Source organism: Hylobates moloch, unplaced genomic scaffold, assembly GCF_009828535.3.
Source record: "Hylobates moloch isolate HMO894 unplaced genomic scaffold, HMol_V3 SCAFFOLD_1, whole genome shotgun sequence".
In the NCBI taxonomy this organism is placed as follows: Eukaryota; Metazoa; Chordata; class Mammalia; order Primates; family Hylobatidae; genus Hylobates; species Hylobates moloch.
Window position 1 is genome coordinate 180,114,396 of NW_026652276.1, and position 67,891 is coordinate 180,182,286.

Sequence of the window (67,891 nt, forward strand, 5' to 3'; positions counted from 1 at the left end):
AAAGAGTAAAAGCCCACCTATAATAGAGACTGTTATGAGAAATACAGGCATAACTCATTTTATTGTGCTTCACTTATTGTGCTTTGCAAATATGGGATTTATTTTAACAAATTAAAGGTTTTTGTCATCCCTGCTTTGAGCAAGTCTATCAGCACCATTTTTTCAACAGCATGTACTCACTTTGTGTCTGTGTATCATATTTTGGTAACTCTCTCAACATTTCATACTTACAATTATTATTATATCTATTATAGTGATATGTGATCTTTGGTATTACTATAGTAATAGTTTTGGGGCACCATGAACCGTGTCCATATAAGACAACAAACGTAATACATGTGTGTGTTCTGACTGCTCCACCAACTGGCCGTTCCCCTCTCTCTCCATTTCCTTCGGCATTCCTAGTCCTTGACACAAAATAATATTAAAATGAAGTCAATTAATAACCCTACAATGGCCTGTAGATGTTCAAGTGAAAGGAAGAATCACATGCCTCTCACTTTAAATCAAAATCTGGAAATGATTAAGCTTAGTGAAGAAGGCAGGTCGAAAGATGAGATGATAAGCTGAAAGCTAGGCCTCTTGGAACAGTTAGCCAAGTTGTGAATATAAAAGAAAAGTGTTTGGAATAAATTGAAAGTGCCACTCCAGTGAACACACAACTGATAAGGAAGTGAAACAGGCTTATTGCTGATATGGAGAAAGTTTGAGTGGCCATGAATAGAAGATCAAACCAAACACAACATTCCCTTAAGACAAAGCCTAATCCAGAGTAAGTCTCTAATTCTCTTCAGTTCTATGAAGGCTGAAAAAGGTGAGGGAGCTGCAGAAGAAAACTTGGAAGCTAGCAGAGGTTGGTTCATGAGATTTAAGAAATAAGCCATTTCGAGAAGATAAAAGTGCAAAGCAAAACAGCAAGTGCTGATACAGAAACTGTGGCAAATTATCCAGAAGATCTAGCTAAGATCATTGATGAAGGTGGCTACACTAAATGCAGATTTTCAGTGTCATTAAGCAGTCATATTACAAGAAGATGCTACCTAGGACTTTCAAAGCTAGAGAGGGAAGTTAATGTCTGGCTTCAGAGCTTCGAAGGACAGGCTGACACTCTTTTTAGGGGCTAATGCAGCTGGTGACTTTAAGTCGAAGGCAATGCTCATTTAACATTCCAAAAATCCTAGGGTCCTTAAAACTGATACTGCTCTGCCTGTGCTCTATAAATGGAAAAACAAAGCCTGGATGACAGCACATTTTTTTGTAGCCTGGTTTACTAAATATTTTAAGCCCACTATTGAGACTTACTGCTCAAAATAAAAGATTCCTTTTGAAATATTGAAATTGACAATGCACACGGTAACCCAGAGCTCTGATGAAGATGTACGAAAAGATTACTATTTATATACTACTATATAAATACTCCTAAGAAGTTATATAACAAGGACAACAAAAAGTAGTAACTATTTTCTTGTTAGGCTTTATGTAAAAATCAGGTTTGTGTTGTTTTCCAAGTTATCGATATTCCTATACTTTAATTTTAAAAAGTATTGAAACCATGTTCAATGGCCAATGAAACTGCACCTCTTGATGTTTAATATATTGTGTTTATCTGTAAACATTTATTTTGTTAATATTTACAGTGATTTATAAAAGATTATAAATTGCTGAAGCCTCAGATGATTGTTAGCATTTTTAGCAATTTTTTTTGTTAAGGTACCCACATTGCTTTTTTAGACATAGTGCAATTGCACACTTAATAGACTACAGTATAGTATAAACATAACTTTTACATGTCCTGGGAAACTAAAACATTTGTGTGACTCACTTTACTGTGAAATTCACTTTACTGCAGTGGTCTGGAACAGAATCTGCAGTATCCTTGAGCTCTGCCTGTGATCGGGAAATATATTTGGATAGTTAGATAGTGCTAACTATATTATTGAGTACATGGTATACTCATGTACTCAATAATAACATATGTTACAGGAGTAACACAGGAGGAAGTAGGAAATATAGAATCATTTGTTTTTTCCAGCCAGAAACGAATAACAATTAAACTTGCCTTTGAGGGAATTTAGCCTGGCATAGTCAGACAGATTGGACTGCGATAGAGTGGAGCCTAGAGTAAGGAAACGTAAGTGAGAAGCTGTTGCAATAATCAGGGCTGAAATTGCTGAGAAATATGATTACGGGAGTTAGCAATAGAAATGTGTTAAAGAGCAATATTTTAAAAATCTTAAAAGAGACTCATGGACACAGGAAGGGGAACATCACACTCCGGGGACTGTTGTGGGATTGGGGGAGGGGGGAGGGACAGCATTAGGAGATATACCTAATGCTAAATGACGAGTTAATGGATGCAGCACACCAACATGGCACATGGATACATATGTAACAAACCTGCACATTGTGCACATGTACCCTAAAACCTAAAGTATAATAACAAAAAAAAAAAGACAGAATTTGAGACAGGAAAAGGCGCCCTGGGAAACAGTTGTGACTCTTATCCAATAATCATATATAAAATTCTATCCTAATTCATAAAAAAATGTAGAAAGGTAGAAATCAACCCCAATGAATAAAAACACATATTTGTGTTACCTATTAGAACATAAGAGCTGTTTAATGTTGGCAGTGTAAGCTTGTTGCACCATCTGAATGTACTAACTTGAAAGAGTAAGGTTTGCTTTATTCCCTCAAGGTTCAGAAGATTGCTCTTAGGAAGCCCCAAAAGGCATGAACTCTCTGGAAGAAATACCAGGCTTGGAGCTCCCTGAAGTGTGCATTTGAGTACCATTAGCAAAGGAGAGATGGTTTGCCTCAAGTTTCATGGGAATACACAAGGATAAAGGTCATTGCTAAGGCAGCCTCGACTCAAACCACCTAGGGATAGAATGCCTGAAATCAACACCTCCAATAAGATTGGAAACAAAACAAAGAGTAACACCGATCACAGCCTGTTTTGGCAATTTCCAGCATTAGCTGAGCCATTGAGACATCCCTAAGATGTAACAACCTCAAGTCATTGAAGTCAGCCACATGTTACATCCCCATGAGAAATTCAGCTTGATGACTGTAGAAACGCAGGTGATACTGGCAAAAGAGACATCTCCAAAAACAGATTGAAATCTGGTTATTAAAAGCAGGTAGCAAATAATTGCATGTCACCTCAAGCTATATGTTTAATCATCGATGTAAAATAGTGATTACTCAAATTTTTTAAAGGCTAATGTTCCTTTCTGAAGATTCCACAGAGATCCTAACCAAAAATATCAAGAGAAAATTTATTTTCATCCTCCATGCTTGTGGTATTTCAGTGACTATTGGAGCTTAAGTGTGGTTCAATCTCTGTATTTCTCCTCAAATCAATTTTACTGTGATGCAATAAAGAAACAATGTTCTTAAACATCATTCTCAATGATTATTCTAAAAGACCACTGCACTCCAACACAATCTCTTGCTTTTTGTGTGTGTGCATGGGCTTGTGCATTCACGTTTGTGTGTGTGTGTGTGTGTGCAAGTGTGTGTACATGGGGCAACCATCTCTCCTGGCTGGAACATACATTAAGTTGGTGCAAAAGTAACTGTGGTTTTTGTAATTACTTTTAAAATGGCCAAAAGCACAATTACTTTTGCTCTGACCTTACATACATGTGTGTGTGTCTGTGTGTATGTATGTATGTATGTATGTGTAAAACTCTAACATGATGTTGGTGTTTTGGCTAGCTTCACATTTCTTGTTTTCAAGAACAAACAAAATTTATGGTCACAGCATCTAATTTAGTTTTTTTTTTTTTTTCTGTTGTCATCTTCTATCAGTTTTCCCTTACTGTAGAACAAACAGAGTTTAACAATTGAAAAGGAGGATGCTGCTATTACTTTTAAGACTGAGGAAGCAAATGTGTGACTCTTGGACTAATAGCTACAATTGTATATACTGACACTATTTAAAACTAAAATTGGGCTTTTTGTTGATTTTTTGAGTCACTCTAAAATTTTAGAAAAGAAATCCTAAGTGTACTGTCACTAAGCACAAGAAAGAAAGGGCCTCCAGCCTCTATCAGTTTGTCAGCAAGAAATAATTTTGAACATTTACTATAACTAGTACTGTGCCATATACCATGTAGACCATTCAAGCTAGTAAGATATTATCACCATGCTAGCGGAGTTTACTATTTTGATTTTCCTCATTTCTTTACGTACAGAAAGCTATATGCCTAAGTGAAGCAATATGAACTAATAGCTGTATTAAGCCCAGCTCATTAATGATGCTGTGTCCCAGGCACCCAGGGGAGAAGGCTGAGAAATGAGTTTTCCTTTCCTCTCTAGCTTTCCTGCTCTCCCTCTCTGTAACACAGACATACCTAGAATTTTATGTCAAGAATATTTTAATCACTGATGAACAAATAACATGATAATCTCATCAAATTGGTGAACATTACTGGTTACAACAGAAAAGTGGAAGTTCATCATTTTATACAGTGCAGAAAATGTATACTCCTACTCCTGAAAGAGTTGGTCAGGTTTAGTTAGTAATTCCATCAGGAAGCCTTAGTAAAACACGTATGTTCTTAAAAGCAGGGTACGTCTCTGCCAAAAAGCTATGAGGTATATTTATACTTGAATGCAAATTATATGATGTAGCCTGTCAGTTAGGTTCTGCCATAGAACATGCAAGAATTCTGTTTATTCAAGGTGCTATTATATTCACTTTCTATATAAAAGCAATAGGCAAAAAGAGATTAAATGTGCTAAGTGTTGCTCTCAGAGTGGGCTTTGTGTTCACAGGTGAGCATTAGGCCGTGCAAATCTCCTTCCTTTGGGACAGGTCCTTTGCATTGTAAAAGCAATACCACATGATTTGCACAAATCCTTGCCTACCCACCACTGCACATCTTTATACTATCATAATATGGCTTTGGAAGAATTGAACCCAGGAAGTTTTGACTATGTTTATGTATCTTCAGCCTAATATTTTTAATGTGGAAAAAGTAAACAAAGCAGGAATATGTATTTAATCTGGCAGCCTATTTTCTTGTTGCATGAATATGTAAAAACTCACCTGTTCACATTTTGCACATGATCCCACAAGAAGAGCACCGCTGACAGGTTGGTGGATTGACTGTATTCTAGCATTTTCTGGTTAAGCACATTCACAAATCCCAAAACGCACACTGAAAGATGTGCCACAGGCAACCGACTCCGTTTATAAGGAAAATATTTGTTGACTATCTACCAAGCACTTTATGCTTCATATAAATAAAAAATTGTGCAACATAATCTCTGCCCTCAATCCTGAAGATTTTCAAGAAGTACATGGTATCTGTTGGGGTAGTTGGAAGCTATGGAACATATTTAGGTGTAATTACTGTTTTTAGTTTGTAGGAAAAACCAAATTACCTGCTGTTTCAAGGAACATTGGTTTTTATTCCCTTGGTACCAAATCAGTAAGAGTCCCTCCAGCACAGCAGCTGTTGTTAATGGCCCTAAAGTGTTAATGTGCTGCCTAAATTGAACATAGTTCAGTGTCTACACCAAGTGGGCCCTCAATTCGTGTTGATGGATTGACTTTCTCACAGGTGGCAAAAGCTCAGTTTATAGAGATGGAGCCTATGAGACTAAAATCAATAATTTAAGAAAACTGTGTTGAATTCTATATTTGTAGAAATACAATATGTACAAATATAAAAACTATATGTATTTGTATCCATTGTTAAAAAAAAAAGATACTTGTGTTCCCTGACAGATGCTAATAGATGCTCAATAGCTTTAAGTAATAATCTAAGCATAGGCAGACCATAAAAGTTGGATAACTTATATGTATATATTCAGATTGTGATGTAGGAGTGATTATAAAGAAATTGAAGAGCCAAATATCTGAAGATAAGACATAAGCATCGCCGATTAGTAATAATAACTTTCAATCCCAGTAATAAAAATTGCCCAGTAGTGAGAAACATTCTATTTGAATTGCTTATTGTAGATCATCTCTAGTGTATAGATTTTGACAACTTTCTACATTATTTTATACTATTCTTTAAAGCAGATAAGCCTGTTTTCGAAGATGTGCCCGAAGCAGTCATTTAATTTGAAAGCATAATGAACTTCCTCTCTAGCCTCCATCAGGGTGATATGGTTTTACCACCTGATCAGGTGACAGATGAGAAAGCATCTCCTTAGTCAAAGCAGAATCTTAGAGCATTAGGGAATGGACTGCTGGGTACTTCAGCAGAGCATTACTCTTGCATCCTATGTCCAAACCAGAGCTGTGCTCAACATTTGAAAAGTTTGAACATATAAACTGACAAGTATCTACCACTACAAGATGGGAAGTGGAATTAGTTCAGAGAGCAAGGAGTCAGCCAAAAGATCAAAAGAACTGGAGAAAAAGCTTCAGGAGGATGCTGAGCGAGATGCAAGAACCGTAAAGCTGCTACTATTAGGTAATTTCTTTTCCCTTTTGCTTTCAAAAACCTGACTTTTTTTTCAATTGTGATACATTTACTTTTCTCAAACTTTACTTTCGAGTGTATTATCATATGGGAAATTTATTATAAAAATGTGTTTGGAAACTTAAGGAAAATTTATTTGTACTCTATCAATATTTAATAATTTTTCTGTTTAGTATTTTATTACATGTTTTTGTTAAGCAAAGAGGCAAATATTTATCAGCTAATTTCTCTGTCAGTAATATGATTTACTATTATTAAAATAAAAATCAGATACATTTATTATTTTATTGCACCCTAATCATTTTCTGAATGTCAGCTTTTTAATACTGAAAGCAATCCTTTAGTTACAAGTTATAAAGAGTTATATTATTTTGTTTAAACAGAAATATGTTGAATTGTTTGACGTTGAAGTTAATGTTTGTTATTTACTTGCATAGTTAAAAGTCAATTAGTCAAGTTAGAGAATAATGATAAAGTACTTTAAATTATATTAATAATATTACTTAGGCTCCTGAATACTGCCTGTAATATTGCCTGTATACTTGAAAAATACTCTACCTAAATCCTTTTAGAGCATTTATATATTCATTCAGGTCAGGATTTATGTCTCTTTTATTTTTTTTCCTTCTTTCAAAACTCAACAGTGTTTTACCTTGACTATAAATTCAATAAATGTTCAATTAATTGAAAGAATAAAAATAATCCATATGCAGATTTTTTCCATAAAGCATAAAACATTTTACATGCAGTTGTCACTGAAACAGAAATATGTTTTTGAAATAAAAATGATGACCTATATAAAGAATACAAAGCAAGCACTTATTTCTGATTCAATTATGAGTTGTACGTTCTCCCTGATTTTGGTTATTCACAAAAGGACTTCATTTTATTTCAGAATCGTGCATATTTCACATAACAAATTTCTTCATATTTTAAGTATTTAAACACTTAAATACTTAATATTAAATGAATTAAATACTTAAACTTATTTAAGTATTCCTTCATTGTGTCTAATTTGCTCCCAGTGGCAAGAGTATTTCAGAAGCCAGTTGTGGGATTCCCAGCACTTGCTCCTTAAAGGAAAGCAAACATCCTTGCCCCTTACACACAGGTTCTGTGCCTGCACACAGGCCCACAGCACTTGTCAGTAACTACCCAGAGGTTGGTGACTTTGAAAGATGTGGGTTAAGTGCTAATGACACCAGGAGATATATACTTCCTAACACACCATAGAATTCTCTTAGTTTCTGAGCAAGAGTGAAAGTAATATGGACACAGGAAAAGCAAATGAAAGGTAAAAGGGAAAGACAAGCATTCCTACAAACGCATTTTTATATTCCTTTTGTACTAAGATCAATGGCGTAAGAATGGTGATAAAATGTATTAAAAATCTCCATGTTTAAATAACATTTCAATAGATGTGTGTTTTCAATATACCAATTATCTATTTTTTACGTATTCTCTTATTTTGTAAAAATACAAATGGAAAGCCAAAACAATGAAAGAGCTAATACCACAATTTAGACTAAGACAAAAACTATTAAACATGCCAAAAGCAATGACTCTTGAGATAAGCATATCAGAGCTGCCCGTCAACTAGAGATTCAGTTGTGATGGAAAAGAACAAGGTAGAAAGGTGGTTTCTAGGGGCTAGGGTGGTTGGGGGGAACAAGGGGAAAGGGAGTTGTTGGTCAAAGGACACAAAATTACAGTTAAATAGGAAGAATAAATTTCAAGAGATCTACTGTTCAGCAAGGTGACTATAGTTAATGATATATTGTATTCTTGAAAAACGTAAAGAGAGTAGGTGTTATGTGCACTTACCACAAAAATGATAACTGTGAAGTAATACATTTGTTAATCAGCTAGATTTAACCATTCTACAGTGTCTTTTTACTTTAACATATAGTGTTGGACACAACACAAGCATGCAATGTTATTTGTCAATCTAAAAAAATAAATTAAAAATGTTCAAAAAGAATATGTATAGATGACTGAAAATACATCATTGAAAATTGAGTCAAAAAGGTTCAATGTAATGATGGACAAAAGAAAGATTTTTTTTTTAAATTTGGAACTGAAAATCAACAACTACTGATGTATACGGGGTTCCAGAATTAGTAAATTTTCAACTCCACAGAGCCATTGACTGGGACCCAACTTATTGTATGCAATGCTATCAAATGAAAAATAAGTCAGATCAATTATTTTTAGACTTAAGTGGTGGTTAGATCAAGAAGAAAGAGCAACATTTGTACCAAAAGTATAAAAGAATCATTAGTGGGACTATTACATGTTTTACTTTCCCAAGGTGTTTACAATTTTATACATACAATTTCATCATTAGTAAGTAAAATACTTGGATTTATTTGGTTCCAACACTATGTGCACTAAACTCCTTTGTCGCATTTTATTTATACAAAATAAATGAAATTCTCTTAAGTTGCTCCTATTTCAATTATATTACAAACATCTGGCAAAGTTTCCCTTTGGAGTCCATCTGAATTCTACATATGATGATACAATTATCAAATTCATAACAGTCTTATAACAGCTCTACTTCATTCTCATGTTTGGATTGAATTCAAATTCTCAAAACTGTAATTTTTATATTCAATTTGCCCTCATTAAGACATTATAAAAGTGCTTAGTTTAACTAAACCAAAACTTTCCACTCTCCCACCCTCAAATCTCCTCACCAGTGAAATCTATTTAATTTTTCCCATCATTGAAACGACGTTCTCATTCATCAGTGTGGTCTGAACGACACTTTTATCAGTGAGTACATGTCCCATGGAACTAATCAGTTTAACCTTAGTAGTGACCAGATCCTGAGTCAATACCTACATTTACAAAAATAAGAAATCTAAAAACCATTTTTGACAGATTTTTTTTTGGTATGTTGATCTTCATCTAATGAATTTCTAGAAGCTTAAACTCATAACGCCAACTTTCCACATTTAACATGTACTGCAAAGCAGATGTAACCATTTGGTATTATCGAACACAAGATTTCACTGAATCTGAAGAGCTGTCAAAGTGCGACTTTACTATTAAAGGATCATCTTGCAGACAGATGCCTTTTTTATTACACCTTTCAGACCTTCAGTAAAATTACAGAACAGATGCCAAATCTGTGTTTTATTTTAGCAAAAAGTAGGCTTTTAGGAAACACTGGAGATGACTCATACATTGCTGAGCACATTTGATAACTGCAATCAAGAAAATAATGTCACATGCTTTAAAAAATTCACTTGCAAAGATATTCCAGAAAGAGCACATTTTAATAAGAAAAACAAATTATAATGGATAAAATATTCTCATTTGTATCTAAGTACGTTTTAAAGTTTTATAAACGTTTCATTCAATGGTATTTTATTTAAAATAATACCTATCATTTAATTGTAAACTCAATATGGATCATGTTCCCATTTTTCCTTTCTCCTCTCTTTATGCTTATTACATCAAATTTCAGTTTGAGTTTATTTTGCTGCATCAGTTTCGTTTGTTTTTTTTTTTTGCAAATTTCCATCACATGGGCTGGTTAGATTTGAAGCCCCATGGAAAGCATAGGAAAAAAATTAGCTTTCTTTTTTCTTCATATTCAAAACACCCTCTGCTACATTTATATATATAATTAACATTTATTCTACAATTTTTCACATTTAGCTAGTGATTTCCAGCATTACCATGGGAAGTTCATCATAGATGTTCTTTTCTTTTAGTTCTAAAACCCTTTATTTTTATTTTTTCTTTGTGCTATATTGTAAGAGTCACACTATTATTATTTTAATGATGTAATCTGAGTTTTACTGTTTTAAACTATTATTCCACTTATCTGGCTTTTAGAAACATGAATAGGGATGGAGTCTAGAGATCAAAAACTACTTCGAAGGTAATATATTTATTGTATTTAACATTTTCAAACTTTTCAAATGGTTTCACTTATTTAACAAATGGATAATCTGGAAGGTATGTAGTAGCAGAATTATGATTTTTGATGCTATCTAAAGGCTTGTCACAAAATAATTAGTAAAATAAAACTTACACAGCAGAATTAGCTAAACAGGTTTAACCATGGAGCAGAATGAGGAAACTACAATTTAATACTAGAACAGAATGCATTTTTAAACCACCTGAGGTAGAAATTGATTTATTAATACCTTCATCAAGTGTAATGCGTTTTGTACTTCCCAGAGTGACCTTAGGCTAGCCACATAAACTCAGAGAAATAATGGATGTCAAAGTATTTTGTAACTTGTAAAGATCTAGACAAATGTGGTTTATTCTTTGGCATAATAGATTCCCAAATACGAAATAAATCAAATGTCAATAAATGTGTATCATTATTCTTCCTTTGTCTTTCTTTTACATGTAACTAAGAGAAGTGAGGACTCAAGACTCAGGTTAAATTAAAATGATTATTTTTGTTCTATGTGTGCTTTTTAATCATTTTTTTTTCTTTTTAAATTATCCCTAGATAGGAGTGGGAGAGATTCCAGGAAACCAGAGTTGTTTCTGACTTACTGGTTAGATTACAAGTTCATCAACTCTAAGAAACACTGTTTTGAAATTTTATTACACCAACATAGTCCATGCCTGTCCATGGATAAGATCAGATAAACACATTCTTTGGAATAATTATATATTAGGATTAACCAGTAAGTCCCCTTCTGATCACTGGTAATAAAAGAAGAATCTTCTTAATAACATGTAAAACAAATCCCCAATAATGTTTCTAACTTTTTGTTTTGCTTTATTTATCCGAATTAAAACCATTCTTTCCTTCCTCCAACAATAGTACCTTTTTATTTTAAACATATTTATAAATATTACAAAATATTTTTATATAGCATAATGGCTACAGTTAATGACATCATATTGCATTCTTGAAAAATGTTGAGAGTGGATAAGTGTTCTCACCACAAAAATAACTACGCAAGGTAATGCATGTTAATTAGCTAGATTTAACAATTTCACAATGTATATGTATTTCAAAATGCCATGTTGTACACAACAAATACATACCATTTTCTCTGTCAATTTAAATAAACAAATTATTTATTTTATGTTTCTAGAGGTATCCAATCTTTGGGATGCATGAATATTCTTAATGTGAATATTTAAAACTGCTTCTCAGTGAAGTGGAAAGAAAACTTTAGGCAGAAAAGACCTACTTGGAGAGTTTAAATTTTTCTCCAAAATGCAAGGGACTACAACAACTTGAAAGTTCCAGATAGTTACAGTTTACAAAAAAGTTGCCAAATATTTACAAAGATGCATTTATCTATCAGAATGGCCCACGGCAGCATCAGATAGTTTCCAATAATTTCCCTCTTTCCCAACAAGCAAAAGCACATAGACAAATAATTTGTGTATATTTGACTGATTGTTTTAGACGCATTTATCTCAATTGATCAGCACATCTTAAAAGCAGGCTTGTAAAGCACTCACGTAAAAGATGCAAACCATTTAGTAAAACATTCCACGCTTAGCCAAATGATAGTATTTGCTAAGGAGGTTGAAAATTCTGGCTTGCTGACAATGACTCTTGCTAACTACAGTTTAACAAGCTCTCTAGTAATATTACAGAACATATTTATATTCGCATATTTTCATTCAAGCATGAATTATTGACTCAAGACAAATATTTTACCTTTAAAAATATTTATATAAGCAACACGAGCAGTTAACAAGTTATTTACCTCTCCATACTGTTAGAAAGGAAAGGTAACAAAACATTTCATAGTGTAAGGATTCCATGATCTGTTTTATACAAAATAAAATATACTTCCATTTAAGGTATTAGACCCAAGTTCAGAATCCATCCCCTATTTATTAGGTTCGTGCAAAAGTAATTGCAGTTTTTGCCATTGCTTTCAATAATTTTCCTCCAAATACTGGTGTGCAAATACATCAATGTAGAATTTGAACCTAAAGTAGGATTAAAGGTGAAACTGAGTTTAAGAATCCATAAGATATGAAAAATATCCATTCTGTTTATTACAAGATGCAGTGCTAATAAAAAAGGGGGAAGTCATGGGTTTGATTCCTGTCTCAGTATTTTATATTTCAATAGAATAAATTTACTACTTAAAATGGTTTTTTAAAGATATTTAGAAATATCACTCTCTGCCAGGTGCAGTGGCTCACGCCTGTAATCCTAGCACTTTGGGAGGCCAAGGCGGGCGGATCACAAGGTCAGGAGATTGAGACCATCCTGGCTAACACGGTGAAACCCCGTCTCTAATAAAAATATAAAAAGTTAGCCGGGCGTGTTGGCGGGCGCCTGTAGTCCCAGCTACTGGGGAGGCTGAGGCAGGAGAATGGCGTGAACCCCGGAGGCGGGGCTTGCAGTGAGCCGAGATCTCTCCACTGCACTCCAGCCTGGGCACAGAGCGAGACTCCGTCTCAAAAAATAAATAAATAAATAAATATTCACTCTTTAATCAGAATTTTATATTCTATTATCTCTCACAGTTTTCCATATTTAGTGAATTAGTTGTCTGATTTAATCTACTTCCTTTTAAACAGGGCCAGTCATTTCAGCTGTGTTTCTCCTAAAATTCAGGAATATTTCACCTCCGTAATCTTCTACCTTAATTGACATTCAAACTCTCAACCCTGGATAATCCCTCAGAGTTCTCCATTTACCATTTTCCTGATACACTTCTCCCAACTGATTTTCTTGAATGTAATGCTGTTTAACAACTTTTTCAGCTCTTAGTGCTGATCTAACCCTGATCCCTCTGTAAATTCTTAATTTCCTTCATTCCCAGATGTTGTAGAATAAAACAATGTATCATTTTCAGTCTCCTGGCTGACACATATCATGTTTTAAATTTAGCTGGGCCAATAATTATTTTACTTATTCTTCATTTTCTTCTAAAATGTTCTAAAGGCAGCTGGTCACACATTTCCAACATCACTTTCATCTTGAATCTCCCCCCAACCTCACCCTAGATGATCACTAATATACAACAAAACAATTATAAATGATCATCTCCAAATCTCACTAAACATTCATGTATTCTCTTGTATTTTCACTAGTTTTAAAGAAGCAGTATTCCATTTTCATTTCAGATTAGTTTCAGCCTTTGTGCTATAAATTCTATCACCTTTCATACCTTAAAAATTTTGTTCCATTAATTATTTTTCATTTTGTCATCTTCAAAATTATCTATTGGCTGTTTCTTCATGGCAAATACAGATGTTTCTCTTCTTTAGCCTAAGAAAATTTATTTGACTTCAACACACCCTTGAATTCACCTTATATAGATATCTTTTACCATGTTTTTATATTGAAATATTTCTCAAAGAATGCTATGCTCACTGCTTCTATTTTCTTATCCTCTTTAGTCTGTTTCATTAATTGCAATGTAAGTTGTATATATGCTCTCCTCTACTAAAAAATTATCCCTCACAGAGTGCAGATAATGGCCAATTCACAAAATTCACATCTCAATAATTTTTTCTTTCTCTTTTTTTTTAAAGACAGGGTCTCGTCACCCAGGCTGGAGTGCAGTGGTGCAATCATGTCTCACTGCAGTCCCAACTTCCTGGGCTCCAGTGATCCTCCCACCTCAGCATCCACAGTAGCTGGGACTACAGGTGTGCACCACCACACCTGGCTAGTTTTCCTATTTTTTGTAGAGACAGAGTTTCAGCATGTTGCCCAGGCTGATCTCAAACTTCTGGGCTCAAGCAATCTGCCTGTCTCGGCTCCCAAAGTGCTGGAATTACAGGCATGAGCCTCCACCCCCAGCCATAACTTTTAAACTAAGTCTGAACTAAACAGTCTTCAATTTTATATCCCTGTATTCCTCTCTTCATTGAAGCTTGCTTCTTCTTTCCATCTATAAGTGGATTCATCTACCACGGTTTGTTCTTAAACCTTGGTGGGTTTTAGTCTGTACTCTCTTATACTCTCTTTTGAAGACCTCATAACAGGACTTAACTGATATAACTCCAAAATTCTTTCTTTTGCTCAATTTGTTGACCCATATTCACAAATTCCTTGTATCTGTCAGTGACCTGATCACACTTTGGGAGATCTCAAAATAATTTCCCGAGTTTATTTTGCTGCCCATGTATCTTTATGTTTTCCATGAGGTGCCTTGTTATGTCCTTTTGCATTATATCCACTTGATATTTCAATCCTCCTTAGCTTTCTTTATGACTATTCCCTCTCCATTGTCCAAAGGTCAATGTTGTCACAAGATTTAGTTTTAGCTCCATCTCTATTGGCATAAATCTCATATTTTTCTGTTTACTGCTTCTGTTATTGCTTTAATCTATGAGAAAATCTTATGAAATAGATATTACTTTCATGATATAGATAAGAAGAAAATGACCACTTAAGAATATAGTTTGGTTTCCAAATATCAAATGTCTATTTACAGCCAAGCAAAGACTTTTATTTGTATGTGTCGGTTTTAAGTTAATGTCTGCATTCTAATTTCTATGAGAACAAAGAACGTATCTGCTTTTGTTCTTTATTGAATTATGGCACAGGAAAGGATGCATGTGTGGTGAATGGAAGAATGACAGAATCAGAATCTAAAATATTCTTGTAATTTGTTCATGGTGGCTAGAACACAGGTATACCTTTGCATGTAGAAATGAGCTAGAAGAAAGTCATTTATATGTTATTGCATAGGAATTTTATTTTGTATCTGTAGTCGATAAGAAGATATTGATAGGTTTTTTAACTATGTAACTAAAATGATATTACTTGGCTTTTTAAAAAAAAAATCAAAGACTATCCTTGGCTATACTATGGCTCAAAGATTTAATGAGGAGGATAAAGGTAGGTAGGACAGTTAGGAAAATGTTACTACTGTGCAAATTCTTGATGCAATTCTGAATTAATGCAGAAATTTTAAGTTTGAAAATAAGTTTTGAGGGATGTTAGGAGACAAAGTGACAGAACTTGGTGGCAGACTGCATGTGGATGGTAAATGAGAGGAGTGATTGGGGTGGAATTGGTTATGGTTGATTATGTTATTCACTGGTATGTGAAATGCAGGATAAATATGAGGCTGTGGAAAAGGGAAAGGGGTAATAATTTAGGATATTCAAACCTATGTTTTTTTTTTAGCAGGACCAAATGGAGATATCTATTAGATCAACATATGGGTCTGAAAATTAGGAGGGATAACTCTAGTAAGAACTACATGCTTGATAAATTCAATCCTCCATTTTCCTTATTTTATATTTTCCTTTGTCCAGATATCATGTGAGTATAGGCAAACCATGTGATTAACCAAGGCCTTTTTAAAAACCGTTGTTGCAATATGTATTTATACTAAAAAGTAGTATACATGACTATTCCCACAATCAATGAACACTTAGACACATATCTATCTACAACAGACCTGTGTGGGAAAAATCATGTAATTATGTATTTTAGTGTTGTCATTTTTTAGCCTAAAAGGTATGTTAATAAGCAAAATGAAATATCTGTTAAAATGCTTCTCAAAATCCAAGAAAGCTCATATAACATTTTTAAACCACTTTATTGAGATATGCTTGATATGCAAAAGCTATACATATTTAATGTATGCAACTTGATGAGCTTAGAGATAAGTATACACCTGTGAAATCGTCACCACAATCCACACAGTAGACTTCTCCATCACCTATAAAAGTTGTTTCCTGTCCTCTTATTTATTGTTCCTATTATTATAAGAACACTTAACATAAGATCTACCCTCTTAGTGAATTTTTAAGTATCCAGTACATTATTGGTAACTATAGGCACTATAAATATTATCAGATATTTTAAAAGTAAGTATAAAATGGAAAGTTGGAATATCTAAACAAAAGATCATTAAAAAGGAAAGATAGTACATAGCTACAATATTCTTTCTCATAAATGAAACATGCTTAATTTGGCTGATGAGGAATTTTAGATTCATGATGCTTATTTTTTCTGTATCACAGAAATAGGTACTTATAGTCATATAAGTATATCTGACACCATATGTTTACTGATATGACAAACTGAAAATCCACAATATTATTGATATAGTATTCATCTAAAATATTTACATTGAATCTAATCATCAGAGAATACAGATAATTGAATATATTTAGAAAATTGTCTTAGACTTTAGAAAAATGCCAATGTCAGCAAAACAAAATAACAAAAATATTACCAGGAAAATGTTATAAGTTAAAAGAGTTTAAATAGCATAACGACAAAAGAAAGTGTGAAACTTGATTGGATCATGAATACAAGAAACAAAAAAAGGCATGGGAAACATTTTTTTGAAACAATCAGATAAATTTGAATATGGAGTATATAGTATTAGATAACATTTAGAATTAATATAAATTTTCTTAAGCATGGAAATAGTATTTTGGTTTTGTAGAAAAATTGTCTTATTCTTAGAAGACGCATTTCAAAATATTTATGGGTAGAATGTCTAATAAAGATTCAGCAAAACAAAACATAAAACTATGTTCATATATGTGTATGTAAATTTATACATATATATGAGAAAGAAAGAAAACAGGACAAATAATTCAGAAAGGTGAAGGGTATAAAATGCGGGCATCTATAACACTATATCCTTGAACTTCTGTAAGTTTTTAAATTAATTATCAAAATAAAAAGTTTGGGAAAAATAAACAATGATTTTTTTTGGCAAAAGAAAATGTACAAATTTATCTGCAAATTTATTCATATTGCTTTATAAGGGAATTCTATCAAACAGTCCATGGGCAGAGCATTTCAAAATTACGTAAACATTTTTAGAAAATTCTTTTCAATTTATTATTTAACAATTTTGGCAACAAAATTTGACAAAGACAATGACGGGTCAATCATCCTCACAGACATAAATATAAAAACCAAAGCCAAATATTAGCCAACCGATGCCAGCAATACATAAAATGCAAAAAGAGAAAAGGTTGGGGGGACTTTTGGGGGAAGAGGGATTATCCCAACAATGCATGTTTAAAATACTATTAGAAAATCAATTAACATTATTCACTACATTATCAAATTAAAAGAGAAAGATCAAAAGAAGTCAGGAGATGCCAAAAAATAATTAAATAAAATTCCTTATCAATTCCTGATTTAAAAAACACCAATTAAAGTAGAAATAGAAGAGAATTTCCTTAGTCAGATAAACTGTAGGTACAAAAACCTTCAGTAACTATCATATCTAACGGCCAACATTTAGCATTGTTCACTACAGATAGTGAACAAGGACTTATGATTAATGGGTTTCCTGTTAACAAAACAGACGCTAGAGTATGACATAGTTTCCTGCCCTTGACCTTCTCTTCAATACTCCTATCAGGGATTTGGGTGAAGGTGGATAAAGCAGGCATTTCAAACTTGAGATTCAGTTTGGAAGGATATAGTGACAAAACCAAGTCAGAATTCCAAATAACCTCCACTAGCAGAAATGCTTGCCACAAATAAGCAAAATAGAATTTAATAAATATTTTTATTGAGGTTCAAAATCAATTAGATACAGGTGGTTTGTGGGAGAATCTGTTTGGTAAGAGATGTGAAAAAAAGTAGAAAAACTTTAATTACCACAAGCTCAATATAGGCAAAAAAAAAAAAAAAAAAGGAGGCAAACTAATCACAGTCTTTATTAAGAAAATTACTTATTTATAAACAAGCCCACCAGGAGTGAGGCAGATCTAGGTGGCAGAATGTCAGTGCTGTTCATAAATCTGGTATATACAGCACAATTTTCAGTACTGCATTTCAGGAAGACATTGGCTCTTGTATGGGTATGGTTCAGAGGACAAATAATCTAAAAATCATGTTCCACAAGAAAGGAGTAAAGGAGTGGATCATATTATACTTGAAATATTTCTTTAAAAGGATATGAGCACATTCTTCAAATAATAGAAAATACTTAGAGCTCACTATATATTAGTGTATGTTCTAGATAATTTATATTTGTGATCTAATCCTCCCAAGTCTTAACCCAATTTTATAATAGAGGAAACTGACTTTCAGAGAGACTGAATTTGATCAAGACACTTAGTCACAGTCAGAGATGAGTGCAAGCTCATATCTATTTAGTTTCAAAACATGATGAATCCAGCTATGTGAGGGGCTGTCATGTGGAAAGGACAGAGAATCTTGATGTCACTCCAAAAAAGGAGAAATAATACACGAAACAAAATTAAGTTGGCTCAAAAGAGACTACCCTCAAAATCTTTTATACCAACAGTCTACCTGTGAATGACAAACTGACACAGCAATACTAATATGTCTCTGAAAGTACACTGCTTTCAAGGCCAGGTGTAGGGGCTCATGCTTGTAATTCCAGCAGTTTGTGAGACAGGCAGGAGGATTGCTTGAGCCCAGGAGGCCAAGGCTGCAGTGAGCCATGATCATGCTATTGCACTCCAGCCTGGCAACAGAGTTAGATTCTGTCTCAAAACAAACAAACCAACAAAAAAAGTACACTGCTCTCATACTAATTTATAAAAAATGCATTTAAAATAATTTCTAAAGTGTTGAAACCATTATGGTATTTATAAGTGCCTACTTAAAAAAGAAAGCAATATGATATAGCTTTAGTAAGAGTCAGAATACATAGTTTCTTTGTTTGAAGACAGATCTGAAACTTTGGATGATTATCATAATCTCTATTGGATTCATTTTTCTCATGCATAGACTGAAGAGATGTGCATAGCTGGTTGATTTCTAAGGTTTCTTTCTACTATACAATTATGTGATTTTTAATCACATAATTGTACAAAATAATCTTACGTGTGATTACAAGTCACAATGTTGTAATCTCATTTTGCCTGTTTGAACAAGTCATCCGAAATGAGCAGTCAAGCCTTGTGTGTGTTCAATTGAAGTTCAGTTACATATATAAATATTGGGTAGATTTAAAATTGTTTTTAATATTTTCAGATTTAAAAATGTAGAACAGGATTCCTTAATTATTAAAAATAATTATGAGTATCTAAGTATGAATTAAGTATAAATTTAAAAAGTTAATTATTTGTAACATTATCTATTTCAAAGAAACAGATGCATATCTTGTTAAAATTCTCTTGGTACCCCTTGACCCAGAAACTAATATTAACGATGACCACAATTTGGAAGGAAGAGATTATTTCAGGACACCATCAGCGTATGTGAACATGCTGTTATAATGTCTATATTTGGCTCTGTAACATGATCTAATCTCACAAGACTGAAATGACTATTGTGAACTACGACCTAGAATCATTGTGAGAATAGGGCTCAATTCAAGTTATTTTTGAAATAACTTTGCAATAGAGTTCCAAATAATAAATGATATTTTAAGTAGATAGACTTTTCTTTAGGAATTTTCCTGTTAATGCTGTAATTGACTATACTGGACTTTTACATAGAAGACTGAAGTCTCTACATAAAGCAAGGATGGTACAGACACCTTTTTAAAGACTTTCAAGAGAAAATATTAACTTTTAATATGTAGGTTCATTTAAAAGTACATGCCACTTTTTAAAAAGTGATTGATTATTCTGCTTACCTTAAACACAGCATGAATTACCAGCTAAGTTACAAATAATTGTTATACAATAACATACCCTGTAGCCTTAGAAATACTTTCGGAAATGCCACAACTTAGTGTCATCAGTATGTTTACCAAATGGCCATATTTATGAAGTACAGAAGACCATTCTGAATGTACATTAACAGACATAGTCTAAAAGTCACTTTTTCCACAAATTTATAATTTAACTAGTCAATAATATACAATGAATAAAATAAAATTCGGTTGCGATTTTTTAATCTGTCCAAAGGTGGTTCTTAATCAATAGAATATTTCTCTATAATATATATGCTGGTACAATTCTGGAAAATCATTGACACACTTTTTCTCATTAGGCTCAATATCTCAAGATAGACAATTCATTTAAAAGAAAGTGGTCTAAATTATTTTCACTTCATTGTAGAAATTATATCATCCTTTAAATAAATTTAACTGACATTCAGAAATGAGACTTTTTTCTCATTTCTAGTTGAATACTTTGGTTGAACAAAATACAACATTAAATATACCTGCATGAGCAAGTACTGCAGTTCCTACTAAGCCCATTGACTTTTCTTCCACATCCCCACTGCTCTGTAATTTAAGACAGTGTGTGTGTGTATATATATATATGTATATACGTATATATGTATATGTATATACATATATGTGTATATATATAGAGAGAGAGAGATAAGATATTCTGATATTCTGTCATTTGTACAGGATGATGCTAGAATTTCTAATATTCAGTTCTATTGTTAGAGATTTTAAAACAAAACCCATCAAGGACAGTTTTATAATATTATTGGGTGACTTTTTTTTCCCCCAAAGTGATGCACTTCCTACAGCAAAATAGTGAATTATTTAAAGTGAGCAAACCAGACTATTGTGCAAAGCTCATTCACTTTTGAATGAGTCGCCACTCTCACAAACAAATAATTCTCAGCCATGCAAAATGATAGGGTCGGTTGTCTTCGGAAAATGGGCAAGGTGATTTAATTTTATTCTCAACTGTTTCATTCTTGGGCATCGCAGCCTCTAGTAAATGAGATGGTTATGCCCAATCTGTCAGTTTGTGTTTGATTATGTAAAGAAATTTTAGCAAGTTACTTTGATTTTTGCATCTATCAACTTTGTTGTCATATTTCACTACCAGTGGTGGAGAGCCAACTAGCATAAAATCATGGAGAGGTGTGTTCTTGAGGTTTTCCCAAGGGAAAGAATCTGTATATCATCAGCAAAAAATGAAACATTATTTTCCATAGCTTTACCACTCTTATTTCCTCACTATCACATAAGGTGGACAGCTGTTTCAGACAACTGCAGAGACTAGATATATTTACATATGGCTATGACAAAAAAAAAAAAAAGTCCTGAATAGAATTAAATTTAGGTGTAGCTATATCTGTTCGAGGCTTAAGAAAACATTGTAAATCATGCAGAAACATTTCAGTGACGAAAAAATGATACGCAGTACAAAGGACAAAATATCATTTCTGAAATATGAGTCAAAGAATTCATTTGTTTTATTGAGATTCTACTGAGTTAGGCACTGTTCTAGGTGCTTTGGCTAAATCAGTGAACGAAGCAGATAAAGATTCTTTGCAATGTGAAATTTACTTTGTAGTGATGAAAGGAACACTTTTAAATGATATATGAATTATTCCTAAGCATGTAGAAGAAGTGTTAGGAGAAAAGTGTTAGGAAAGAAGTGAAGGTAGAATAGGGAAATGAAGACTGAGTGGGTGAGAGTCGAATTAGAAATTTAAATAGGGTGGGTTGGGTGCAGTGGCTCACGCCTATAATCCCAGCAATTTGGGAGGCCGAGGCAGGCAGATCACTTGAGGCCAAGAGTTTGAGACTAGCCTGACCAAAATGGTGAAACTCTGTCTCTACTAAAAATACAAAAATTAACTGGGCGTGATGGCACACTCCTGTAATCCCAGCTACTCAGGAGGCTGAGGCAGGAGAATCGCTTGAACCCAGGAGGCAAAGGTTGCAGTGAGCCGAGATCTTGCCACTGCACTCCAGCCTGGGTGACAGAGCGAGATTCCATCTCAAAAAGACTCTTCTGGATATTGGCCTAGGCAAAGAATTTGTGACTAAGACTTCAAAAGCAAATGTAACAAGAACAAAAATAGGCCAATGGGACAAACGAAAAGCTCTGCACAGAAAAAGAAATAATCAACAGAGTAAACAGACACCTAAAGAATGGGAGAAAACATTTGCAAGCTATGCATCAAACAAAGGACTAATATCCAGAATCTACAAGGAAGTCAAACAACTCAATGAGAAAAAAGCAAATAGCCCCATCAAAAAGTGGGCAAAGGACATGAACAGACATTTTTCAAAGAAGACATATAAATGGCTAACAATCATGTAAGAAAATGTTCACTACAACTAATTGTCAGAGAAATGTAAATTAAAACTACAGTGAAGGCCGGGTGCAGTGGCTCACACCTGTAATCCTGCATTTTGGGAGGCTGAGGCTGGCAGATCATGAGATCAGCAGATCGACACGATCCTGGCCAACATGGTGAAACCCGTCTCTACTAAAATACAAAAAATTAGCCAGGCATGGTGGCACGCGCCTGTAATCCCAGGTACTCAGGAGGCTAAGGCATGAGAATTGCTTGAACCCAGGAGGCGGAGGTCGCAGTGAGCTGAGATCACGCTACTGCACTCCAGCCTGGTGACAAGAGTGGGACTCGATCTCAAAAAACAAAAACAAAAACAAAAAAAACTACAGTGAGAGACCACCTTACACCAGGTTAAAATGGCTATTATTAAAAAGTCAAAAAACAACAGATGCTGGCAGGGATGTAGAGAAAAGGGAACACTTATACAATGTTGGTGGCATGTAAATCAGTACAACCTCTACGGAAAAACAGTATGGATATTTCTCCGAGTTAAAAATAGGACTACCATTTGATCCAGCAATCCCACTACTGCATATGTACCCAAAGAAAAACATATTATTTTTAAAAGGCACTTGCACTTGTATGTTTATTGCAGCACTATTTATAATAGCAAAATCATGGAATCAACCTAAGTGTCCATCAGTGGAAAACTGGACAGAGAAAATCTGATATATATAACTGAATACTACTCAGCCATAAAAAAAAAAAATCATGTCTTTGATGCCTTTGGCAGCAAATGGATGAAACTGGAGACCACTATCTTAAGTTAAACAATTCAGAAACAGAAAGTCAAATATCACATGTTCTCACTTATAAGTGGGAGCTAAACAGTGCACACACATGGACATACAGAGTAGAATAATAGACACTGGAGACTTGCAAAAGTGGGAGCATGGGAGGGGGGTGAGGAATGAAAAAAATCACCTGTTGGGTACAGTGTACACTATTCAGATGATGGGTAAACTAAAAGACCAGACTTCACCACTATGCAGTTTATCCATGTAACAAAACTGCACTTGTACCCTCTAAACCTATGAAAAAAAAATTAAAGATTTTCCATGAAAAGTGATAGTTTTTAATATCTATTCCAATTTGGTGTATCAGTTAATAATATTCCTCTTTTTATGTTGCAGGAGCAGGAGAATCTGGGAAAAGTACTATTGTTAAACAAATGAAGTAGGTATACATCTGTCTGAAGTGTTTAATATTTGATGTCTGTCCATGTATTTGACCATTCTTAAAATACATGCTTTTGTAAACACTGATTGACAATCTTTTCTAAATCATGGATCATAGCAGAGTGGTCATAGTTCCTGTGCAAATATACCTTGTATCCTTTAGCAGAAAGTGTAGCAGATGAATAATATTATAATTTCCATTTTTTAAAATGTGCCTCTCAACAAGACAAATGCTTAAAGCATTATATTTTAGTTATATTAATCTGGGGATATCAAGGGCTTTATAATGTGATCTTTAACGGTAAATATTTTAAAGTATGTCAATCGATGATACATTTGATTTTTTGAGGAAACAATATTTTTAATCTCATTGGCATTTTGCCTACCTGGGAATAAAATGCTTAATTACTATCATGAATTCTGATTTATTTTTGCATTTGTTTTCTCTACTTTTTCCTTTTTATAATGAAATAACTAGACCTGAATTCCTTAATAAGGAAATAATGAAAAAAGAATGCAGTGTCTACCTGAATAAAATGGTAATTGATAAGTAAAGGTAAATGGGTGAAACCTCATGGCTTTGTTACTGCTAGAGAATTTTAAAAGATAATTGTTGCTAAAAAGAAGTAAAAGAAGCAGCAGAAGAAACAGAAGCAGCAGCAACAGCAGCAGAAGGAGAAGGAGGAGGAGGCAAGGAGGAGAAGGAGCGGGGAGGAGGAGGAAAAAGGAGGATAAAGAGGAGGAGAACCATTTTTGAGCATATTTTTAAATTATGTGTTAAAGGATCTTGTTCTTTGGGACATATTTTATGAGGGAGTGATGCCTGCCAGTCAATAATGAAACTGGTTTCAATCTAAGCCACTGGTTTCCTTTTATGTGATAATGTCATGTAAGTTTTATATTAACCAATATTTAAGCTTCACTTATCTGCAACCAAACATCTGATCTTTCCTACTGTCTCTGAAGAACAGAGCTCCTTTATTCTGTTTCCTGGGATTGTGCTATTTCTGAGTTCTTAGGACCATCCTTGCAACTAAGTCATCTGGCATTCATTTCTAACATTACCACAGTATCTGCCTGCTCTTGTCTCCCAGGCTATGATCATGCTTGAACCTCTCTTTTTTCATTTCTCCATTCTCTATGAGCTTAAATAAAGAAAAAAAATGCCAATTATTTGGCTATGTAAAAATTAAAACTTTTAAATATAGTAAACCATAAATAAAATTAAACCAAAATTAGAGAACTAGGAAAAACTCATAATAAATCTGATAAATAATTGGTGACTAGTATATAAAGGCCCATAGATTGCTAAGTAAAACAATAAGCTTCCAATATACATAAATGGGGATAGGCTATGAATAGAGAGTATAGAAATGACAAAATTCAATAGATAAATAATGTATTTTAGTGTAACTTTATTAATTATAAAAGTTAAAAATCAAATCAATAATGAGGTAATTTTTCATTGTAGTAAATTGACAAACAATAATTTAAAATAGTTACCCAATAATAATGAGATTTTGAGAAATGGATATTTTTAATTGCTATTTGTAAAATTATATATTACAGAGAATTTACAAAAATAATATCTTTAATATACATAGTAAGCTGGGAAAATTATAATTATTGATCTAAATATGTTTGAGAATTATCAAAAATAATAAAATATGTAAAAGCGTGAAAATAAAATAATTCAATAATATAAAACATAAAAGCCTGTATAAAAGGCTTATATCACTATTTAAGATAATGAAATATGAGATAGAATAAAGTATCACAAATTAAAATAAAACATAAGCAATTAGGTTGCAAAGTTACAGGACTATTCATTCTTCAGTTGCAATATTATATAACTATTACAAATCATGTATTAATCTCATGTATATGAGGAGGTTTTAATATGAGGAAATGCTATGTTAACTAAAAAAACAGGTTACAAAATTGCATTAACATTTTATTTTTTATTTTATTTTATTTATTTAATTTATTTGAGAAAGGGTCTTGCTCTGTCACCTAGGCTGGAGTGCAGTGGCACAATCTCGGCTCACTGCAACCTCCACCTCTCAGGTTCAAGCAATTCTCCTGCCTCAGCCTTCTGAGTAGCTGGGATTACAGGCGCCTGCCACCATGCCCAGCTAATTTTTTTTTTGGGGGGGGTATTTTTAGTAGAGTTGGGGGTTTCACCACATTGGCCAGGCTGGTCTCGAACTCCTGACCTCAAGTGATCCGCCTGCTTCGGCCTTCCAAAATGCTGGGATTATAGGCGTGAGCCACTGTGCCCAGTGCATGAACATTTTAATCTCAAGTATGATCAAATAGATAATTTTTTTAAACAAAAGAGCATATACCAGTGTTCAAATAAATTCAATAGTGGAATTTAAAGTTCAAAGCACATTTGCTTTTTAATATTGTTAGGCTTTTCACATTTTCTACAATGAGCACTTCTTTTATTATTGAAAAAGAACAAGTTTTGTTCTGCTTTATCTTTCCTTTTGTCAGTAGAATTTCTGTAAAAAATAATCAAAATTAGCTCTCTTTACTTTCCACTTTCAGCCATTTTCATCACACTTTTGCCTTTGGTAAGTTGCAGAAGTTGCCCTTACGAAGATTATTTATTATGTCATCTTCAAATAGCCATTTTATTTGAAGTCTCCTTAAGTCCTTATGTTAATTCCAGATGACATCACTTTTCCCACTTAAAACTTTTCTTCAGCTTCTAGAACTCTTTCCCAGTTCATCTAACTCTATCTCCTTTATTCTTCTAACTCTATCTCTGACTACATTTAAAATGTTAGTGTCTCTATTGTACCAGGAGACACTGGCACTTCTCTACTTACTCTGCACCTTCATCAAATGAAAACTGCTAGAGTTCTATGATTTTCACCAGAATCTTCAAGCTGACTGTTTCAGAATCTTTCAAACTCACACACTTTGTCTAAACTAGAGAGGCAGATACATCTACTTCTATATTCTCTGGCTAGGTCCAAATCAGAATAAACATTAAACTGATCTCCCATCTGGCCTCTATTGCCCTAAAATTAATTACAACAACGCCAGTCTATAATGCAATAAATCTCAGCGTAGCTATGCTAAGCCTTCACCCTTTCACCAAGTCTTGCCACATCTACACAATTTGTCTCCAAACATGTCATTCATCTCCATTGGTCATCATTTCTGACCTACATTAATTCAGTATTGTCCTAAGGAGCTTCTACCTGCCTTCTCTTCCCTTCATTGCATTATCCACACTGCCATGAACTGATCCATTTAAAGCTGATTGTATCTCTTGAATTCAACTCTTCACCCTTGCTGTCAAGATCAATCTCCTTGCCATGGCACACAAGACACTGGAGCCCAGTTCTTGCCGATGTCTTCATCCTCCTGTCCTGTAATTTCTCCCCTCCTACTTCCTGCTTCACTAATGCTGACCTCGTATAAATCTGTAGACTAGCACACTATAGAAGGCTGAGCATCATGGCTAAGATCATGGACTGTAAATCAGATTGTGTTTGTGGCCCAGCTGTATCACAAACTAACTGAATAAGTTGGGGGTATTTGCTTAATTTATCTATGCTGACATTTCTTACTTATAAATGTAGATCATAATTGTCTCTACTTTAAAGGGCTTATTGTAAGAAATAAGATAAGACAGATGAAGCACTTACAACAGTGCTTGGCACATATTGAACGCTTGAAAATTGTGAGCATCTATTTGCTCATACTGATCTTTCTGCCTAGAATGATTCTCTGTCCTTTTGATCATCTAGGAATAACTATCCTTGAACAATCAGCTGATTATCACTGCTTCCGGGATGTCTTCTTTGATACCTTATACCCAACTCCTAGTAGAGTTTATCACTTTTTCTTTTCTATAGCATCTTACTATATGCAGAGTTTGTTCCTATACATTATCATAATGTTCAAAAATCTCTTTATATGCTCTGCCTTCTTATAACTCAGTACTCTTCAATAGAACTTTGTGTGATGATAGGAAAGTTCTCTATCTTGCCTTGAAATATGGCAGCTGCTAGCCACATGTTGCTTTAGTAGCCACTTGAAATGTTGATAGTGTGATTGAGAAACTAAATTTTTAATTTTATTTAATTTTAATTAATCATCTAGTGACTAATGTATTATACAGCGGAGCTCTAGTCTATGGTTTCGGGAAGGAGAGACTTGTATAATGTATTCTTTTTAACACATAACACAGTATGTCACAGAAAATGCGCAGTAAAAGCTTATTAATTTCAACAGACCTCAGAACCAACTTTGCAGTTGGAGTGCTCTGTCTCACAGAAATTTATGTATGCACCTCCTGGAAAAATGATGTTGTTTAAAGTCCCACTTCAACTGGACATTTTAACATCTGTTTTTATCATTTTTCTTTGCGATAAATGTTTCTTCATCTTCTGATAGTAGTCAGAACTTGTTTCATGAAGATAACCTAAGTGCCTCATGTTTATTCACAGTTGCCATTTTAATAATTAAAATAATTTTCCAAGTTCAATTTGACAGAAAACTGGCATTTCTTTAATAACCTTATTCTTGATCTATCCATAAAGACAGTTTACTGCATTTTTTCTACAGCCTTTGTCTATTTTATTTACTTGTTTAAGTTATTCAATGGTTTAATACAGCAAGACAAACATGACCATGTTTAAAGTAGAAGTTCAGCAATGATTTGTAATCAAATATAAAAAACAACAAATAACAAATATAGGCCCTGCCTTTACTCCTTTCAGTTCAGATTTCTTGTATATGAAGGTTCTAATATCTTCAAAAACATTAAAGAGGCGTTTATGCTCTTTTACCCCCATGCTAAAGCCTTTATACGTGTAGACACAGTATAAATCTTTAGTAATATGACATCCAAAAAGACTCCTAATGAGTACAAAGCACTTCAAGACAATAAGAAAAAATAATAGAAGGGAACAAAAAAATTCTACAATAAAGATGCAAAAATATGTAACTGGCACATCTAACGATTTTAGCTTTTGATAGGTAAATCTATTTTAAGCTATTATTCCAAAACTACTAGTAAAATCTTGAGTTTGGCTGAATGAGTGGAAGGTAGAGAAGAGTTCAGCCAAATAAAATGTCAGGCATTTCAACTTTTATAACTCAGTGGCACGTACACAGATGGAGAACTGACAAGAAATTTAACAGGGCAATTACCTGTACTAAAAAAGATGCCTTTGTTAATGCTGTAAATAGAAAGCAGGCACTCCTATTTTTCAGCATGATCGGAAAAGTCATGAATGTTCTAAATGACTTCACTTCCTCTAGACATCAGGTTGTAAACACAAGGCCAAGTTTCAAAACTCTGTATATATCTTTGTCCTGGGAATCTAGAAATTTTTCTCTTACCAAAAAAATAGACTTTCTAAGTATAATGCTTATGATTTACCCATTTTAAAAAAGTATTTTTAAATAACAAATCTTAAGTCTTTTCATATTTATCATGGGTAGGCCAGAAAGAAAATACTGTATAAATGACAATAATAATAAAAGTCCAAAGGCATAAAATTGCTTAGAGTTAGCATATACATATGGTCAAAATTCCTTTTTAATGAATATATACTGTAATTTTATTCAACTTATTTTGATGTGCTTTAGTGTTACAATCAATTATTCAACTCACGGAAACTTTTCATGTTTAAATTATAGGATCATCCATAAGAATGGTTACAGTGAGCAAGAATGCATGGAGTACAAAGCAGTAATTTACAGTAATACATTGCAATCCATCCTAGCTATTGTGAAAGCCATGACTACCCTTGGAATTGATTATGTAAATCCCAGAAGTGCAGTAAGTATGCAAATAATGACAGCTGTACGTCCTGCAATAGAGTTTGAGCCATAAAATAAGAGGACTTAGTAAGTTCATGGTATTAATCTATACCCAAAATTTAAAAATATGAAACATGAATTTTGAAACATTAATTCTGTTTTGTGTAAGATTTCTTATTTTCCTTGAAGTGAAGCTTTTTTACTGTATACTATAATATTATTCAACATTAGTTGTTTTCCTGAGGATTAAACTTAATATCAAATAATACACCATAACAAATAAAAATATTGCTTGTGATTGCTAAATACAAAAGAATTTATGGCATAAACACGATTTGCAATATCTCTACATTAATTTTTTAGTTATGTCATTTCAAAGAGACTAAAAATGTTTAATAATAACATAACAATTATAATTAATGTTTGATGATGATTACAAAGTCTGTGTAGCAACAGGGAAATGATTATAATGCTAAGTTTTTTAAAAAAATTCAAATGGTAGGAGTAAGCAAATGTTTGTATATTAAGTATATTGAAGTAGTCATAGTTCTGTTTGTAAGATAGCAACAAAATTATTTTCCCCAAAAGAAGACATTTATGCAGCCAAAAAACACATGAAAAAATGCTCATCATCACTGGCCATCAGAGAAATGCAAATCAAAACCACAATGAGATACCATCTCACACCAGTTAGAATGGCGATCATTAAAAAGTCAGGAAACAACAGGTGCTGGAGAGGATGTGGAGAAATAAGAACACTTTTACACTGTTGGTGGGACTGTAAACTAGTTCAACCACTGTGGAAGTCAGTGTGGCGATTCCTCAGGGATCTAGAACTAGAAATACCATTTGACCCAGCCATCCCATTACTGGGTATATACCCAAAGGACTATAAATCATGCTGCTATAAAGACACATGCACACGTATGTTTATTGCGGCACTATTCACAATATCAAAGACTAGGAACCAACCCAAATGTCCAACAACGATAGACTGGATTAAGAAAATGTGGCACCATATATACCATAGAATACTATGTAGCCATAAAAAATGATGAGTTCATGTCCTTTGTAGGGACATGGATGAAACTGGAAACCCTCATTCTCAGTAAACTATTGCAAGGACAGAAAACCAAACACCGCATGTTCTCACTCATAGGAGGGAATTGAACAATGAGAACAGTTGGACACAGGAAGGGGAACATCACACCCCAGGGACTGCTGTGGGATGGGGGGAGAGGGGAGGGACAGCATTAGGAGATATACCTAATGCTGAATGATGAGTTAATGGGTGCAGCACACCAACATGGCACATGGATACACATGTAACAAACCTGCACATTGTGCACATGTACCCTAAAACTTAAAGTATAATAATAATAAAAAATTATTTTCTCCCTACTTTATATTTTGCTATCTAATTATTTGACATTAAATTATATTTGAAATCCACTTACTTTAAAAGTTTATAGGCAAACATAAAAAATTATTTGGCAAATGGAACTTAAAGTATTATCCAAAGAACCATAGTTGACCCCACCCAAAAAAAAGAGTGAGTAGAATCCACAAGAAGAACTCACCCATTTCCATATGTCCCCTCCAGGAGCAGCTGGGCATCTGGTTACCTCCAGAGGATGCCAGTTGAATGCCTACCAGTGTAATTCTTGGAAACCTTGCTATAGAAACAATAAAAATAGAGAGCAAAAGCATAGTAAGGATAAAGAAAGAGCAGTCATTTGAACTCCCTCACCCAGCTTAGTGGACCTTTTAAATGACCACTGGATCTTGTAAATGACCACTAGAAATCATTACAATTAAAACAACAACATAAAAAGCCTTTTCTGTGCTCTTAATGTAAAGAAAGGGGAAATCCCCCCTTTTCCTGTCACTTTTCTTCAAAGAACAAGGAAATGCTAAGTATGGCCTTCAGGCAGATAGTTTATAAAGCAAGGAGTCAGATATTTTACTGATTCCCATTTCTAGCTTTCTCCACAGTTTGCTCCAATCTATCTCTCTGGCTACAGTTTCCCTCTCATGTGTAAAAGGGGAACTTGGAGGAGTCGAACTCGAAGATCCTTTTATTCTTTATCTCTCTATGACTTAGTGATCATGATCTTATTTAAATGTAGTTCAGTTATGGATCTGACCTTGGCTTTTCCTAAGAACATAAGATTTTAAATTGGCTCTTAAGAAACAACATAGTATACCCACCTTAATTTAAAAAAAACAAGGCTCAAAGAAGATTAGTTGGTTTACATTAAGTAGCTAGAGTTTATGGCAAAATCCACTTCTCCTGGATTCCATTATAGTGCTTTTTTGCTATTAAAGGATTTAATGATTAGAAATATTTATTTTTTTCTCTTAGGCAATAATAGTTACAAAAATAGACGTACCCTCTGAATTCCTTTGAGAATGATTTAATGATGTTTAAATTTGTAGATGCAATACGGTATTCCATGCATTTGTGCCAGAGAAGTTGGAAATCACAATCTTGCCTATTGCTACTTATTTAAATAGACTGTATCTTTCTTACAACCCAAAGTTTGTGAAACAGTGATGCTCTGATCACTAAATACCTGATATTTGACCGGATGTGGTGTCTCATGCCTATTATCTCAACACTTTGGGAGGCTGAGGCAAGAGGATCACTTGAGCCCGGGAGTTCCAGACCAGTCTGAACAATATAACCAGACCCTGTCTCTATAAAAAAAAAAAAAGAAAGGAAAAGAAAAAGAAAAAGAAAAAGAAAAAGAAATTAGCTAGGCATGGTGTCATGTACCTGTAGTTCCAGCTACTTGGGAGGCTGAGGTGGAAGGTTCACTTGAGCTTGGAAGGTCGAGGTTGCAGCAGCTGTGATGGCACCACTGCACTCCAGCCTGGGCAACAGAGCAAGACCCTGTCTTGAAAAAAAAAAAGTGAGATGTGAGATTTATTAGTAGAAGTCTTAATGATTTGACATACAGGGGAAGTGAAAATAATAAACTCTACACCTTGCTGCCATCATGCTAATTAAAAAAATAAAAGTACAGTTTATTCAAACTGTACATTGAATGGCATAAACAGATCAACTTAAGCAGCACTTAGCCATTGTCATAACTTCTCAAGAGTACCTATATTCTTAACTATCAGAAAATCACAGTTGTCAGGCACAACATAGTTCATATTTTGATTTCAGCTTATGTAAACTCTAGCAGTTTCAGCTGCATTCTAGTACTTGATTTTGAGATTAATATACTCTTGACCTGTTTGAAATTGTTTATTTAACAGATTGACTGCTAAACACTACCTACATGTGACTTGCAGAGTTCTGGTTAGCTCTCAATTATTTATACATGTGCATATACTTTTATATAACCATTTGCACATCATCACACAGATTGCCAGAGAGAAAGTTCTGATAGAAAATTTATGTGAGCTTTATTAGTCACTGGGTCTATAAGTTTGGACAAGTTAACCTCTCTAAATTTCATTGTCTGCTTCCACAGAATGTTATGGCTTTCCTCCATGAGTTACAATGACTCTTAAAGAAGGAAGCAAAAACATAAGAAATCCACTATATACAGAGTATTATAGAATGTACATTTTCAGTAAATATTAGGTATTTTCAGTAAAATATTAGGTATTATTTTTCAATATTTATTTTGAATATAGGATCATTAAAATTTAGGTAGTGAAATCTACACATCCAACATCATTTGAAAAAATTATTTTTTATTAAACTATTATTGATGTGGTAGACATTTAGTTGGATACTGGGGATGTAGTGAGGGCTCAGCAGTAACTGAGATGGAAATAATATGTCATCAGGAGAGGAGAGCTTGATGTTTAACAAGTAACTAAAAATACCCTGTTTCAAAAGGGATGTGCAGCTAAATGTGGAGCTCGATCCTTGCTTAAAGAAGGAATTACTAAGAAGCGGAACACTAACATTAAATGAGGATGGAAAAGAACCAATTAGTTTGGTTTTGGAAATGAGTTTGTAAGTTCTATTTGATATCTACATATGTAAACAATTACAAATGTGCATTTGAAGCCCAAAATGGACACTTTGTCTAGAGATCTAAATCTAGGTGTTATTGGCATGCCGTTATACTATGGCATATAATTCATACTAAAAAAGTAGGATGGAATAGGTGAAGCACTTAGATTAAGAAGGGAAGGGTATTAGGGATAACAGAGTCTAGGGAAGAGGGTTGAAAAAAAAAACAGTATTTTCTGCTAATTTGTTAGGAAAAGAACACTTCGGGGGAGAGGATAGAAAAGGAAATCAGAAGTACGTGAAATCACAGCATTCAAGAGAAGTGTTCCAAAGGGAATTATCCACATCAAAAGGTCTTGAGAGGTCAAAAAAGGGGCCTACGAAATAGAATCTATTGGATTTAGAAATATGGAGCCATTGGGAATACAGCGAGAGAGGTTTCAAAAGAATGGTGGACTCCTACTCCTGTGGAGTATGTGGAGAAATGAGAATAGGCTACTGGAACGGTTAAGGACAATATTTTCAGGACCTATCTATAGCCAAGGAGTAGGAGAGAGATGGGATATGTAGTTAGAGGCGAAGCAGCTAAATCGGGCTTGTTCTTATTGGTTGTGGTTTAGTATTTGATAGACTTATAATTTCCTAAGCATAGAACTTGAAAAGAGGGTTAACAAACCCTCTTTTTTTTGTTACCTATGTAACAAACCTTCATATCCTGAAGAAATAGGAAAGGAGAAATAATGAAGATATTTAGTAAATATCTACTTATCCTTTTGAATATTATTATATCCTATTTTGGAGCATATAGAATCCACACAACTGACATAAAAGATGCTGAAAATTGTAACACTTTTACTACATAATTTGAGTGCTGTTGTAATCATCTTGGATATAGAACCCTACAAAGTAAACTCTACAATATGAACCAAAAGGCACTGATTCCTCAGAAAGTTCTATAACTGAAGTTCTGTGATTAGATTTGTTTGGTATATGTGCATCCAATAACTTGGAAATTTTCAACCAATATTACTACTCAAAGATTCTGAAATCCGAGTAGCAACAAAACATGGCATTTTTAACTCAGCATTTCTCACAATTACTAGGTAAACTATATAGTCTTCCTTTCTTTTGATGTTTTTTTCATGATCTTTGGAAATATGACTCTAGGGTTCAGAATAAGTTCCGCAAAGTTCTAAGACCACCTGGGATCCCTAATATTAATGATGAAGTTCTGAGTAATCTGTAGGGAAAATGCATATTTTATTTTCTATACAATGTAGTCCCAAAGTTACACAATCTTAAGAGAATGAAGATGAGTTGATAGGTGCAGCAAACCACCATAGCACATGTATACCTGTGTAACAAACCTTCATGTTCTGCACATGTATCCCAGAACTTAAAGTAAAATAAGAAATGAATGAATAAAATAAATATTCTTTAAAGAGAGAGAGAGAGAGAGAGAGAGAGAATGAGCCATTCCAGGCCCACTGTAATTCCCAAGCTTGGGATGCCACTCAAATCCACAGGGTGTTATTTGAAAAATGTGGCAGAAAGGATGATTAGAGAAGGCTTCATTGAGGAGGTGGTATTGGGAAGAGACTTGAGTGAAAAAGGAAATGAACCACAGAAGGAAATGGAGGCAACAACCATTGAAATGCGCTGAAATGAGGGCTTGGTGAGTTCAAGGAGCAACAAATTGTTCAGTGCATCTTGAGTCGTGGGGGCAGGGAGAGAAAGGGAGAAAGGAGGGAAAGAGGGGGTCAAAACATGTAGAACCTTGTGAGTCACAGTAAGGGATAAGGGATTTGGGTTTTAGCCTGAGTTTTGAGTTTGGTGAGAAATTACTAGAGTTTTTAAAATATAATAAAATAGTAGGAGTTAAGTGTTCGATCAGTTTGGCCATTATGAGGAAGCTAAGTTTTCATAATACCTATACATTTTGGTGTTATATATTTTAAAAATTCACATTTGATGGGTAGGCTCAATCCTTTAAAAGCTTTAAAGAATTTTAAATTTAAAGAATTGTAATTATTGAAATTATACCAGCTTTTCAATAAGCACAGAAGAACATCAAGAATGGAAATACACTATGTTCAATAAAGTGTTATTTATGGTTAAAAAAATAACAACTGTATATTGCCAGAAATTCTTAATGCAGTCAGAACAGTTGTGTCACTTTAAAGCTTTTAAAAACTACCTTTGCAGGGCCTGACATGCAGAGATTCTGATTCGTTTTGTTTGGGTTGCAGTTCTGCTATCAGTATTTTTAAGGGTACACCATATGCTTGTAATGTGCAGCCTGAATTGGAAATCATTACCATAGGCTCCACCTATGCATGCACAAATTTAAAAAGTAAAAGGTCTGGAGACACAAAAACCAACCTGATAGGATAACTTGCCTTTGTGGGAGGTAGTAGGATTGAAGTGGTCAAGGGAGACTTCGTAATATTTAAGTGTTTAAACTAGAACTATATTCATGATACCTCTACAAATAAAGTATAGTATATTGAAATTAAAAATTGATTTTTTTTTTAAAAAAGGAAGGCCAGGTATGGTGGCTCATGCCTGCAATCCTAGCACTTTGGGAGGCCGATGTGGGCAGATCATGAGGTCAAGAGATTGAGACCATCCTGGCCAACATGGTGAAACCTTGACCCTACTAAAAAAAAAAAAAAAAAAAAAAAAATACAAAAATTAGCTGGGTGTGGTGGTGTGCACCTGTAGTCTCAGCTACTTGGGAGGCTGAGGCAGGAGAATCGCTTGAAAGTGGGAGGTGGAGGTTGAAGTGAGCCTAGGTTGTGCCACTGCACTCCAGCCTGGGTGACAGAGCAAGACTCCGTCTCAAAAAAAAAAAAAAAAAAGAAAAAGAAAAGAAAAAAGAAATAAAAAAAGAAAGAAATGAAACAGTGTATCTGTTTGGTTTGTAAAGATATGCTGACAAGATACATAATTTTTTCTCCTTAGGGATAAAACTGTGTAGTGGTTGTTTTATCGCATCATTTGTCCTAAATAGCACTTTAATAGTGGAAGGAGCCAATAGCATGATGCTAGTGAAAGTGACCAGAGCATATTTCACGGAACTTGCAGTTCTCTTTCATATCCATTTAACAGAGAAATGGGGTTTTAAAAATCTATCCTGTGTTGATGCAGGAAAATCAGGTTGAGACTTGATTTGGCCATTTGTTGACAAAAAAGCCAAACTCTGTAAAATACTTGAAGAGATTTATTTTGAGCCAAATGTGAGGGCCATGACCCATGGCACAGTGTCAGGAGGTCCTGAGAACATATGCCCATGGTAGTTAAGTTATAGCCTGATTTTATACATTCTATGGGGATTAAAGTTACAGGCAGGTATCAGTCAATACATGCAAAGTCCAGAAAGGCAGGACAACTTGAAGCAGGACCTTCCAGTCATAGGTGGATTCAAACATTTTCTGATTGGTTGAAAAGAATTAAGTTATTTTTTGATTGGTTGAAAGAATTAAGTTATTGTCTAAAGGCCTAGAATGAATAGAAAGGAGTCTCTAGGTTAAGAGGCTGTGGAGACCAATGTTCTTATTATGTAGATGAAGTCTCATAGGTGGCACCCTTAGAGGCAATAGATGGCAAATATTTCCTATATAGACCTTTAAAAAGTGCTAGACTCTCAGCTAATCTCACCAGGATCAGAAAAGGCCTTGAAAAGGGAAGGGGATTCTCTACACAATGTAAATTTCTCCCACAAAAGACAGCTTGTATTTTGTTATTTTCTTTTATTCTTTTATATATGCCAAAAAATATATTTGGGGGTAAAATAATTTCTTTCAGGGCCTGCTGTATACTGAGAGTCAGGTTGGAATTTGGATTCTTATTGCTATAAAGAGTCTGTTTTATCAGTCCTAAGATCTCTGTTTTAATGTTAATGCGGGTGAGTTAGGCCTGAATTCCAAAGGGTGGAGAGCCTAATGAGGCATGTCTGAACCCACCCTTCCTATCAGGGCCTGACCTAGTTTTTCAGATTTACTTTGGAATTCTTTTGGCCAAGAGGGATTTCTGTTGGTTGCAGGGCTTAGAATTCTGTTGCTTGGGGGACTTAAAATTTTGTTTTTGGTTTACACGTTGAATATGTGGATCAATGATCATCTGATCAGTTTACTTTTAACAATAAAAGCTGATTGTGAAGAAAGATAGAATAAGTTGTTTTCTTTTTTTACCCTTACCAGTGTCTCTTTAACAGTAAGTGACATACCCTTATTTTTTATACAAAGAGCAGATTTTTGATAAAATGGTAGAAAAAAAACTGTAGTCAATTCAAAATAATAATAAGCTGAATTGTATCAGAAAAGCAGCAAGTTTTTATTGAACATACTTCATTGGTAATGTCAGAGGCATTTGAACCAGAGCAACTTCATCTTAAATAGGAGCTGAGGAAAATGAGACTGAGACCCACTAGGCTTCATTCCCAGACAGTTAAGGCATTCTAAGTTACAGGGTGAGATAAGGAGGTCGGCACAAGATGCAGGTCATAACGACCTTGCTGATAAACAGGCTGCAGTAAGAAGCTGGCCCAAACCCACCCAAACCAAGATGGCCATGAGAGTGACCTCTGCTTGTCCTCACCGCTATACTCCCACCAGCACCATGACAGTTCACAAATGCCGTGGCAATGTCAGGAAGTTACTCTATATGCTCTAACAAGGGGAGGTATGAATAATCCACCCCTTGTTTAGCATATCATCAAGAAACCACAAAAATGAACAAACAGCAGCCCTCAGGGCTGCTCTGTATATGGAGTAGCCATTGTTTTATTCCTTTACTTTCTGAACAAACTTGCTTTCACTTTGCCCTACGGACTCATTCTGAATTCTTTCTTGTGTGAGATCCAAGAACCCTCTCTTGGGATCTGGATTGGGACCCCTTTCCTGTAACGGTAACAGCCTGACATGGCACAAAATGTGCTTGTGTTTGACTCTTATTCTGATGCTTATTGTATTTACTGGTTTACTGGTTTCTAAAACTCTGAGTTTTAGATTCCTCACATGTAAAATGGAGAAAATATAGTGTCTATCTCACGGTTGTGAGGATTATGTGAGATATTATATGTGCAGTTTTGTAAATTGTAATAATATGCACTAGGAGGATTATGAGCTAAAAAGGATATCAGTTTTGGAGGCTGACAACAAGGTTGAGTTCAGACTTCTCCATTTGCCTGGGCTATTACCCACAGTCAATTTAGTTATTCTGAAACTCAACCTCTTAATCTTTAAAAAAATGATTTGTCATAAAGCTGTTTTGATTATTTGTTTAAATAAATTGCAGACTATAGTATTTACTCAGCAAACTTCTATTTCATTCTTCGCTGGTAACCTCCAAATGTTATCCCAACAGGACTAAGACAATAATTCCTTGCTTTGCATAAAAAACTCTCATCTCTGTCCTACTGATTTGCTCCAAAGGCATATGCAATCAACGATACCTACAGGGATGTTCAAAAATATTATGTGGATCCAAATGTTTACCATTCTTAATATCATTATAAGAAGGTAACCTGATGACAAAAATTATATATTAATTTTTTTGAAAAAATACAATTTTAGAATAATGAATTTATTTCCATTTTTACTTTTTTTTTTTTTTTGAGACAGGGTCTGGCTCTGTCACCTAGGCTGGAATGTAGCAGTACAATCTCTGCCCACTGCAACCTCTGCCTCCCAAGCTCAAGCAATTCTCCCACCTCAGTCTCCCAAGTAGCTGGGACTACAGACATGCACTACATCCCTGACTAATTTTTTTGTAGAGAACAATTTTGCCATGTTGTCCAGGCTGGTCTCAAACTCCTGGACTCACATGATCTACCCACCTCGGCCTCCCAAAGTGCTGGGATTATAGGCGTTAGCCACCATGCCCAGTCTACTCTAATTTTTACTTGGCTTTTTTTTTTCTAGAAAAATTCATGGCAATGAATAAAAAAAGAAGAAAATACCAGATTAAATCAGGTTAATTTTTCTTTTACCTTGGTATAATATGTAGACCTTTTGCAAACTCAATATGAGTACAGCAAAGTATTACTATCCTTCTTGATATCATATTCAGAAGTCAGTGACATTTTTCAAAATATGCTAATTTCTTCACATAATATTTTATAGTTTTTGCAAAGGAGAACTCTTCTGGACATCATCCAGCCATGAAAAACTTTAGTTCTATTTACCTCAATATAGTTTAAAAAGATGTTTGGTGGAATTATTAGCTAGAGGAATAAGATTAAAATTATCCCAGTAAAATACTCTATTAGAAAATAGAATATGTGATTCCAAATAATACATTCTTATTCTCACCAAAATATTGTTCTAGGAGGACCAACGACAACTTTATGCAATGGCAAATACCCTGGAAGATGGTGGCATGACGCCTCAACTGGCTGAGGTAATAAAACGGCTGTGGAGAGATCCGGGAATTCAGGCCTGCTTTGAAAGGGCATCTGAATATCAGCTCAATGACTCAGCAGCTTAGTAAGTGAATTCACTTTAAGGGGAACCGGAGGTAAAACATTTAAAATTAAGAATTATAATTCTGCATACTTCGCATTTGTAAATTCAAATAAGGAAAATAAATGGTGTTACATTTTATTAAAGTAAAATAAAAAGCAATTGAAGAGAAATGAAAATGAACAAGGTGACATAATGAGATTTAAGAAAATATAACCAGGGGAGCATTTCAAATAACTAAGTTTGAAACTGCCTGAGAAGATTCTATGTTGCAAATATCTTCTCTTGATTAAAAAGAGTTAACCATTATGCATAGCGTTTCACACTAACACAGACTGGTGACATGCACACTGAGGTTTTGGGCTATTCATTTCACCTCTATTCATATTAGTGAAATCATCTCCTAGATTAATTTCATTAATGACACATGCCTTGGCTTATTGGGTTGATGACCATGATGCAAAATTCTAGAAGAAATTAATGAAATGATTTCCAAAATACTTGTATACTAGGAGATTCTTTTGGAGTCTCAAAAAATTCTGTAAATTTCACTGCTTGTATCATCCATTTAGCATTAATTAACCATAAGGAAATTAGGGGCTTGTGACACTATTTATACGTTCATTATCAAAGTGATTTGAAATTTTCTTTTAGTGCTGGGCACACTGGCTCACACCTGTAATCCCAGCACTTTGGGAGGCCATGGCAGGCAGACAGCTTGAGGTCAGGAATTTGAGACCAGCCTGGGCTACATGGCAAAGCCAAGTTGCTATAAAAAAAATACAAAATTAGCCAGGTGTGGTGGCATGTGCCTGTAGTCCCAGCTACTTGGGAAGCTGAGACAGGAGGATTGCTTGAGCCCAGGAGGTCAAGGCTGCAGTAAGCAGAGACCTCACCATTGCACTCCAGCTGGGGCAAAAGAGCAAGACCCTGTCACCAAATTAACCCCAAAAAACAATTCTTTTAGCAAGTGGTTCCTAACATAGCCCCCCACTATATGCCTGCAAGATGTGTGCATACGTAAATACAATCTAATTACTCATTTTCTATTTCCATTCATGCATATATGTGAAAAAGTGTAAATATAGTTCTTTTGATGAACTCCCCCCACCAACAGAAGCTGCTAGCATCATTTAATTAAACAAAAGCAAAACAGTAATGTAAAAGTGAAACAAATGAAAAAGATCGGTTAAGGACAGAACAATGAAGCTTGCATGACACTTCAGATTTTTAATCACTGATGGACAGAATGATTAGGGAGAGAAAATAAGCTATATAAACTCTAGAGAAAAAATTTTCTGTAATTATTCATTCATCTTTATTTTAGACCCCAATTTCAAAGGGCACATTGCTTTTGGAGGAAAGAGTTTTTCCTAGCTCTCTGATGAAGGAGAGAATGAATCTCATTTTGTGATTATATCAACTTGAATAACTTTTCATAAGTGTCTCAACACCTACCACATTTTAATAGTACAAGGGATCTCTGCAGTGGAGTAAAACATTGCTTTCCTATACTATTCATTGGTAAGGATAGTCACAATGAGCAAGAAGCTGAATTGTGGAATATTTCCATAAAATCTTGCTTAGTAAAGCTCTGGGTAGAGAGCCAGAGAGAAAGATAGATTAAAGTGGGCTCTCATTAATATATTTAGTCTTATACAAACCACATAGTTAAAATGGGCAAATAAATGGCATTTTATTATATTTTCTAGTATTTAATTTTAGCTTTTTCCGTTATTTAAATACTTAAAGTATGTTTTACACTGGGACTATCTACTCCATTATAGATTCATAGTAAAATTTTAAATCTGTTCATCAAGTTAAAAACAATTAAACAATATCAATTTGCATTCGTTTTGTAAATGTTGCCCATATTGTAATAGTTTTCAACTATCCAGATTACTGCAGGTGCAATAGAATAACAACGGGAAAGCTCATTTTCCCTGTGTCTCAGAGAAATTTCATACATAAACAAAAATTAATAAGAATAATAAAGGGTTTTTTTTTTTTCCTGCTCTTAGGTGTCCTTAAAAGGAAAGCTTGCTGAGAAAAGTAGTTGAATGGTCATTGCTTTCTTCCAGAAATTAAGAGCAGATTTTTTTTTTCCAAACACTGAATTACATTGGAAAACTAGATATAAAATGAGATTGGTAATACAATGTGTGTCTATTTCATATACATTATATAGAGCAAGGTCTCTTAACACTTTTTTCTTTTCTTTTTTTGGTAAAAGTAAGATACTTCTTGTTTTCTCAAATCTAGAGATCCTTCAAGTTAAGGCTAACAAAACTAAATACAATCAGAATAAGGGAAAGGAATGCCATAGTTGGCAACATAACCTCATCAGTTCTAGCAAATTGAAAGAAGAGGGGTATGGCAGGGATGATCAGAGGAAACATTTTAGTTGACTGCATGGTTTACTAATTGCAGCCATCTAGTATGCCTTTAAAATTCCACGTGCTTTAAGAATTACCATGGACTTCACCAGGAAAAATACTAGTTTAAATAATTGGAAAAGAGTTTTGTACTTTTAAATGATTAGATTCATATATGTTAAGGGCCTCTATTTGGTCTAAGCTTTAGATTATAGGCTTGAACTCCCACATTCTATATTTGTTTATTTAAACAAGCACTGTAAATGCAAATTTGTCAGTCTGCTAATGCTTCTGCTTTGCTTGAAATTGTTTATACATGCAAATAAATGTGTCCTTACCAAAGTTTTCATTTAGCTATCATGAAATGAATTTAATCTTTATTTTGGTAGGTATATTTTTGGGTTATTTTTGTTTTCTTTTTACGCTTGCATGAACTAACTGACCAAGAATACACCTACCACACATGCAGGCTTAGTTAACAGAAAATTCACAGAGGGATTTGCTTGCCAAAATAGAAAATAAATACACTAGCAAATTCTGCCAGTACTTCTCCAGTCCATTTACATCTTGATGTTTCACTCTTTTTTCAAAAGAAAACTTAAGTTTTTTTAGAATAAAACAATGATGATAAATTTTCATATTATATATGTTATGTGTTTCTGAGGTATGATTTTTACTCTTGGCAGAAATCCCTTCGAGACACTTGTCCACCCTTAATTTGTTTCAGCTTAAAAGGAAAAAGATCCTCCAAGAATAAATTACCTACATTAATAATGAATTTTTTTAAATAATAAAATAGTTCTGTTTTTTCGATCTTTGTGCTAGGTGCTAAGGCATAACAGCTTCTCAGCTTAATCACTGAACAAACACTTTTTAACACTGACTAACATTCAGCTGGATTCTACCTCACAAATTCTGTCTCGATGGAAGCACTCGAATCTTATCTTTCTATAAATGTGGTTCAGTGTAATGGTGAAATGTGTCATAAAAGCATCAGCATGCTATTACTATTTGTATCTAAAATTTTTACAGAAATAGTGATATTGCTAAGCCACTAAAAGCTTAGTATCAAAAGTCCAGGCCAGTGGTTTTCAAATTATTTTTAAAGCAATAAACCCCCTCCCCCGCCTTTTTTTTTTTTTTTAAGTTTAAAGACATTATCTGGTTTCAAGAGTTAGGAAGCTGAGAGCAGGAAGCTGAGAGCAGGTTTTTTTCCTCTAATTTAACAGACTGTTATAGCGTACACAGTTTAATTAGACTTATTCCTGTTCATCACCACACCTAAATCCTGTGAGGAGAAAAAAAACACCATATTCAGCCTGATAGTACTAGGAATTTTTAACACAGCTTCCTGGAAGGGGTAAAGACACAGTAATGCATTGATGGAAGAGGAGGTGGGAGTGGGGACAGTGGGTATGTTCACCCTTCTGTCCCCAGGAGAGCCAGGTCAGGGTGGGTTTGCAAATTCATGAGTCACTTCCAGCATAGACCAGGAAGAGAGACAAATGGTACTTCTTTTATTGCACTAACTAGATATTGCAATGGCATTTAATGGAAATGGCTGAGTCCTGATGAGGCAAATCCATGCAAAAATAACAAACAACCTTCAAATTAGTACATTCAAATCAATCACTCTCATAAAACCGAAAATGCCTAAATTCAAATTGCAGAATTTCGAGGATCATCTAGCCACTACCACTATAAGGCAGATTTTAGTTTTGTAATGATCCAGGCACTATAAAGAGAAATTTTATTTCATACTCCTATCCATATACAAGCAAACTTCTCACATAAACTACATAAAAAACAGGTTAAGGCAGTGCTGATTTAGGTGCCTTTAGAAGAGGACGCTGGGGGTCAGCTGTGTGCCACATTCAGCACTCTGCGTCCTGCAACATTCCAGCTACCAAACTTGTAATTCTGATGAGCAGAGCTTGGAAAGCACCAGTTTAGAATTTATCATTTTTAATAGATCCTACACTAAAAATTCATTTGTACTGAATCCTGGTTTCTTCAAACGCAAAGTTAAAAAATATATATATTCTCACACACATATATGTATGTATGTGTGTATATATACATATATGTATGTATTATATGTATACATGTATGTATTTATGTATTATATATACACATATATAATTTTGTTTTGTCTTTATTAGCTACCTTAATGATTTAGATAGAATAACAGCATCTGGGTACGTGCCAAATGAACAAGATGTTCTCCATTCTCGAGTGAAAACAACTGGAATCATTGAAACTCAATTCTCCTTTAAAGACTTGCACTTCAGGTATGACCAAATATCTTTTCTAACTGTGGACAGAAGTATGCATCAGGCTTAATATTTCCTCATGGAGAAAAGCTCTAGCCCATGTTCAGGTTCAATGATCCTTGGATGTACTCACTAGCTCTAGTTTACCTTCAGTACCACTGTCCTTTACTGTCCTCCTATAGCCTCTCACCCCAGCCTCTCATCCTGAGCCTCACCCCTCCTTCCAGGCTAAAATGCTTCTGGCTTGAGCGGGTGGGGACTAGATTTTACTTTCCTCATGCTTAAAACTGGCACTGTAATTTGGGGAAAAAAAGAAAATGTATTTAAATAATACACAAGAAATAGGTGCCAGGAATCCTATTTCCTTTGCCTTTCTATTTTCCTATTTGCTTGAAATATTCCTACAACATCTGTTTCCTTAACTTTAAAAAATGCAAATTACCAAGATGAGAATTATTTGAATATGATACTATTTACTGCAATAACAAGACATATTTTATAGCCGTGTTTTGAGTATGAAAATGAATCATTATTTTCATTGCTGTTACCTTATCGAGAGCTTCCTAGAAATTCTGCTGCAAAATCACTCATTTACTATACCAAGAAGTGGAAACCCATACTATAATGTTAGAAAATATCCCTTAATATTTAAATACCTTTTTGTATGGATTGTGGACAATGTGGAATATTAAACATTAATAGCAGGTTCTAGCTGCATTGTTTAGTAATGACAAAAATCAGTAAAAATATAACTAATAAGATTACTCATGCATCAAACAATGAGAATAATCTTAAAGAGTAAAAAACTGGAGATAGAGTAGCATGAATTATTCATATCCATTTGTGAGGAAAAAGAAAATGGTAATTAATCAACATCATAAATTTATTTTAGTAAGATAAAAGCTTCAAATATTTTAAAGTATGTGTTATATATAATATCTAAGTAGAATACCTATTATGCAGGTATATTTTCAACGAATATGGAAAAAACTCTTTAAAATTCATATCTAAATTTTAGGCCCACAAATAGTTAATTTTCTGAAAGATGAGCCAAAGATTAAACCAGGGTAAAGGGACTGTACAGATTGGGATCAACATCCTCTCTTGGCAAATGTAGGAAAGGTTTGTCGTCAGTCCTGGCTTCACTATTGTATAGTTCTTTTTGGCAACTACTTTCTTCAGACTCCTCACCTTTGATCCAGTTTCTGGGTTTTCCTTTGAGGCCCTGAGTCCAGTTGTTTCTCCCCTCTGCCCCTCCCACCCCAGTGAAAGCATTTTTGACAATGTCCCTTTTCTGTCTTACTCTCCTTTCTTTTCTCCATATGTCTCACTGAAACAGATTAGAACTGAGTTTGGGCCTTGAGGCTGCCCAGACCAAAGTTCCAATTCCAGGTTATCTAATAATTAGCAGTAGGAGTTAAGAAACAGTTAACCTTTTCTTTACTTGCTTGCCTAATGAGTTTGTTGTAAAGATTAGATGAAGTAAAATCCTAGTGGAGAGTTATAACTTGATGTAGCTTACCTTTCACAAGCCAGTGGAACTCTCTGTGTCCTAGACTGTCTGGACCATAAACGGGTTTGGACAAGTGATGTTACCTGTTGAATACCTAAAAGCTCATGACCCAAGTTACTCCCTACAATACCAACCAATTTGGTATTGTCTCAAAAATGATCACTTTCAAAAATTATCTTGTTTATGTATCTGTTCTTTAACATTTCAAGCCTTTGCACTTGCTAGTCTCTTTGCCTAAAGTGCTCTGCCCCTGAATCTGCAAGAAACATCTCCTTCTTATCATTAAGTTCCAAAATCAAATGCATATCCTCATGGAGGTGTAACCATCTTACCTATGTACCATCCATGCTTATCCCTGTCACTATATACCCTGCAGCATGCTGATGAATGTTTAACAGCAGGGTTTCTGGGGCAGTAAGGCAATGGAGGGCTGGCCGATTGTAGCTCTTGATTTTTCTGGTGCAAATAACCCCACCATGGCCAATTTCACTCAACCAAGGTGATGTCACTAAATGCAGAGTTGAGGAGAAATGCAAATAAACAGCTCACACTAGCTAAGCCAGGGTGAGCCATAGCCACTGCAATATTGATACATCACACTGCTTTCCTTTAAAAAAAAATGATCAGCATATGAGATTGCCTTCCTTCTTTATTAGTTTTCTCTTCTTGTTTCTGTTTCTATCTCATATGCCCCTGAGCTCCTGGAGGCTAGGGGCCATGTCTATTTATAGCTCTACTTCCAGTGCTTATTATAGTGGCTAGCGCAGAGTAAGAATGCAGGTAATTTTTGCTGAATGAGTAAATGCACTATGCCAAACACTCTACATACACAATCTTTATACTTGCACAGTAGCATCATGAGCTGAGTATTGCTATCCATACTCAGGATAAGCAATCTTGGTTATCCTGAGGCTAACTGGATAGCTTCAAAAACTGTAGGCTATACTGAGATAAAAAGATCTCCCCCAAGGTCTTTCACAGCAGTGCTAGAGATGGAATTAAAATGCATATCTTTCTGTCTACAAAGACCACACTCCTTACACTGTATGGCACTAATGAGTTGTTAGTTAAATTGGGGTGAAAACCATTTTTCTATAGAGTGTTTTTTTCAGTGTTGTTGGTCATTTATAATCTCTTTCAGAGAGAAGGAGGGAGGGAGGATAAAATGACAGCCTTTTGGGGAACTATCTTTAAGTTGGAGGGTCATGTGGTCCTTTATAAGTCAGTGCTTCTAAAAACCAGAGTACAAGACAACTGCCAATAAACACATAAATCCTCAGAAAATCATGGTCATTTTCTGAGATATCTATTTCACTCTGAACCAAGTAATATCAATAATCATAAAATTTTGAAACTTAATTATGAGTATGTGATGGTTAATACTGAGTGTCAACTTAATTGGCTTGAAGGATATGAAGTATTGATCCTGGGTGTGTCTCTGAGGGTGTTACCAAAGGAGATTAACATTTGAGTCAGTGGGCTGGGAAAGGCAGACCCATCCTTAATCTGGGTGGGCACAATCTAATCGGCTACCGACGCAGCTAGAATATAGGCAAGCAGAAAAATGTGAAAAGACAGACTGGCCTAACCTCCCAGCCTACATCTTTCTTCTGCATCAGTGCCCCTCAGCTGGTACTGCCACCACATCAGCTGCCCTCCCAGAGATAGAAAGATGTAGGCTGGGAGGCTAGGCCAGCTTCCCTTTTCACATTTTTCTGCTTGCTTATATTCTAGCTGTGCTGGAAGCTGATTAGCTTGTGCCCACCCAGATTAATGGTGGGTCTGCCTTTCCCAGCCCACTGACTCAAATGTTCCTCTCCTTTGGCAACACCCTCACAGACACATCCAGGATCAATACTTTGTATTCTTCAATCCAGTCAAGTTGACACTCAGTATTAACCATCACAGAGTAGAATATAACATTTGCATTAATGTTTAAAATAAAATATTAATTTTAAAATACATTTTATTGTTACAACAGGACTCTTCAGTTTAGACCTCTAGACCCTCTTTGGTACATAGTCATTTTCCTCTGTCCTTTTGTAGTTTTGTGACTTTGTGAAGCACTATCTTAAATCATATAGGAAGGTGAGCTATTTTGCTTTTGAATATTATTGATCCTTATGAAGCAATGAGGAGTGTTTTGCTAATTCTCTATTACAGTATCAATGCTAAAATGTAAGGTGTTTGTGACTTGGATTGTGAAGCCCAGCTAGAAATTATTTTGATACAATATTCTCTTGGCGCGGTGGCTCACACCTGTAATCCCAGCACTTTGAGAGGCCGAGGTGGGTGGATTACTTGAGGTCAGGAGTTCAGACCAGCCTGGCCAACATGGTGAAACCCTGTCTCTACTAAAAATACAAAAATTACCCAGGCATGGTGGCATGCCCCAGTAATCCCAGCTATGCAGGAGGCTGAGGCTGGAGAATCGCTTGAACTCAAAAGGCGGAGGTTGCAGTGAGCCAAGATCGCGCCACTGCACTCTAGCCTGGGTGACAGAACAAGACTCTGTCTCAAAAAAAGAAAAAAAAAAGAACATTCTCTTTACTGTGCAACTACCACCTCTTCACTGTATACTAAAACAGGTTTCAAGCTTGTTTTCTTAAGAGCCTTTGCCTTTCCTCTGACTCAAGACAATGTTATTAAAGGCATTTTCAATGAGGAAGAGGATGGAAGATACAGTACCTCCTTACTCCAATGCAAGGAATTTTTCTAAAAACAAGTCTTTATTTAAACAATAAAATTTGGAAATATTTAAACTTTGTTACAAAATATTTTAAGATATTTTTTTCTTGAGGAGCTATTTAAAATTATTTAAATACAGTTTTAAGTTTAGTTAGAGCAATTAAGATATATTAATCCTTTAATAAATTCTCACCGTTAAATAACTTTTCTTTCAAGTGCTAAATAGGATAGCCCAAAAGTGCACAGGGTTTTGGAGTGTACAATTCTGTAGTATTTCAAAATAGGAAGTATAAAAATAATGTACCTTCCAACTTTATTTCAGCAAGTGCCCAGGTATTGGGCATTGATTTGTATTCACATAGCATAAGACGTCTTATGACTATTTAAAACCAAAGGCTCAATTTACATATTAAATTAGATAACTCTAAAATTTTACATAGGAACAGCAAAATGAAAAATTATCTCCGCCAATGTACTGTGTTATAATTGTGTATCATTTAATTCAATGGAAATTACTGTAGAGTTCTTATCAAACCAGAACTGCAACTGTCAAACTGATAAAATAAATTATCTTTATAGACATTAATGTACTATGTAAGTGTAAAATGCAGAGCAAATGTGAGCCCTCCTATTGTTACAGAATAACTCCTCAGAACAAATAACTTAGACATGTATTTACAGGGATTTAGCAAACAATTATAGAGAAGAAACTTTCTCCCTAATTTTTCCATGACGGAAAAACAGAATTGAAAGGACTTAAAACTATATGGGAGCTAAGGAAAAAAGGTTAACAATTATTACAACACAGAGCTTTAGAATTCATAAATTACCATAACTGTTTATAAGAATGTTTGAGCAGATCTATGATATAAAAGAAACTACAGTTTTCCTGAGATGTGACGTTGAATTGTGTATATCGTGGTCATTTGTGTGGCATATGCATCATCTCAGATAGGAGTGAATCTGGCTGTCCACCCAGCAGCTACATTTCAATTTGGCTTTGCTAGTCTTTATAAGGTCTCATAGAGCAATAACTCATATATACTATATATTTGTTTCACGCATGTTTATGATTAGTATTACCAAAATAATAAGTTATAAAATATGATGTCTAATTGATTCTAGTGACAGAATTTATTGTAGTGGCTTTCTGAATTACATTATTAAATAATCAGAGAATTATCTAGTGGGCATTTGAAGTTTCAAATGCACACACACACATTTAGAAGAAAGTATATAATGGTATTAATGATTCTGATGATTTGGAGACCTTGGCTCCCTTACATTATAAATGCTTTTGATTCTGTTTTTTAATTGTGAGGATTTAAGAGACTTAGTAAGATGGCTGTGCACATCCTTCCTGTCTGCAAGTATCTACCCTTCTCTGTTTTCAGGACTAGAAACGAGGGAAAGATTGGTTAGACCATTTGCTATGGGTATGTAGTGAAGACACAGATCCACCTGGTCTCATATGTAACCATGATGAGAAATTATAACAACTGTGATAGAGACTAACATCTTGAATAAATACCATTCAATAGAATACCCTAAAATAAATTCCTACTCAGACTGGGTTTTATTTTTATGTAATCATATACATAGCAGAGAATGTCAGAAAGTGATTTTTCAAAGATAAGTACATGCTTATAGGATAAACAAAGACATCTAACAAATAAATTAGCTGCAGTAGCATTGTTGATTTTTAGCTACTCTAGATTATATAATAATTTTACAAGAATTATAAGTGGTAGATTATAATAATCTATTCTGATATGAAATGTGAATAATCTCATGGGATCCAATATTTAGCCAACTGTTTAACATAAAGCATAAAGCTCAAAGCTTTGCCGACTGCTTACTAGAACTATAAAACTCAACTGTTGAGTCAACTGTTTAATATAAAGCCATAAAACTCTGATGGTTTGCCCTGCATTAATGCCTTGGGTAATTTAACAAATAATCAGTGTTCAACTGTCACTTAAAAGCCTGGCCTGTCAATTTTTAGCTACATCATAAATTTTAGTTATTTAAATTTTTTAACTTTAAGAATTCCATCAAATGTCAGACTTAATAACAAAATACATATTATCCCTCCTTAAAAAAACAAATAAATAAGACCAAAAAACCCCACACAAAATCCCAAATGTGGACTGTAAGTTCCATGTAACGTCATGGCAGATTTATTATTTTATTCAGGAGGTTAAGAGTATTCAAGCATGTCCATTTCTCTCATTAATAATCTATTATATTTGACCAATCCAAAACTCCAGGCAGCAAATATACATGTTTTCTCTGATTTTAATTTTGTCTCTCACAGAATGGTCACAATAAAGCTTTTTGTTTTGTTTTGATTTTTATGCATGAGAGACTATTTCTTCAGCCAAAAATATAAGCAATTACTTCACTTTGGGGATCTCCAAATTGTTTTCATAGATAGTAATACTTTACAATTCCGTAAAATAAGGACTAAATTAAAATTTGGGGAAAAGCTAAAACTGAAAAGTACGAAAAATAAATGACTACAATGTTAGCAAAACAAAATGTAACTAGTCTTAGAGCTAACAGTGTCCAAGAGAATCAATACAAAAACAAAACTATGGCTATTGGTCTGATTTGCTGATGAGCATTTCAGTTTAATAATAGCAGATGGCATTAGAGAAGGGTTCAATGCTCCCTGGACGTATGTCTCCTACGTCAATCTGCACACACAAAAATATTGTTTATCAAATGAGTCATAAAATGAGACGATTATAAGCATTCAACCTAAGACAGACTTTCCGAATCCATTTTATCTATATGAACAAAATGCTAAGACTGAGCAATCTTTGTTCTCTCTTCCTTGGGAGAAAGCTAAGCCACTTAACACATGTTTATTAGAAGCTGCATGATATGCTGAAAGAGCACTGGGCTAAAGGGCATAGTACATGAGTTCTATCCTTTACTAATTGTGAGTTTAGGAACAAGCCACCTTAGCCTCTCAAAGGCCAGTTTCTTCACTTTGGTAAAGAAATGGGTAAATAATATTTTCCCTTCAAAGAATTGTTATGAGGAACATAAGGCCATGGATTAGAATTTATTTTTCAGGGAGAGCACACAATTCCAATATGACTTTTATTCAGCTGTGAGGTATTATTACTGCAATTGTTACTTATCACAGTTGTACATACTTATCAGAAGAGGAGAATAGTTACCCCTTACACCTGTTAACACATCATTAGTAGGCTGCAAAGAAGCTGACTTGTCAGAGAAAATGAAGACATAGCCAATGAGTTTGCTGTTACTCTGATTTTCATCTCAGAGATGCTTCAGATGTTTCAGATTTGGGGAAAAGCCATTTGAGAACATTATGTTGTAGAAAATAAAATATGTAGGAAGTATATGAGGTTCCCTTCTTTTCCTCCTCCTGGGGAGTTTATGTCCCCCATAGAACCCACAAATTAGAGTTCCTATATCTTAATTCCTACTGTTATTTTTATCATTAACCCCACACACACCAAAAAACAAAACTATTGGCGTAAGAGAAACAAGACGAATTTTCTCTGAGGTAAAATATTTGGTCACTCTGCAGGAAATCTGAGCAATTACAAAGTCACCTTAAAGAGAGGAGTTTCTCAGACTTTTAAGATGTGAATAGAATCTAACAATACATAACCTAATTGAAAATGTGACTAAAAGAGTACAAATATCAATCGGAATGAAAGAAAATGGCATAATTGGGCATAAGAGCAGGGAAATGGAGACTACAAACAAAGGTTGACAAGACTAATGCAAGTTCTGCTTAGTGGAGAAAACTTACCTGAGGCATCCTAGAATTCGATTCCTACAGCCCTGCCATCACTGCTGTGGAAATGGCACATTGGGCTCCCTTAGCACAAACATTCCATTACTCTTTGTCCTGGCTCCATGACTGGTTTGTCATTAAGCAATGGAAAGGGGTTTTTTTGTTTTTTGTTTGTTTGTTTTTTCCCCCTAGTGGGGATTAGAGTGAAAGAGATTAGGACTATGGAAATCCTTATGAGTTAAAAACCCCGTGGGTGGGGTTAAAAAGCGTGGTTTCAGTTTGAAAAGCACACCGGGGGTTTAAACCTAGTAATGTATACTCTACCCTCAGGTCCCCAAAATCCAAAAGGCAATCATCATTGTTCAATCACAGTATCACATTTCTTTGCCAAAAAGTGATCCACAATATATTCATATATGACCAAATGGAGCATACGTGTACTACATCTGAAACGCATTAGGTGATTATCTTCGTTAAAAGAAAAGAACGAAACCTCCCAGAAGAAGGGAGTTTAAATTTTTTGCCCAGTGACCTGTTTGACAACATAGAACTACTGCCTGGCCTGGGAGAAGGATAGACTCCACAGTGAAGATAATTTCTGTCCACTAGTGAGGGTTTGAGAGCCAACTGCAGGCACTAGTACTAGTTGTGCACCTCTGTTCTAAGTAAACAGACTTAGCAAGTTAACAACTTTCACAGCATACCTATCATAGCCACAGAACCTATTGAACCTATCATGGTGCCACGTACATAGCAGCCTCAACAAATATCAGTTGAAATAATAATTCTTAGGCAATTTGCTTAAGGGCCCCTCTGAAAAAAATAAGAATGGTAAACGTACCTACCTTGTAAGTTCCTGAAGAGGTTTAAATGAGTTAATTGCTGTAAGGTGCTTATATGCCCGACAAATAGTAAACTCCTATTAGGTGTGTTAAATTAAGATTAATCCATTACAACTGGTGATGTGGAACGTGAAAGTCATGATCTCAAGTATTTCTATTTCCACCACATTTTATAGTTTCAATGTAATTTATACTTTAAAAGTAATTTCAACAAAGAAATAAATAAAACTCCAGTTTACGAAGTCTGAAAAACACTAAGGTTGTTTTTATGGACTAACAAAACAGTTGATGAACAATTTAAATGTCTGAGTGCATATTTATCATCCTTGTTTCTGTAAGAATGTTGTTTAATTTTTTAAAATTAAATGTATTGGTTAATTTTCACATAATATAACCGTAAAGTCAAACTTTGGTCCCCTTCTTCCATTTATTTTGCAAGCCTGAAACTGCAATTTGATAATTAGTAGCACATATAATATTCTTTATAAACACCAAATTTAAATTTCCACACTATTAACTATTGAACTCTTAACCATTATCTTCAATATTGTGAGCATCTTCTCTTTTAGTCTACTGCTTAATGGAGTGACTTTGCATTAGTACATTATTTGGGGAATATTAGTTCTATATATCTTTACTTGGTTCATATGTGAAATTTGAAGTATAATATATTGTACTTTTGATTATTTTCAATAAGCAGATCGGTAGACATTTATTACTCCAAGTATAACTATTACCCTTGAAGTCTGTACAACTTGGATGCTTTTTGGTACTTAATACCTTGCTTTTAAACTATTATGATAGCCCCATAATTTATTTCTTTGCTTCTAATCTCTTCCTCATTAAGTCCAACTTCTGGACTCAGATCAAAGTGATCTAACACAACAACAAACAAACAAAAAATGTCAATTCCCTATCTAAAAATCACCCATAGTCCTCTATAGTCTGCAATATGAAATCTACATTTCTCATGTCACATGAAAGGACCAGTAAATCCACTGCTGGCTGATCACGTGAGGCTCACTCCTGGAGTCCTTTGCTCTTGCTGTTTCCTCTGTCACCTTTGCCTATAACATTGTTTACTCCAGATATCCATTTGGCTCAACCCCTCATCTCCGTAGGTTTTAACACTTCTGTTATCTTCTACAGCTTCTGATCACTCCACTTCAAATGAAAACCCACCCCCTACACTTCCTATATGGATATCTGAAGTCTATTTTCATATGCATATTTCCTATTAAGTCTATTTTTAGATATCCATATAGGATATCTGAATCCATAACAGATATCCTATAGGATATCTAAAGTCTATTTTGAAACACACACACAAATCACTACCACCACCACCAGTTTAAAAGCTTTTTATTTATTTATTTATTTATTTATTTTTATTATTATTATATTTAAGTTTTAGGGTACATGTGCCCAATGTGCAGGTTTGTTACATATGTATACATGTGCCATGTTGGTGTACTGCACCCATTAACTCGTCATTTAGCATTAGGTATATCTCCTAATGCTGTCCCTCCCCCCTCTCCCCACCCCACAACAGTCACCGGAGTGTGATGTTCCCCTTCCTGTGTCCGTGTGTTCTCATTGTTCAGTTCCCACCTATGAGTGAGAACATGCGGTGTTTGGTTTTTTGTCCTTGTGATAGTTTACTGAGAATGATGGTTTCCAGTTTCATCCCTGTCCCTACAAAGGACATGAGCTCATCATTTTTTATGGCTGCATAGTATTCCATGGTGTATATGTGCCACATTTTCTTAATCCAGTCTATCATTGTTGGACATTTGGGTTGGTTCCAAGTCTTTGCTATTGTGAATAGTGCTGCAATAAACATACGTGTGCATGTGTCTTTACAGCAGCATGATTTATAGTCCTTTGGGTATATACCCAGTAATGGGATGGCTGGGTCAAATGGTATTTCTAGTTCTAGATCCCTGAGGAATCGCTGAGGAAAGAAACTGTCTGCAAAAGCCCTGAGGCAGCAAACATTAAACAGCTCCTTTGATATAAACCTAACTTTTTGCTGCCTAGCTCCCAGTTTTTAAAATTGAGTCCTCTGTCCACAATGATCTCTTACCAAAATACAAAAGTAGAGGAAAGGCTGAGTTTTCAAACACCTTCTCTAAGTGTCATGATCCTTCAGGCTAACTTAAGTCTTCCTATATGCTCACATTTTACCTTGTATATTAGGATATTTTTTACATAATATTATAGTAACTTGTTTGTTTTTTTCTCTACAAGACAGAATGTTCTTCGAAGATAGGGACCATATCTTTTCATCTTTGTGCTAGTAGACCTAGCACAGTGTCTAGTACATAGAATGCAAACAATAATTTTTTGAGTAAACAAATGAATGTAGAAAGATTTAAGAAAATAGGCAAGAATCATAGCATCAGAACTACAGTAACTTCCAATCTTCTTGCAGTTTCTTTTCATTCAAGAGAATATGTCTAAACCTTGATCAAAATCTTCTATGGCTAATGAATGTTTTACTAAAACTCTAAAATCTTTTAAATTTCCCAGTTTCTCAAAGTCAGTGTGTAAATTGTTTTACTCTAGTTTGCATGGAGACAATTTTAAAAGAGTGTTTTTTCTCTGTAGTCCTTGAGCAGCCATTTGACCAAATAAATTTTATTTTATAATCAATAAAAGTCAAAAGAATACCTTTTGAAGAGGTATAAATGGGTGATCCCATTTATACCTCTAAATGTTAATCTCAATGAACATTTTGGAGGATATTTTTAAGATTTATTATTCATTTGATGTTTTCTTAAAGGATGTTTGATGTAGGTGGACAGAGATCTGAGAGAAAGAAGTGGATTCACTGCTTTGAAGGCGTTACATGCATTATATTTTGTGCTGCACTTAGTGCCTATGACATGGTCCTCGTGGAAGATGAAGAAGTGGTAAGTCTAAAAGAAAAACAAAGCCAGGGTTAAGAGTAATCTTTGTGCTTTTCAGTAGTACTACCACATTGCCCAACTCATGAAGGTTTGCCAAAGATTTATGTTAGTTCCAGATCCTTGTTCATGATGCTCAATATTCACATTTTGCAAATAATAATCCTACCCATTCTCATTTCTGATACCTAACAGAATAGAATGCATGAAAGCCTTCACCTGTTCAACAGTATCTGTAATCACAAGTATTTTTCAACAACCTCCATTGTCCTGTTCCTCAACAAAAAAGATATCTTTCAAGAAAAGGTAACCAAGGTGCATCTTAGTATCTGCTTTCCAGAATACACCGGTAAGATTCTTTTCTTTTAGTTCCTTAGAAATAAATTTTTGTATAAACATATATTTCCTATCTGGATCTTGGCATTTAGTACTTATGAGGATGAGGCTTATGATCATTTTTGAGTCATCTTTATGATCCAAACTGGAAAAAAAATCTTATGAATAAAGAAGAACCCTCTCTACATTGTCCATATTAAAGCAAAACCCTAATAAAATAAATCGGAAGGGGTTAGATGGACCAGGGTTGCTACTCTATAGACTTTATCAAATGACATTGGAATCCGAATTGTCTTCAAAATTATAACAGGAATGCAAATCTTATTCAAAATTGGAATTTTAAATGTATGTCCTACTGAAACCTTGTAATTCTATAGTAGATCTCAGAGGCTCTTCAATGTCTGAGTTGTTTCTAGAGATACAGCATGAATGAATTTGAGAATGAATAATGACATCTTCATTTTCTGGTTTTCGTGGATCCTGGAATTTTAGTGCTAATCCTGTTAGTCAGCGATTGTAAATGTGAAATCCCACAGAAGGGCTGTTTCTCCTTCAGAAGAATTTTTTTTTTTTTTTTTGTAAATAGTTGGATATTCCATTGGTAATAAAATTACATAAGAAGAAAATTTATTTTACTTTTTTGAGATGGAGTCTCACTCTGTCGCTCAGGCTGTAGCCTTTGCCTCGTGGTTCAAACGATTCTCCTGCTTCAGCTTCCCGAGTAGCTGGGACCACTGGTGCACCCCACCATGCCCAGTTAATTTTCGTATTTTCAGTAACGATGGGGTTTCACCATGTTTTCCAAGGCTGGTCTTGAACTCTTGACTTCAAGTGATCTGTCCACCCTGGCCTCCCAAAGTGCTGGGATTACAGGTGTGAGCCATTGCACCCAGCCATATTTATGATTTAAACAAAAATACAAATCCAGTTTTACCATTTAGGTGCATAAGGTTGCCCAGATGTTACTAGGAGCATGGCATTTTATCAAAACAAATACTTACATTGGTCAATGTACAATTAGGGCTTATATCTTTTTTCTGTAATTATAAATATTTATAATATATGCATACATTTATCATGTGATTAAATATAATAATATATTTTGCATATTACAAATAATATTCAAATATATTGAATATTACTAATTAAATATAAACTCATAATTAAAGGTTTTATATATATAACAGGACTTATTTCTTAGAGCAGTTTCTAGTGTACAGAGAAATGAAATGTTTCAACAGAAAGTACAAAGAGTTCCCATGTACTTTCTTTCCCGTCCCCTCCTACAGTTTCTCTATTATTAGAGAAGTGCTTTGGTGTGGTACATTTGTTACAATTGATGAATTGTATTGACGAATTTATATTAACACATTTTACGTAACTAAAGTCCATCTTTTTATTTGTTTTTTTTTCTTGAGATGGAGTCTCACTCTGTCGCCCAGGCTGGAGTACAGTGGCGCGATCTCAGCTCCCTGCTACATCTGCCTCCTGGGCTCAAGCTATTCTTCTGCCTTGGCCTCCTGAGTAGCTGGGATTACAGGTGCACACCACCACGCCCAGCTAATTTTCTGTATTTTTAGTAGAGACAGGATTTCACCATGTTGGCCAGGCTGGTCTTGAACTCCTGACCTCAGATGATCCACCCACCTCCCAAAGTGTTAGGATTACAGGTGTGAGCCACCATGCCCTGCCAAGTCCATCATTTAATTAGGGTTCACTCTTTATGTTGCACTGTTCTATGTGTTTTGCTACATGCAGGTCATGTATCCAGCATTACAGTATTATACAGAACAGCTTCACTGCCTTAAAAATCCCCTGTGTTCCCCCATTCATGCCTCCTCCCTCCTCACACTCCTGGCAACCACTGATCTTTTTATTGTTTTTATCCTTTTGCCTTTTCCAGAATGTAATATAACTGGAATCATATAACATGGAGCATTTTCTTACTGTCTTCTTTCATTTAGCAATATGCATTTAAGTTTCCTCCATGTCTTTTTATGGATTGATAGCTAATTTTTTTATTTCTAAATTAATATTCTGTTCCTTAAACGAACCACAGTTTATCCTTTCAGCTACAGAAGGACATCTCGGTTCCTCTCAATTTTTGGCAATTATGGAAAAAGATGCTATAAACATCCATGTGCAGGCTTCTGTGTAGACATAAGTTTCTAGGTAAATGCCTAGAAGTGTGATTGCTGGATTGGATGGTAAGACTATCTTTAGCTTTGTAGGAAACTGCCAAATTGCCTTTCAAAGTGACTGCACTATTTTGCATTTCCACAAGCAATTAACTCCTATAACTCCATGCACTTACCAGAATTTGGTATTGCCAAGTGTTTTGGATTTTAGCCATGTTATGTGGCTTTAAAGCTTGTCCCTCATGGAATTTTGTTTCTAGTTACAATAAAGTAGGAAACAAAGACGTATTTCTTTAGAAAGTCTTTATGCTACTGCTCTATCCTGTGTCAAGTCCCCATAAAGCATATTCTGTTATAAAGCCCATCAACAGGTCATTTTTAGTAGTCCTGTATTTTTTAGCCTACTTGTTTTATTTCTGCCTTTTCTCAACTGATTCATTGTACGTCCTGCTATTGGACGGAAGTTTCTCAAGCAGAGCCTTCATTGTATTACTGCTATATAACACATTAGTCAAGAGTACCTCTCTCTCTATAGCCTTTTATATCTCATCCTAACTCCTTTATTTTGTTAGTAACATAGTCTATAAACTAGCCCATAACATCTATTCTTCTTGATTTCCTACAATTCCTCTACAAAAGTCTTTCATTTCTATCGAAGTAGATTCTTCAAAGTTCAATCTGTTTCCCGACCCTACTCTCAAGTCTAGTGGTACAATTCTCACTTTCACTTTTTTGTTTTCACTTACTTTTCTCTGTTGTAGCTACCTCTCAAAGTCTAGCTCAAATACCATCTCCTTCTGCGCCCTAGTCATCTACCTTTTCCATTCTTTTTCTCTTTTAATTTGTATAAAAACACCCATACCCATACCCACAAACACACACACAGTATTTGATGTATAGGTAAGTTTGTATCACTCACTTTGTTTTATAAATATTTTGGGATTTCTACTGTATTGTGAGCTTTTTGATGCAAAGTCTACCTTTTAGCCACCAGGAGCTCCCAAAGGGGTGAGCATAGTTCCCAGCACCCTGATAATTGACCCTTGCCTTTATGATTTTGCAATACTTAGTATATCAAAGTAAAATCCTAAAACTTGCTGATATTATTTATAGCCTATTCTTTGTAACATACGATTAATCTTTACCTCTTTAAATGTTTTGTTTAACAAGGGCCAAATACATTTGAAGATGCAGGAAACTACATCAAGAACCAGTTTCTAGACCTGAATTTAAAAAAAGAAGATAAGGAAATTTATTCCCACATGACCTGTGCTACTGATACGCAAAATGTCAAGTTTGTGTTTGATGCAGTTACAGATATAATAATCAAAGAGAACCTAAAAGACTGTGGGCTTTTCTAATCAACCATTTTCTCTTCCACTCTTGCTCATGTATGCTTTTCAAAATATAAAAGAAAAGGTGCTGTGTGATGTGTTTAGTTTGAATAGACATTAACTTATCTAGACGTATAACTAGCATTGTAAAGCAAAAAGTTTTCCCACAAAAATATTTATGTATTATCATCTATATCTGGATCAGTTTAAATTTCTTTGGAATATGGGGAATGGGAGTGCCTTTGATGTCCTTATATTTAAAAACTAATATATTTTGGTAACTGTAACAGTACATATCAGTGACACTGAATTTTCTTGGAAATAAACTTCACATGTGGCCTATTTTTAGTCATAGAATAATGAAAAAATATGGAATAATATTATTTCCATTAGCCAGATTTTGAGAGGCATTCATTTTTGTTGATAATGTAACCATGCCAGTACTGTAGAGACTTTTTTTTTTTTTTTTTTAAGAGACAGGGTCTCATTGTGTTGCCCAGACTGGAGAACAGTGGCACAATCATAGCTCACTATGGCTTCTAACTCCTCAGCTCAAGCAATCCTCTCACCACAACCTCCTGAGTAGCTAGGTCTACATGTGCATGCCACCATGCCCAGCTAAGTTTTTTGTTTTTTTGTGAGGTTTTTTTATAGTAACAGTGTCTCACTATGTTGCCCAGCCTGGCTTGAACTCCTGGCCTCAGGTGATCCTCTCTTCTCGGCCTCCCAAAGCCCTGGGATTACAGGCATGAGCCACGGCTCTTGGCCTGGAAAGTCTATTTTAAAAGGGCATGAGGCATTTATTAGTCAATTACCCCTCTGTTAGGCAGTTGCAAATGAAATGTTCTCTATACATTTCTTTGTTAATAGGAAATTACATTTGCAAAATAAATATATTCAATTTTATGTCCTACATTATTTTCTTTAAAAAAAATCATTAATGCTGAATTTACTATTGGAGTTGAAAATTTCAATAACTTATTTATTTATTTGCACTACCCTGGTTGAAGAGAGGGGGAAGTATATGGTCAAATACACAATATAAGGCTTTATAAGTGAATAATAGTTTTTAATGGAACACCCATTCCCCATACTTTATTCCAGATTGGCATGGAACATGATTACAACTGATGACCACATGGGCTTTGGGATGATAACTCTGGACTTCAAGAGAGAAAAATAATTTAATGTTTTAGCGCTCATGTATTTTGTGTTTTGTGAATAAGAAGCGGGAAGGAAGAACACACAGATTTTTAGAAGATACATGTTGAGCTCCCCCATTGGTGCTGTATGATCCATTCTAACTATCATATTTTATTCTAATGGTCAAAGTCTACTTTTTAAAAAACCAAGTTGGTGGTTTACAAACTAAATCATGTTATTTATGAAGATTACAGGTGATGCTTTTTCTTTTTATAAATTGTCTACCGTTTGCAATACTTTATTTATTTATTTATTTATTTTGAGACAGGTTCTCACTCTCTTGCTCAGACTAGAGACCAGTGGCCCAATCTCAGCTCACTGAAACCTGTGCCTCCCAGGCTCAAGGGATTCTCCCGCCTCAGCCTCCCAAGTAGCTGGGATTATAGGTGAATGCCACTACTGCCCAGCTTATTTTTGTATTTTTAGTAGAGACAAGGTTTCACTATGTTGATTAGGCCGGTCTCAAACTCCTGACCTCAAATGATCCACCCGCCTCGGCCTTCCAAAGTGCTGAGATTACAGGCATGAGCCACCAAGCCTGGCCCTGAAAAACATACTTTTAAAGCATGTCTGGGCTGGGAGCGGTGGCTTATGCCTATAATCCCAGCACTTTGGGAGGCCAAGACCAGTGGATCACGAGGTCAAGACATCAAGACCATCCTGACCAACATGGTGAAACCCCATCTCTACTAAAAATACAAAAATTAGCTGGGTGTGGTGGCACGTACCTGTAGTCCCAGCTACTCGGGAGGCTGAGGTAGGAGAATTGCTTGAACCCAGGAGGTAGAGGTTGCGGTGAACTGAGATCACACCACTGCACTCCAGCCTGGGCAACAGAGTGAGACTCCATCTAAAAAAAAAGCATATCTCACTATCATTTATCCTTCTATACTTCTGGAAAATGATATATAGTCAGAATATTAGGTTAGCTTATTAGATTTATAATGACTCTTAAAAATATTTAATTAAATTCTTACAAGCTAGGTGAGTTGCAGGGAACATAAGTTAAACAATTTGCCAAACTGTGGTTTAGGTGGATTTAGATAATTCTGTCTCTCAGTGTTGCCACTTCATTTTTCTATGACATGTTTTCCTTCTAAACACATAAAGATAATCATAACTCAATGAATAATTTTCACTAAAGTGCCTGTGGCTTTTTTTCCCAAAAACACAAAGCAATTATCAACAAATACAGTCAAATTTTTGAAATTATATTAAAAAATTAATTTGAAATTCCAAGATATCAAGCACACATGAAAAAAAGCATGAGCAATCATTTAGTTCAGGCATTCCATAAAGTTTTCTAGCTAAGAATCACTATCTGTATGACAACCATCCAACATTTTGCTAGAAGACATTCAATATTATGAGATTTTAAATAAATATTACAAATATTATATTTCATTCATCGCTTTGTCTTTCCTCCCTTCCCACTCTACTTCGACCTGTTTTCTTCCATAAGTGTGAAGAGACTCTTCCATAAAGGAAAATATATCATTTGAAATGTTACTGACTTAAGTTTAGGATTCATTTTTTAGACAATGTAGGTGGAAAGGGTGGGGTCAGAAATGGTTCAATTTGCCTTTCGAAAGTACATAACTCTTGACCTCGTGATCTGCCCACCTCAGCCTCCCAAAGTGCTGGGATTACAGGATTACAGGTGTGAACCACCACGTATCTACTAAAAATACAAAAATTAGCTGGGTGTGGTGGTGCATGCCTGTAGTCCCAGCTGCTTGGGAGGCTGAGGCAGGAGAATCACTTGAACCTGGAAGGTGGAGGTTGCAGTAAGCCGAGATCATGCCACTGCACTCCAGCCTGGCAACAGAGAGAGACACCATCTCAAACAAAGTACATAACTCATTTTGCCCTGTGCACAAAGCGACAGGCATAAATATTTACTTCTGAAATATTGTTCTCTGAGAACATTAAACAGTACGTTAAATGACCAAAATGAAAATAGAAGTTATCTTGAATTATTTTTAAAAAAGAAAACTGTTAAATTCCTCCCAATATTATGATTTCACTTAAAGAAGTTTTCTTCATCATCACAAATATTGCCATGCTAAATAATGAATTCTAATTAAGAAAAGAGAATTTTTAGTAAAGAAAAAAATTAAATAGATGTTTGTATTAATTCTTTAATGATTGCAACCTTTAAAATGTAATTATTTCAGATTTCACTTTTAAAAGTTTAGTATAAAAAGAGTAGAAGCACAGCATTTGGGGCTAGTTTTTAAATATAACAAAATAAAATACGGAAAAGTTTTATTCTACCCTGAAGAAACTTCCACTGAGAACAGTAATGTTGGTTAAAATGAAAACATGCATTTCAAGCTGAGCCTCAGGCTTCTATCTGTGCAGTCGGTGCCCTTGCTTTTTGCAGTTGCTGCTCAGTCACATGCTCAAACAAACAAACAAAAATGAATGCCACTCAAACTCGCTCAAACATGATTATAATGCCAACACACAGCACTACCTCAGAAACAAGATGTGGGCTTATATACAATGGGGTCATTAACAACCAACTCTCACAGCGATTTCCCAGAAGCATCAAATGGCCAATAGGTTAGACTTTGCATCCTGGGATTAGTGACTAGTAAGTTAAATAAAGATATACTTTTGTGTCAAAATACGGAAGTGGCCGGGAGTGGTGGCTCACGCCTGCAATCCCAGCACTTTGGAAGGCCGAGGCAGGCAGATCACCTGAGGTCAGGAGTTCCAGGCCAGCCTGACCAATATGGCAAAACCCCATCTCTACTAAAAATACAAAAAAATTAGTCGGGCATGGTGACGCACACCTGTAATTCCAGCTACTTGGGAGGCTGAGGCAGGAAAATCACTTGAACCCTGGAGGTAGATGTTGCAGTGAGCCAAGATTGCGCCACTGCACTCCAGCCTGGGTGACAGAGTGAGACTCTGTCTCAAAAAAAAAAAAAAAAAAATATATATATATACACACACACACACACACACACACACACACACACATTATGGAAGCAATCGACTCCACAAAGATGCTATATGGAAAAGGGGTTTCAAATTCTGTGGAATCACCAACATTGACTATGAATATCCAATATCCTATTGGTTAAAAAAAATTATGAACAAATATACTCTTAATAATAGACTTAATAATAGTTTTATTAAAATATCACATAAATAGCAAACTATTTTCTCAGGCCATAGGCCTGTCCTAATACCAATTTCCTACCGGATACGTCTTCTTATTTACTTACAAAATGTATTTTTAAATACTTGCAGAGAATAACTTAGGCTTGACTTAACCAAATACTTTAGAGGTGAGGAAAAATACATCTTTTGTGTTGATTTATGTGTCCTTACTATGTTATACACTTCAGAATTAGTAGACCCATGGGTCAAAATGTATGACTACTAAAAATAATATGATTGTAAGAATTATGGAAGAAACTGAGAATCCTCTATCTTAGAAAAACTTTAAAAACAGGAGAAACAACTCTCTGTTTGGCATGGAGTAAATATTAACAAGATAATACTAATATAACCAATTGAAGCCCCCTTTCCATTAATGCCTTTCTGACGTTCTTACAAACCAATCTATAGCCACATGGGGGCACACTTACATCACAGGTTTTTCCCTCCGACTACTAAAAACAATACATCTAGATGACCAATAACTTTAGTGAAACAAATAATAAAATCTTGTTAAGAATCATAATATATTTTTTGCCTTTAACTCAGTAGTATATGATAACATTCTAAAAACATAATATGTAATATTTTAGTCAAGTTTATGATTAACGAAGCTACTGAAGCTGCTCCAAATTTGTAGAGTGTTACACAGATACTTGGTTCTTTTCAGGATCTTCTTACTTTTTTGGTCATTTTCTAACTGCTGTTTTAGTCTAAGTAATTATTACTTTTGTAAAGTGTGTCTTTCAGTTCATCTGTATTGTGCTTAAAATCTTGATTTGCTCACAGAGACTAGTAGGAGAAATATAATTTGATGCCTGACAACTGTGTTTTGTGAGTTGTAATCAATTGACTGCTTATTAATCTATATCTTTTCAGCAAATCAAAGTGAAATCCCATTCTGCTAAAACATTAACCATTCCATTATTCTGTTTATTATAACTTTTTCCCAATGACCACTCCACCAAATCAAGAGGAAAATGAGTGCTCTGTGACATTTTTCTTTATCACCACTGCTGCAACCAGCACATTTTTTCATTAATAATAGCACCGTTTTTATTTTAAGCCACACTTGTCACACTAGTTAAGTGATCAATAGAGTCAAATGAAAGAAAAAGGAAATAAAAAGACCCTAATTTAATTCATGGGGGACAGTAATGGCCTTCTAATTATTACACCTTTCAGATAAGGAAAAATATATGAGACACAGGCAAAGCCAGTATTTTATGTGAAAGACATTTATATTTTCTAAAGTCGTCAGATTGGAACAAAACCAAGCACACATATGTGATTGAAAATATTTTTTTTCAAAGTATACTGCTGTAAGTTTTCTCCTCTGAAAGAGAAAAATGATCAAGTATTAATTGCATTACAATATCAAAATTAATGGAGAATACTTACATTCAATACATTAAAAGCCTTACCTGGGAGAAAAGAACTAGATGATTGTGCTTAGAGTTAGCATAAGAAAGTTTATCATATAAAGCACCCTATCGAATGCCAAAGAAAAAGATAATCTGGGCTACAGTCATCTTATTCATTAAAAGTCTGAATAATTTATTACACTTAAAATATTGGTATACAAGTGTACATTTATATAAAGCACAAGGTAGGTGAGATAATTTACCAGCAAAAGAAACAATTTCACTTCCTCAGGAGTTAGAGGTCCGTGAGTCTGTCAGTCCACCTGAATCCACAAATGCTTAGCCTCTATTCAAGAAATAATCACTTAACATTTTTTATTCCCACATATGGTGTGCACTACAATGATACATGTGGCAGAATAGCATAAGCGTCTACACTTTTGGAAACAAAAGGCAGAGAATTGTATAATAAAAACGTACATAGGCCAGGTGCAATGGCACACATCTGTAATCCCAAAACTTTGGGAGGCCGAGGCAGGAGGATTGCATGGGCCCAGGAGTTCAAGACGAGCCTGGGCAACATAGTAAGACACCGTCTCTATTAAAAACACAAAAACTTAGCAGAGCATGTTGGAATGTGCCTGTTGTCTTCAGCTACTTGGGAGGCTGAGGTAGGAGAATAGCTTGAGGCCAGGAGTTTGAGGTAGCAGTAAGCTATGATAGTGCCACTGCACTCCAGCCTGGGAGACAGAGTGAGACTATGTCTTAAAAATAAATAAATAAATAAATAAATAAATAAATAAATAAATAAATAAATAAATAAATAAAAGTGTATAAAAAACAGACACAAATGCTTATTTCATCTTCACAATTATGTTCCTTTTCATATTTAAAAAAGAACAAATAATACTGTGACAGGGTTCAGGACATGTACCCCAAAATGTAGCACTTTGGCATTTGAGAAGACAGCTTAAATAGGAAGGTCTCTGTGACTTTGTCTCACCATTCTTCCCTGAAGTAGGCCATAAAAGAATTCTCTGACTTTTCTTTAAAATAGGTCAGAAAGCTCTCATTCTAGAGGGATACTTTCTATACCAAAAGGAAAGAAATAAAGACACAGAGACACCGATAATAATTTAAACAGGCCTTGCTAATGTCCCCCTAGCTTATTACCATTAGATCATGCCCTCTTTCATTCAATCATACTTCCACATAACTGTTGTACTAGTCCATTTTTCATACTGCTATGAAGAAATGCCCAAGACTGCGTAATTTATAAAGAAAAAGAGATTTAATGGACTCACAGTTCCACATAGCTGGGGAGCCCTCACAGTCATGGCAGAAGGTTAAGGAGGAGCAAAGGCCTGTCTTACATGGCAGCAGGCAGGAGAGCATGTGCAGGGGAACTGCTCTTTATAAAACCATCTCGTGAGACTTATTTACTATCAGGAGAACAGCATGGGAAAAATCCACCCCCATGATTCAATTACCTCCCACCAGGTCCTTCCCACGACACCACAGGGATTGTGGGAGCTACAATTCAAGATGTGATTTGGGTGGGGACACAGCCAAACCATATCAACTGTCCAGCCTTCATTCAATGTAAGCATTAAAACACACAGTTTTCCCTGCTTCTTTGGGTCTTAATTTCTGAAGACTCCTGTGTCACATAAATCTTGTATTAAATTTGCATGCCTTTCTCTTGTTACCCTGTCTTTTGTTATAGAGGTTTCAGCCTTGAACCTAGCTACAGATGAGGAAAAGATACTGCTTTTCTCCCCTACAACTGCTTGATGATCTAAAGCCACAGCCATGCTGCTTTGCTGTGCTTTTCCTAGGATGTTCTTTACCTTAAAATAGTAGTGGAAGCACATATGCAGTTATATTTTGGACTCTGCACTCCTAAAAGGCTTCATTAAAGTTAGATTCCAACGGCAAGTCACTAATCCAGTATTTCATTGTAAATCTGTAGCAAAAAGTTCCCCTGAACTATATTGTCCCTCCTGGGACAGGTGACACAGTCACTGTAGGGAAGACTGGGCTATGTTTGAGGACTTAATTTTAAATCCCAGTTTGAGTGCCAACCTGCTGTGAGACATTGAACAGTTGTTTATTTTAGGTGGTAATTTTTCTTTTTTTTTTTTTTTTTTTTTTTTTTTTTTTTTTT

At 34.8% G+C, this 67,891-nt stretch overlaps 1 protein-coding gene across 1 annotated transcript; it reads left to right on the top strand.

The window, feature by feature from the left end:
- The first annotated feature begins 6,184 nt into the window (after positions 1-6,184).
- On the top strand, positions 6,185-60,046 carry GNAT3 (G protein subunit alpha transducin 3). Its single transcript, XM_032753494.1, has 8 exons — positions 6,185-6,440; positions 23,517-23,559; positions 29,229-29,370; positions 39,661-39,818; positions 44,332-44,460; positions 56,052-56,181; positions 56,371-56,524; positions 59,820-60,046. Exons 1-8 carry the CDS (start codon positions 6,323-6,325, stop codon positions 60,008-60,010), a joined length of 1,065 nt encoding a protein of 354 aa, XP_032609385.1. The 5' UTR covers positions 6,185-6,322; the 3' UTR covers positions 60,011-60,046.
- Positions 60,047-67,891: the final 7,845 nt, after the last annotated feature.

Bases quoted from the DNA above. Each gene is read 5' to 3' on its own strand.
- GNAT3 (XM_032753494.1), top strand. From the start codon at position 6,323: ATGGGAAGTGGAATTAGTTCAGAGAGCAAGGAGTCAGCCAAAAGATCA. The intron at 23,560-29,228 runs GTAGGTATACAT...TTTAAATTATAG, and splicing joins ACTATTGTTAAACAAATGAA to GATCATCCATAAGAATGGTT. The intron at 39,819-44,331 runs GTAAGTGAATTC...TGTCTTTATTAG, and splicing joins CTCAATGACTCAGCAGCTTA to CTACCTTAATGATTTAGATA.